The sequence below is a fragment of the Bidens hawaiensis genome, unplaced genomic scaffold, assembly GCF_021521415.1.
Source record: "Bidens hawaiensis isolate Kalapana, Puna unplaced genomic scaffold, B.hawaiensis_p1.1 tig00001179_1, whole genome shotgun sequence".
Lineage (NCBI taxonomy): Eukaryota > Viridiplantae > Streptophyta > Magnoliopsida > Asterales > Asteraceae > Bidens > Bidens hawaiensis.
In genome coordinates, this window is record NW_027491068.1 from 3,244,189 (window position 1) to 3,316,277 (window position 72,089).

General features: G+C 35.2%; 3 protein-coding genes and 1 long non-coding RNA gene across 4 annotated transcripts; 2 read left to right on the forward strand and 2 right to left on the reverse strand.

The window, feature by feature from the left end:
• Window positions 1–534: 534 nt before the first annotated feature.
• Window positions 535–3,698, reverse strand: LOC143562180 (uncharacterized). The gene is made up of 3 exons (XM_077050069.1): window positions 3,291–3,698; window positions 1,411–1,555; window positions 535–1,343 (listed from the first exon to the last, which is right to left on the reverse strand). Exons 1-3 carry the CDS (start codon window positions 3,696–3,698, stop codon window positions 535–537), a joined length of 1,362 nt encoding a protein of 453 aa, XP_076906184.1.
• A 6,443-nt stretch (window positions 3,699–10,141) lies between these two features.
• On the forward strand, window positions 10,142–15,944 carry LOC143563378 (arabinosyltransferase XEG113-like). Its single transcript, XM_077050936.1, has 13 exons — window positions 10,142–10,559; window positions 11,553–11,861; window positions 11,933–12,138; window positions 12,225–12,330; window positions 12,968–13,224; window positions 13,293–13,428; window positions 13,512–13,606; window positions 13,682–13,735; window positions 13,816–13,929; window positions 14,540–14,638; window positions 14,716–14,829; window positions 14,919–15,005; window positions 15,524–15,944. Exons 1-13 carry the CDS (start codon window positions 10,403–10,405, stop codon window positions 15,689–15,691), a joined length of 1,902 nt encoding a protein of 633 aa, XP_076907051.1. The 5' UTR covers window positions 10,142–10,402; the 3' UTR covers window positions 15,692–15,944.
• Window positions 15,945–21,761: 5,817 nt separating this feature from the next.
• LOC143563391 (ABC transporter G family member 14-like) lies at window positions 21,762–24,537 on the reverse strand. Its single transcript, XM_077050940.1, has 5 exons — window positions 24,350–24,537; window positions 23,504–24,272; window positions 23,172–23,348; window positions 22,892–23,079; window positions 21,762–22,594 (listed from the first exon to the last, which is right to left on the reverse strand). The coding sequence occupies exons 1-5, from the start codon at window positions 24,503–24,505 to the stop codon at window positions 21,950–21,952; spliced, it is 1,935 nt and encodes a 644-aa protein (XP_076907055.1). The 5' UTR covers window positions 24,506–24,537; the 3' UTR covers window positions 21,762–21,949.
• A 6,517-nt stretch (window positions 24,538–31,054) lies between these two features.
• LOC143562826 (uncharacterized) lies at window positions 31,055–31,278 on the forward strand. The gene is made up of 2 exons (XR_013140561.1): window positions 31,055–31,099; window positions 31,179–31,278. It is a non-coding gene; the product is annotated as an uncharacterized LOC143562826 (long non-coding RNA).
• Window positions 31,279–72,089: the final 40,811 nt, after the last annotated feature.

The window sequence follows — 72,089 nt, forward strand, 5'->3', positions numbered from 1 at the left end:
TTAACATCTCATACGGTGTTTTGTCTTTTAACGCTCGAGTTGGAATTTTATTAATCACATCGGTTGAATGCCTCACCGCTTCACCCCACATATAATTCGGAACTTGTCTCGCTTTTAATATACTTCGAGTCATATCTAATATCGTGCGGTTCCGCCTCTCCACAACATTGTTTTGTTGATGTGTATATGGAGCGGTTAAATGCCGAATAAAGCCCTCGTTTTCAGAGAACAGATTGAAATCACGAGAAGTAAACTCTCCCCCTCGATCGGTTCGAAACGTCTTGATTCTCTCACTATTTTCCTCTTCCACCATGACTTTAAATCGTTTGAAGGTATCAAACGCTTCACTTTTTTTCTTCAACAAAAAAGTCCACATGAAACGTGAAAAATCATCTATCAAGACGAACACGTACCTATTTCCGGCTATGGTACTAGGAGTAATGGGCCCACATAAATCTCCATGGATTAGTTCCAAGGCTCGGGTTGCTCTGAAATTCGCCGACTTTGGAAACAGTTTCCTCGTTTGCTTCCCGACTAAGCACGAGTCACAGATTTGATTTTCACCATTTGTTTCATAGACTTGAAATTTAGGTGTCCTAGTCTCGCGTGCCAAAGCCAATTCTCATAATCAATCCGAGCTTGTAAACACACGGGTTTCCCCGTCTTTAATTTAATCGTATAAAGACGATTCTTGGATCGAGTAACTCGCATCAACAATTTTCCTTGATCATCATACATCAACAAGTAATCATCTTTCATACGAATATCACAACCACTTTCTGTTGCTTGCCCAAGACTAATAATATTACTTTGTAAACTAGGAATATGATAAATGTCCGTCAATAATTGTTGCTCCCCCATTTTACCGACTAGAAATATCGGCCATTTCCCGCAAATATCAACATAAGACCCATCTCCAAATTTAACTTTGCCACCAACACGCTTATTTAGTTCAGAGAAAAAAGATAAACTACTCGTCATATGGCTGCTTTCTCCGTTATCCATATACCACAAGTCTTGTTCGTTCGAACCACCCTCGTAATCTTTTGGTATAACCTTCTGTTCATTCAAGTACACTTTTTCTTGAACACACTGCACCATATAGAGGGGCGGGTCTTTTTCTTTTGCGTCGGCCAAATGTGCTTGTCTTTCTTTCCTGCGTACCGGAGACCTCGAAACGAAGTGACCAAATTCATCACAACGAAAGCATTGAACTTCCGAGTAATCCTTTTTACCCTCTCGTTTATCCCCTTCGTTGGACCCTCCTTGTGAACCATGGTTTCGACTCCCACGTCCACCTCCACGTCCATTACCACGTCCTCGGTTTGAACCTTTCCCGCCCCCTACTCGATTTGCGTGAAAACTACTTCGAACTCGAAGAGGATTCAGAATTATTAAACAAAAGTTTACCTTCTTCAGATGGTAACACGTGTCCTTTGATTTGCTCCTCATAAGCCTTCAACCTCACGACAGCATCCTCAAAACCGATTGTTTTAAGGTCTAACTGATGTGCTTGTGCGTGTGCGGTTAAATTATAGAGGGATGGGATGATTTGCTTTTGCATGAGATCGTGTTTTAAATTTATAAAAGTGATTTCTACAAAGACTAACACACACAAAATAGGCAAGTGTATCTATCGTATATGTAGAATAGTATTTGTAAGAACCAAGTATCGATCCGTGGACACAAAGGTTTCTAATAATAAATCGTTGTTTTACTTTAATCGGAGGTTTTAATCATTTTGGGGTTAATTTTTGAACCTTTTATAAAATGTAAATACTTATATATAATATATAGGTGACCAAGATAAGAAATTCTAAACGAGTTATTCAATTATGCGAAGGTTACCATCTAAGATCAAGAATCCACTCCATTTTAACATTGATAATTAATATTTGGACATATGATAAACTTGCCATAGCAATATATGATAGATAGCTCCTTAAACCTTAAGTGAGCATCTTTGGCACTAAGGAGATAGCATGCGCATTTTAAAGTCCACCCTTTCCTAATGTCATACCATCTCAATGGTGTCAATTTAAGTTAGCAAGTATTTTCGTAAAGTAGAAAGATTAGGATTGACTTCGATTTCTCAAATATCAATTCTAACAACTTCGGGTGGTTGTAGTTCATCACATAATCCCCCCTTGGTTGATTTATGTTGGTTATAATTACACATTCCGTTAACATATGGTTTCTTTAACTAATTTGATATCCTAAGCAAAGCCATTTTCGGATTACCAAGGTTTAGAAAAATACATCATAACTTATATCTCATCATTTCTAAGTACAATATAAGGATCCATGTTTCGATAATGTATCAAAGTATTTCTATCTTTCAAGAACATGAATCGATCATGAACGATTGCCAATGAAATTGACAACCACCAACTTTGAATTAGTGATTTAAAATGGTGAAACATTTCTCATCAAAAGATAATTGTAATATAACCATGTACTTTACTAGACTACATCACATGTCTTAATTAATTATCAAGTAAAACAAAGCTTCTTCATAGATTTTAGATGGTAAAAGGAGTTTAGCTCATAATGAGCATGATGATAAACATTAAGATGATTGATAATAACAAATACATGATTAAACTTGGAACAATCTAACCAAATGTATATGAATCTTTCTTCTTAATGATGGTAATGACGGTTGATGACGATGGTTGATGGTAATGACCTCCAAGCCTTCAAACTCTTCACTAAATCTTCAATGTGAGTGTTAGTGTATGTTTTTATAAGAGAGAATCGGATAGAAATATTTTCAAGGCACACCAAATGAGTGCAACATGAGCCATTATTATAGGCAATCTGGATAGTGAGGCACGACCCCGTGCTTGATGAGCACGCCCCCCTGCATTTTTATGACATGTGTCAGATTTGTTTTGTCTTTTCTGTGAGGTGGCAACGGCCCCGTGGTTGGTAGGCACGGCCCCGTGTTTTTTAGTGACATGTGCTCAATTCTTCTTTGTCTTTTCTGTATTCTCGTCCACGGCCCCGTGAATTATGAGCACGGCCCCGTGCTTTTACTTCCAGATTTTGTCTTTTCTTGTGTTAGAAGCATGGGGACGTGTTTCTTGAGGCATGGGGGCGTGTTTCTTTGTTTTCTTCTATTTTTCTTCGTCTTTTTGCTTGTTTCTTCGTTTGGGGCTTGGTTTCACCTGAAATTATGTTTTATTATGATAAGTAATCTTTTATGCTATGTTATTTGATAGAAATTGCAGTTTTTAGAGATTATTTGATGCCGAAAAGATGTATATTTTTATGTACATCACTAACACTTGCTCGAGGTATGCTACAACTTCGATAAACCGGCTCGGCAGGCTTGTGAAGAATTTCTGGACTAGCTTCCTTTCTTCATACGGTTGTCCAAGTGTGGCTGCTTTAGAAGAGATCGCGGTCATTCTCGAGGCATACTCGTCAATGGTTTCGGTTTCGTTCATCATCAAACCGTCAAATTCACGTATTAACGTATGAAGTCTAGCATATTTCACATGTTCCGCACCCATATTTCTTGACTTTATGGCATCCCACATCTCTTTTGCCAATTTAAAATTACCGATTTGAAGTATCTGTTCCTCGGGAATCGACTGAAACAGAAGCGCCTTCGCGATGTTATTTTTCTTCGCGTCATTAGAGCCTGGGTTAATTGCATCCCAAACTCCATAAATCCCAAAAATAACCTCCATATGCATATTCAAATCGTGTAGTTCGTTTTCGTCAAACGGGGACACTGAAACGACCCGGAAACCGTCTCTTTTCCCGTTTGGTTCGCGTCACCCATCTTGTTTTTATGACTGTAGGTTACCGAAAATCCCGTGACCTTGATTCAATGGTCAAATAAAGTTGGTATACTGCTATAAAGAAACAAAATATTTAATAACCTTAAAATTTTCATTTTGTTTGCTTTTTAGCTTTCGTGCCATCTGTCCACACAAATTTGAAAACCCCTTTGACTTTTATAGGGTTCTTTTTGTATTTCACATACACCACCGAACAAACAATAATTATAATTTTTGGCTTTTTGACAGACTCAGTTGCAGGTCAGCCAACTCACAATCGATATCTGCTGCTCACCGATCGGAATTCCCTTACGTCCCGGGTTACTCTGATTGAAGCAGCTCCGATGATGAACGCAGATGGTGTTTTGAAGGCTGGTGGGAGTTTCCTCACGTCACAGGATACTCCGACCTTTAATCGCACAGGTCCGACCTTCACGTCGGTTACCAGGTATGTCGATTAACAACGCTCTGATACCAATTAATGGAATTGGTACTAGGTATCGAACACGAACTCGTTAATTTGGCTAACACCCAAACACTAATATTATCATTGAGAAACTTCACAAAACTCAATTACCCAATTACAATCTCTAAACCCCAAAGCACGGTATTTATAATCTAACCTATCACGTTTAGACTACAACTAGGATTGCTAAATAATATGACATAATAATTATACTAACAATTAAATCTAAGAACATTTAATTGTTTATAATTATCCACTCCTTAAATCTTGTTACTTTAACCTTGCACGCCAAGTAACGCCCTTAACCGTAATTCCCAACATGTTTACTGTTGGTTAGGGGTACAAACGAGCCGAGCCCGACTAAGCTCAAACTTGGTTCTTTTTGACTTACCAGAGCTCTAGCTCGACTCGTATCAAGCTCTTTTCCTAAATCTCGAGCTCGGCTCATGTAACATCCCGAAATTTCCAAGAATAATATTTTATATATTATTTATCTAAGATGGAAAAGTTACTTAATTTAGTAGAGACTTAATAAAAAAAATAGAGATGAAAGAATAAGTAGGCTTTAGATGAAATTAATTATGGATCAAAAAGGAAAGATGAGCCTTAGGTCCATGGGCTTAAGGGAGTATAAATACCCCCTAAACCCTAATCCTTTCCATTTATATCTCTACACCATAGCCTACACCTTGATAAACACACACAAACACTATTCTCTAACACGAGTCAAGATCCGAAGGCGAAAACCTGAGATTTATTGGTGCTAGAACGTTGAGACGAACCAAGACAACATCAAGGCTTAACCGTGTTCGTAAACCGACTTGTTTAAGGTACGTTTATAATGGGATCTTGTTAGGTTCGGACTCGTTTAATAATCCTAGATCTGAGTTTATGAGGTAAAATCAAATCCAACGAAACAAACCTCACTGAAACTGATTAACATTTGATGGGTTAATTGTGTATAAAGAACCCGTATGTATGTATGAACAAACCGCACCCTATAAACATGAATATATGGACGAATGAAGGGTTAGGGTTTGTAGGCGCTGCATAGACGATTCCAATGATACCTAAATCATGATATTTCGTTAAGAAACGAAGGTTTAATTGCAGATCTGGTATGAGTTGACTGTTCTGTGTTCATATCGATTTTGACTTTGACCTCAGGGTCAAAGTCTGGATAATACTGGTGTGATTCGTTAAGGTAAAGTAACGAATTAATTGGCTAATTCGTTCTGGCAAGATAACGAATCAGTTCACCAATTCGTTATAGCAAGATAACGAATTAGTTCACCCATTCATTATGCCCAGATAACGAATCAGCTCACCCAATTCGTTATGTTTAGATAACGAATCAAATCAGGATCAGATAACGAATCGGAATGACGAACCAGAATAACGAATCAAAAAGATAGCGAATTAAGCTAACGAATCGAAGCGGATAATGAATTAGAATGTGATCTGATAACGAATTAGAGTGTGATCTGATAACGAACTAGACTTAATTCGTCATAGCAAATGAGATGGCAAATTAGATAATAATTTAAAATCCTAATGGAAAATGTGATAAGAAAATTAATGGAAATAAAATTTTTCCAAGCTGACCTGGCAGCTAGACCCCAGCCAGGAGCTCTACCCCTTAGACCCTGCTAGGGGCTGCCGCCCCTTGAACCCCGCTGCCAGGGGTGCTGTCCCCAGCCCCCGTTTTTTGAGGGTTATAATTAAACTAGAAATACGATGAGTAGTGATAGTTAATTGATACATGTAATTATTATACAGTTAGCCGTGCACAGCTCAAGAAAGGAATAACCATAAACAGTGAACGTAACCGAGTTCAGGTGATTTTCTAGCCCCTTTCCTTGTTATGTTTTCGGGGCTGTGTGCATACTCGATGTGATAGTTAATACACTTACCTTAAATGGTAAGTGTATGCCATGTATGATATATGTGATAGATACGAATGATTGCTTGTCGGTACGTGAACGATCTTCGGATATTGCACGTACTGTCAGGTTATAAATAGAGATATGAATGTTGTATGTAACGTAAGGATGATGTATGAACGTTCTGAACAAACACTTGTCGGGGCGTGAACGATCTTCGGATATTGCACGTGTCGACAAAGAGTACGACTGATTAAATGAATGATGTGAAGAACGCCTAAAGTGTTCTTATGCTACAATGTATTTATTGTATATGAGAAATATGTGTATACAGGTACATGAATGGTGTGTGAGTTCTACGTCCGACATAGTAAGTTATGATGGTAAATCCCTCTAACTTCTGTTGGACATGGACTTGGCAAGTGATGGCGTAGTTAAGGACTGCGGGCCTTATACGGGTTATAGGTGATAGATGCCAACGTAGATAAGGACTGCGGGCCTTATACGTATTGTAGATAGGCATCAACATAGGAAAGGACTGTGGACCTTATACGTGCTGTATTTGTGTTGTGGTAGCATAGAGGAGGACTGCGGACTTCGTACGTGCTATGGTTTAGGTTGCAACATAGGGAAGGAGTGAGGACCTTATACGTGTTGTTAATATAGGATGGTATAGGGAAGAACTGCGGACCTTGCACGTACCATAAATGGTTAACATAGGTAAGGACTGCGGACCTTTTACGTGTTCACGACCTTGAGTATAGGTATAGACGGCGGACTATGAACATAGTCTCAGTAGGCTGAGGTATGTAATAGTATGTATGCATGAATGTATGTGGGAAAAGTAACTGGTTAAGTATGGATATGTATCTTCGGATATGTATGTATGATATACGTGTGTATTGTATGTCGCCTGATTAACTATAACTCACTCAGCGTAGCTGACTTTTAGTATGCACGCAGGTGATCAGGCTGAAGAGTTAGCGTAAGGATGGCACGTGGCATGGACTGAACGGCTGGCATCTGAAGATGAAAGAAATGATGTTTTAAATATAATGTTTAATGTTATGGTTTAAAAGAAAAGATTAATGTTTTGTATCGAATTATTAAAGTTAACGTTTCCGCGAAAGTTTTAATTAACTCTGATAATTAGAACTGTGTTTATGAGTAAATCCAACGCTAAAGTAGGGCTACCGGGATTGGGGCCTTACAGCTCGTCGGTTGTTTTTTCAAGCTCAGGTCAGCTCATTTATTATTTATTAGTCAACTCACATACGTTTTTAAGTACTTTTATATATTTGAAGGAAAACCTTACACAAGCCTAAGCTAGTCTCAAGCTCGTGTAGTGCCTTAAACAAGCTAATGCTCGGCTCGAGCTCGGTAATGCATTTTAATATTAATACATGAAGTCTAAAAGGAGGTGAAACTAGAAGTCCAAAACGTGGCAATGCTAGGGTTGTCGGGCCGAGCTTGTCTGTTTTCGAGTTCTGCTTCTAGAGCTTGAGCATAGCTCGTGAGTAGTTTAGAAGATCGAGTTCGGCTCGCTAACTATCTATTAATTAACCATTTTGCACCCTAGGGTATTTTCAGGAACTTAAAAATTTGTTACGAGCAAATTGATCATCAAGCAAGATATTCGAAATCAACATATAAAAGTTTAAGAAAAAAGTTAGTTAAGATGAGTGTTAAAACTCAAAAAATAAAGTCGCTAAATTAACATATAAAAATATAATAATTTTGGATAAAATGAACCGACAAAAAGTTTAGAAGCTGGAATTAGCCCGTGCTAAAATTTCTGCAAATCATGTTGTAGTTGTAATAGCAAATGACTGGAAAGATACTGACAATAAAGTAATTCTTGTAAAACAATGGCTCGAGGAAAGAAGAGTTTTACAGGCATGTGTTCCTTAGTTCTTTATGGCTAATGAAACTAAACTTTAGTGGTTACGAGTAAGATATGCTACTTGGGTAATGGGTCAAAACGGGCCAGGCGTATTAAATAATGGCTCAAAACGGGTCGGGTTAAAGCATCATAAAGGCAGAGGAGTATGATCCAGACGACATGGTTATCAGGTTGATCGAGTTCTCTTTTTCGGATGTATGGTAACGATGGGGATTAAGGTTCTTGAGAGAACCTAAATGGGAGAGAAGAGAACTCACGAATTCTATATTTGTGATTATGAAATCAGTTGTTGATGTTAATCTAATCTCTACCTAGTATTGGTAATATGGTCCATCAATAATTACCAGGCTAATATATATTATAATGTATATTAATATTTATTGGCACATATAAATACATATACACATATTATACATCTTAGGACCACTAATAAGATACTAGAATACGGGATGCTTCACTTTATCTCATTCTTACATATTATACATCTTGCAAGTTTTAGAAAAACACAAATTCAAACATTTTATCGCTAAAACATTACGCTGGGGCAAGAATTAACCATAAAGTATGTATATGTTCTTATACATGTGCATGAATAAACCTTGGAGGAGTAATATTAATTTTAAATTAGCGGCACACTAGAAGATTCGTAAGATTTAACTGTCTGCATGTTAAAAAGGTGTATTTGGAACCCTTTTTTATACAAGGAGAAAATTTTAGAATATTTATATGATGATTTTTACTTGGTGTGTACGTACTGTCTAGGGGAAATGATAAGTTGTTTTTATGTTTGAACTAGACATCTATTTCCTAAGGTCCTTTTCATAAACATGTGTGGATAAAGTCTTGTTCATATATGAACTTGACGACCAGAAAAATCAAACAACAAACGGACCCAGTAAATCCAAGTATTCAACCAATAGCAAAAGCTATTAGTAGGATCTGAGAAATATGTGATGTAAGCAGATCTTACCTTTATCCATGAGGATAAAGAGACTGCTTCCAAAGAGATCCTCCGGCTCCAAAGCATGCAACATACAAAAACACATGTACTAATAACAAAACATATAGTGATAAAGTGGCATCGTCAAATACCATCACATTTGAAATCATAGAATCCAAATAGACATACCAACAAATAACAACCACAAACAAAATCCCTTAAAATGTAGAAGAATCTACATTATCTTGAAGCTCGGTAAATTTGTAACTTGAAAAGAGACACCCAGCCAGAAAAATCAAACGACATCATCAAATGACCAATTATCTTGAAGCTCGGTCAATTTGTAACTTGGTATGTCACACTCCAACCATTGCCGAATGCCACAAAACAGTTAGTAGATTTATATTAACAACATTAATCCACTTCAAACAACACAGAGACAATCATTGTGTCCCTTACAAGAGCATAAGACCGTCCGAGTAAAACTTAAAAGTTTCATCAAATCAACCAGTATTTGAACAGTGAAAGTAAAACTCCAACAACGCATCCGAACTTCCCACAAACATATAATCAACATACATTCAAAGACTAAACTGTTCCACACGTATGAACTCTCTCGACGACCACATCCTTCTCATTGAAACCAATATTAAACAAATTATTTTCATATAACATATCTTTCTACACATGCTCATTCATACTTTTTTTTTAGTGATTTAGCTTCATGACTGTAGATCTTATAATTACTTTTAAAAAATATCATTACATCAAAACTTTATACATTCTTTTTAACACATCATAAATATTGCCTAGGTACAAGATTTATTGATATAAGTAAATTACAACTCGGCTTGCTTATCTAAAATATTTACCTCCAATTTATCTTTCTCGGTGACCGATCTTCTCAGAATCCACGAAACGAGTGATTTGGGTCATCTCAAATGTAAAGTGTTATATCGCATTATCCTAGCCGCTCATTGGGTTATCTATGGATCAAAATCATTCTCCTTTCAAAAAAAAAAATAGATGGATCGATTGAAATAATTTCATTTTGTAATTGTTTCTTGGATGTGGTTTGGTTTCTAACGTCTCGCCAGATGTTTTTAATAAAATTTGCCGTTTAAAAAAAAAAAACTTTCCATAAATGTATAATTAATAGTACAAGATTCTTTTTCATCCCATCTTTTCTTTAAAAAAATAATGAACCAAGCCACAAAGCTTCCACTCTCTGCACATCGTGCACCAAACCCATCACCAAAACACCAATTTTATTATTTTCATAATAATAATAATAATAATAATAATAGATTTGACTTTCCGTGTTGCTGTCTACTACTACTAGTTGTCATCAATCAGTAGTCAGTCTCAACTGCTCTGAATCATTCAAAATTGGTGCTCCAGGATTTAGGGTTTGAACCAATGGGTTGGGTTAACCCGTTTAAAGACATCACCAACTCCAAGCCGTTGTTCGTGACGGTGTACGGCGCTGTGTTGATCGGAATAATATTCTCCGCCGCTTATGTCTTCTCTGCTGTTTACTCGCCTGATTCGGCTCTCTCGTGGACCGTCTCTCAACGTATGCTATAATTTATGCATTTTTACGCATTTAAGAGTTATGAATTGATTATTGTTTAGGGTTATGAATTGTGATCTATTAGATTTTAACTGTTGTTAAGTTGATTTGCATTTGCATTTGTAATTGAATCTCATTCACTTATTATAATTTACTGAATCAACGCTTGAAACTGGTGATTTGCATTTATAATTGGATATCATTGACTTATTATAGTTTAGTGGATCAAAGCTTAAAATTGCTGTTTGCATGTGTAATGGAATCTCATTTTGTTTGGGATTGAGTTTGAAAACAAATTATTGACTTACTAGGGTTTTTTTTTTTTTTTTTTAACCGATAAGTTAAAGAAAATGCTTGGCAATCACAAAAGTCCATCCTTTTTATTTTGTTTTTTTGATAGGGTTAAAAAATTGTTTTTTTTTGTTTTCTAAAAGCCTCAAATTATGGCTTTTTTTAAAATGGAGTCTTGAAAAAGCCAATAAGTCAATAAGTTGTTTTCAAACTCAATCTCGAACATGCTTTATAATGTAGTGAATCAAAGCTTAAAATTTGTGATTTGCAATTTGCATGCGTAATTAAATCCCATTCACTTGTAATTTAGTGAATCAAAGCTTAAAATTGCCCATTTGCATGCATAATTGAATCTCATTCGCTTATAATTTACTAATTTAGTGATTTGGAGCCTAATATTGATGGTTTGCATGTATAACTGAATCTCATTTACTTATAATTTAGTGAATCAAAGCTTAAAGTTGCTGGTTTGCGTGTATAGTTGAATCTTATTTACCTATAATTTAGTGGATCAAAGCTTAAAGTTGCTGGTTTCATGTATAAGTGAATCTTATTTACTTATAATTTAGTGAATCATAGCTTAAAATTGTTGATCTGCATGTGTAATTGAACCTCATTCACTTATAATTTAGTGAATCAAAGCTTAAAATTTCTGGTGTACATGTGCAATTCAATCATTATTTTTTGTATAAATGATTATGATAGATGTGGCATCTTCTTCCCCAAATCAAACACTTGCTTCACCTTCACTAAGACTAGGTGGTGGTGGTGGTGGTGGTGTTATGGCACCTACATCTCAACCCGAAACAGGGAAACTGAAACCGGTTTGGAAAACACCACCGCCGGGTTCAAATATGCCTCCGTTGGAGACCTTTCGGTTAACAAAAAAACTGGTTCAAGAACGAGTGAAAGATAATATTGTAGTAGCAACCTTTGGTAACTATGCTTTCATGGATTTCATCCTCACATGGGTCAAACACTTGACCGATTTGGGCGTCGAGAATGTTCTTGTCGGTGAGTTGACCAAACTCGAAACAAGGTTTTGACTTCATTTTCTAGTTAAAGTTAACGTTTCTTTTGTTTAGGTGCATTGGATACAAAACTATTGGAGGCTTTGTATTGGAAGGGTGTACCGGTTTTTGATATGGGAAGTCATATGAGCACATTAGATGTCGGGTGGGGATCACCAACGTTTCATCAAATGGGAAGACAAAAAGTTCTTCTCATTGATTCATTGCTACCGTTTGGTTATGAGTTACTGATGTGTGACACTGATATGGTTTGGTTAAAGGTACCAACTTTTGAACTTATAACACAGGCCCTTGAATGTTGATTTGGAACACTAGGTTTTCTAAATTTGCTGTGTTGATTGATCAGAATCCACTTCCGTATCTTGCACGTTATCCTGAAGCGGATGTGTTAACGTCAACGGATCAAGCTACACCGACAGTAACTGATGATCGGTTAGATAACTGGAAAGAAGGTGAAAACTGTGATTCAAATTGTGTTAATATTAATATTATAGCAAATACCATAATAAACCAATAAACTTTATGCATATTATCGTAAATGTCAACAACTTTTTGCACAAAAATAAACCAGCATACTTTTTTTAAGTCATAAAAGTCCCTTAACGTGCTAAATTTAAAGGAAAAAAATCTCTTAATTATGATTGGATGAAATCATGAAAACGTTATTTGACATATTACATTACAATAGCAACCAAAATATTTGTTTTTACTTTTCAATGTTTTTAAATGTATACAAACCATTTTCACATGTTTTTAGTTTTTTACGTCATCGTCATCGTCATGATGATGAAAGATTGTGTGTTATTTATTATCAACTTACTGAAATAAAAATGTAAAAGAAAAAACGAACTTAATGGATTTTGTCTTGCCACGTGCCCAGTTTGAAACATTAATTCATCTCAATTCTTTCCTCATGTTAAAAATAGTTCACAGTTTTGTTCAATTTTAACACGTGGAGGAACTTTAATGTGTAAAAATTGTTAGGGGACTTTTATGAGAAGAAAAAGTAAGTATTTGCCCTTCCTATTAATTATTCAATCTTTTTAAGGTGAAAACTAATATTCAATGTTTTTAACAATGGATGTACAGTTGGAGGTGCATATAATATAGGAATTTTCCACTGGCGACCAACAGATGCTGCTAAAAAACTGGCAAAAGAATGGAAAGAAATGCTTCTAGCGGATGATAGTATATGGGACCAGAACGGTTTTAATGATCTTTTGCATAGGCAACTGGGCCCACCAGTTGAGGATGAAAGTGGACTTGTTTATGCTTATGATGGAACCCTAAAGCTTGGTCTTCTGCCTGCAAGCATATTTTGTAGTGGTCATACTTACTTTGTTCAGGTATTACCAACCTGTTTGATTATTATTGTGTATTTTCAGTTATAATCAGTTATATGGTGTAATTGCAGGCCATGTATCAACAACTCAGATTGGAGCCGTATGCTGTACATACAACATTTCAATATGCAGGAACTGAAGGCAAACGTCATCGGTTACGTGAAGCTAAGGTTTTCTTTGATCCACCAGAATATTATGATTCACCTGGTATTAATCTTTTTAAATTTGTTACACTTTTTGATAGTTACGGTACAGTTTTAAGGTTTCTGCATCTGTTGTATGTTATACAGGAGGCTTCTTGACATTTAAGCCATCTATTCCAAAAAGCTTATTACTTGATGGGGAACATAATCTTCAAACACATTTCAGTCTTGTTAACTATCAAGTATGATTATAAATCAAGTTTTTTTCCGCACAATACTTATTTATTTGTGAACTAATTTATGCAAATGAATTGCAGATAAAGCAAATAAGGACTGCACTTGCAATAGCATCGGTTTTAAATCGTACTTTGGTCAGTAAAATCTACTTTAAAACCATTTTTCTATTTAATTTGTTTTGTAATGTTTTTCTTCTATTTTGTATTTTTTTTAGGTTATGCCTCCTTTGTGGTGTCGGTTGGATAGATTATGGTTTGCACATCCAGGAATCCTCGTCGGGACAATGACAAGACAACCGTTCATCTGTCCTTTGGATCACGTTTTTGAGGTACACATGCTTTATTAGTTTTAGTGCTCACAGCAGATGTGCAACAAATGGTCACTGTGGTTTGACCATATTGCAAGTTTGGTCACTTTTTCTAAAAATTGCAAACTTAGTCTACACATTTGTGAGAGGGTTGCACGCTTAGTCCCCACCATTAATCCCAGTTAGTTTTTAACGTAAAAGTGATGTCCGTGTCATTCCTGGGAGGGCTTTTGTGTCTTTTCAAATTTGGAACCCTACTCAGAATATCGACTTCATCTTCGATCAGTGCAAAATCAAAGGTTTGGTGCATAATCGAAGGTGATGAAGTTGACATTAGGAGTTATGGAGTTTGAAAGAGTATTTTATCAGGGTTCCAAATTTGAAAAGGCACCATTACCCTCACATGAATGACATATGACATCACTTTTCTGTTAAAATTTAACTGGGATTAAGGGTGGGACTAAACGTGCCACCCTCTCACAAATGTTTGGACTAAATTCACAACTTTTAAATTCTGGGGACCAAACTTGCAATATGGTCAAGCCACAGGGACTATTTGTGCAATTTTCTCTGAGTTTGACAATTTAATAGATGTTGAAATTAGTTTATAGAAGCCAATGCTGCTTTGTAGGTGCATACAATGTTAAAGGCAATGCCTGTTGAGGAATTTGGGCCGGGAATCGGTATAAGAGAATATTCTTTCTTTGACAATCCATTGATGCCTGCACAGGTATGTTAATCGTCTTTGTTCAGGGGCATAGTGGTTATTTTATCATTGACATTTTGTTTTTATATATCTTCTTTCAGGTGAAGGATTCGTGGCTCGATGTACAACTATGTCAAGAAGGGCCAAACTGCCGGTCAAACGTTACAAACACGGGTGAAGTACTCAGATTTCCAAGGCATAGCAATGAAGAAACGGTATGCTACATGAATGAAAACAATGATAATATTTGATTATTTATTGGATTTTAGCCTCATTGTGACAGCCTTTTTGTAATTTTGAACAGTTGAAAACAGTTTTCTCACCATTAAAGGATGTTAAAGTCATCCAGTTTTCATCAATGCAAGACGCCTTCATAGGATTTTCTGACAAGGTAAAAAATCCCTTGCTCTTAGTTTTTATTTTGTATATTTCGTGAAAATTGCAAACATAAAAAATATCTAGAAATTCATGTGTCAAAGTTGACCCGTGTGCAATATAAGACAACCAAAATCGACACATTCACAAGTAAATGTGTCAAATTTGTCACTTTTATATAACATCTATTTTATTACTATATATATGGTTAAAATGTACTCCCTTGGTCCCAAAATAATTGTCCACGTTACTGTTTGGATTTGTTCCAAATTAATTGTCCACTTGCAGAAATGCCAGACATTTACTAATCATTAAATGTTGAAATCTTAAATGCAATAAGGTTAAAGTTTGACATTCTGTTAATTAAAACCTGCATTAACTGTTAATCAGATGTTGAAACCTTAAATGTATTAAGGTTAAAAAGGAATTGCTGCATTTATTCAGGTGTAACTCATTTGACCTCAAAAGTCAAACCACATGGTCTTTTAATAATTCACAATAAAATTGAACATAATTATTTTTTTTATGATCCAGACAATTGAGGAAAAATTCAGGAGGCGTGTGAAGCGATATGTTGGCATATGGTGTTGTGTTGAAAAACACGAACCGGGCCACATATATTATGACATGTACTGGGACGAAAAGCCCGATTGGAAGCCTCTACCGCCCCAAACACCAGAAGATGATCACCCGAATTGGTGATTGATTGCGTGTATCCTACTACATCAACGGCTGAGATTTCATTAAATTATCTGACATACAGTTGGGCTCTAACCCTGGTTCAATTCAAGAGGCCTTGTGATCCATGTTTATATACATATATAGATATAGATACATGATAGAGGGATGGGTCATAGTTCCAGTTACTAAGGTTCGAGTTTGAACAATAATGAACTGAAAAATGTGCAGCTTTGTTTCTGTATAACATGTAAGAGGGCTATTGAGAGATTTTGTTTATTTGAATCATCTTTTTCATCACTACTGTGTTTATTGTTTTATCAAGTTAACATTATTAAGTTAAATTACAAGCCAGTACAAGTGCAATTTTTGTTACTAATTACTGTGAAAGGTAAAGTAAAGGATGTAGACACAAAGTTACATACAAATGACATAAATGTGCAAAAGAGAAAAATAAATAAATAAATAAATATATGGATATTTAAATCAAATATAGTAAACTTAGAAAGAGCTGTAGTTATTTAATAATTAAATATAAATTATTGAAATAACATATATATTCAGTCAACAGATCATTTGAGGCAAACCTGTAAATTCGGCATGACATAATGCCAACCACAAGTACCTTTTACATGGAAAATCATAAGTGGTTTGTGTCTACCTTAGCTTTTTGATGTTTATAAGGTAATTGATTGACTTTCTCTTTCCTTTACTTTCTTTTATAGGTGTTATTCTGTAGTATATATAAAAGCATATTCGTGATCGGACTGCAAAAATGACGGATCAACCTCGTGCTGGTGGGAATAATCCTTCACCGGGAGGAAATCCACAACCAGGGCCTCCTTCACAAGGGGGATATCCTCCATACGGAGAGCCTCCTTCACAAGGGTACCCTCCATCTGGCGAACATCCTCCACAAGGATACCCTCCCTCGAGAGGAGATCATCCTCCGCAAGGATACCCTCCATCTGGGTATCCTCCACATGAGTACCCACACGGTTATCCACCACAAGGGTATCCTCCTCAACAAGGTTATCCATCACAAAGATATCCTACACAACAAGGTTATCCTTCACAACAATATCCTACACAAGGGTACTCCCCACAAAGATATCCTTCTCCACAAGGGTATCCTCAACAAGGTTACCCACAAGGTGGATATCCCCAAGGAGGTCCTCCTGGAGCATATCCACCCGCAGGTTATCCTAGTGGTCCTTCCCCTCCTGGGGCATATCCACCAGTTGGCTATCAGGGTGGATATCCTCAAGGCGCTCAACTTGGTCAACATGGAGGTAAAAACACAACTTTACTTGAGACACTAATGTTTCAAATGTATGTCGAGCTTTACCGGGAGGGTAAATTAAATAAGTAAATAATTTATTCATATTAATCATCTCAAGATGATAAATATAAATGCGTTTCATATTTTGTAACTCTTCATTCGATATTTTCAGTACAAAAGACGGAAAAAGGTGCTGCTGGCGGTGCTGTAATGGGAATGATTGCAGGGGGAGCTGCAACATACATGGGTCGTGGCCACTATGGGCACGGTCATGGTCATGGTTATGGCCACGGCCATGGAAAATTTAAGCATGGCAAACATAGACATGGTAAATACAAGCGGGGAAAGTTTGGCAAACATAAGGGTAAAGGAAAGTTCAAGATGTGGAAGTAAATAAAATCTTGAATGAGATGACTGGCATTTTGAGTACAACGTTTACAAAAATTGACATAGATATACGTATAATATGTTATGTTACTAAGCATCTTAACCTAACTTTTATCAACTTAGGTTATGTTATGTTACTAGGGCATTAACTTGTTAAATGTATCCCTGTATTTGATGATTCCATACTATTTATTTTACTTAAGTTCATGTATGAGTTTGTTTTAGTAATTATTGACTAGGTTATGTAAGGAGTCAATTGGGTTGGCCTTTCTCTAAACAACAAACTGTAATATCTTAATACCACTTAATATTGCACTTATTTAACTCATATAACATTTATGGGGGCAAAACTATACCACTAGACCACTACATTATGGGTAGTAACGTTAGATAAAATGCTATTTGCTATTAAAATGATTGTAGTAACGTTAGATAAAATGCTATTTGCTATTAAAATGATTGTAATTGTGTAAGTTTATCTATTTATTGATGAGTTTAGAATTATATTGATCATAGTTGTTACATATAAATAAAATATAAGTGTAGTTATATCTTAGGCATGTTATGGAGACGGTGAGAGGGCACAACGCTCCACCATGGCTATGGAGGGGTGCAGAAGGTTGCACCAGGGCGTTATCGCGTTGGTGCTGAGCAAGTCGTGCACACTAGGGGTTATGATTTTTTATATTCTTTTAATAACTAATTAATAATTAAATCAATTATTTATCTCCACTTCACTCCACACTAGGGATGATAAAAAAGCCCGAGCTTGACGAGTATACTCGAAACCCAAAACATCCGGAACGGTTATACCCAAAACCCGACGGGTATGAGGTCAAGTATGTGATTAGTTGTAAAGTTTTTCACATGAATGCGTTAGGTATGTGATTAGGTGATACATGGCTTGGTTACTTGAAACCTCTTACCTGAACCATATGTCCCAAAATATTTTATTATTATTTTTCGTTAACCTTTGTCCATTTATGCTTCATTTTATTAGGTTCATTATATAGGAGAATTATATTTTTTTAAGATATACAATATTTATATTTTGTGTGTGTATCTCTATAAAACTATATTAATATTATATGATGATATTATATATATAGAGTTTGGATCAAATAAAAATAAAATTAACGTGTTAAACGTGAGAATCAAGTAGAGTAATTATATATACAAGTAGAGTAATTATGTAATTACTCTATTATTTAATTATATAATTACTCTACTTGTATATATAATTACTCTACTTAATTCTCACGTTTAGCACGTTAATTTCATTTGTACGTTAACCTTCCCCATATATATATATATATATATATATATTATAAATAACAACTTTCTTTACACACAGTAATTCACTGTTCATTCCAATCCGCGCATAAGGTGTTGTACGATTTGCTACTTCTGTTGTAGTTTTCCCACAACCATCCACAGACCATTTGTAGTGGGGCTACAAATGTGGGCGAGAAAGGGCGACAGGGGCGAGAACACCGCCCCCGCGGGCGATAAAAGGGGCGGGGCTACAAAAACGTGTCGCCTGCTTGTTTATGGTGGTGATGACATGGCTATCAATTATTGGTGTGAGGGGCGATTTTGGGGCTACAACACCGCCCCCGGGGCTACATATCGTCCATCTTTGCCACGTGTCAAAAATCGCCCCATTTTGTAGCCCCTCCACTACACATAACCTGAGATGGACCTCGCATGTCATTTTGCATGCAACGGTTCTCATTCTGTTTCACCCACCTTTCCATCGGTTTCTCTCTCTATTGATTTCACATGTTGTAGCTCCGATTCGACTGTTGCCAGGTTCCATTATTGTGAGTGTTTGTCGGGTTCCGTTTGGGTAACCCTGGCAACCGACGGTGACGGCCTTTTTCCTGTGGTTGTGCCTAAATTTTGGGGGTTTCATAGCTGACTTTTCTGTTGGCGCTATCTATAGCAACATCGGATGTAGATGATGACAAACCATTGTTGTCGGTGGCTGCTCTAGGCCGTCTTGGTGATGGATTTTTATTTTAGATGAGCTCTTTTGTAATCTTTTTTGGTTTTATGTTTGATTTGGTAAAAAGTTTGTCTCATATATGACATCGTACTTTGAAAGAAATGGAATTTAGATGATATTTGGATGGTTTTCTTTGTCATGTAGTCATTCGGTTGTAAGGTTTATGTTTTTCAGGTATATGATGGCTATAATGTTAATGCTTGAGATATGACTGTGGTGGTTTGTGTGTTTGTGGCCCGTGGACAGATTTACATTCTAGACCAGTATAATTGTGGATTTTGTTATGGTATGAAATAGATTCATGGTGCTTTATTTTTCATAATTCTTTTTTGTTTAAAAAATTGCACCAGCTTGAGATGAAATTTATACATAACAAGATATTCTTTTAGCTATCAATTTAATTGTTTTTGGCAAGGTAAATAAGATAATTTTGTTGAGATTGTTTATTTCCATCCGCGTGTGGCAGTGGGGTTGACTTTTCGTTTATGCTATGATGATGTTCCGACATTTGGCGTGGCAGCATATACAACAGCCATAGTGGACATATAATTGATTTACGTTTTTGGTTATCGATTTTAGGTTCGATGTTTTTATACTTATGTTATATGTTGTTCTTTTCATTTTTGTTCTTGGGTAGCCTCGGTTAGTTTTCTTTGTTGTATTTAATTGTCCATTTTTGGTTTTAAAGATCAAGCTTTTTGACATAAAAAAATTACCCCTTTGACTTTTGAGGTCAAACATATCATTGGATTAACTTTGTGTTCTGTTTGTTTGTTTTTTCAATTATGACTTCTTATTTTAGTTTTTTTTAGTGTTGACTTTAGATACACCAAACATGTTTGTGTGGGACTGCATAGAAATGTTATATGTTTTTTGTGTAAAGATATAGCAAATAAGCTGTATGTTTGGGACTGCTTGAATTATTTAAATTCTAATTGTGTTTACAAACATTAAATAAGTTTATTTTGGACTCAAATCTTTCATAGGCTGATACCCCCCCCCCCCCACCAACAGATTTTGGTTGTGGCGCAATCCGTTGCTTTGATTTTAGAGTTTGCAGCTTCTGTGCGGTTCGTGGTGAGTATGATTTTGGTTCCATTATTTGTGTTATGTTGTTTTTTAAGTAATTTATGAGATTTGATCATGGTTGTGTACTTTATAGTGAACATGTATCATGCTTGCTTTTATGATATGGAACCGTTTACATGCTTCATATGATTCAGTGCCCGTTGTGGCTCCTTAGTTGTTATGAGCTTTATTTGTTAGTACTAATGGAAGTTTGGGTGTACTTCAGTGGTTATAAGTGGTCTGTTTATGTTGTTTGTATTGTGTTTCGCTATGATGACATTTCGTTAGTTGGAATGGCAACGTATGTTGCGATCGTAAAGGAGTTTTGAGCCAATGTATTGTACCATTGATTTATTTAAATTCATTTGTGCTATGAATGATTGTTTGAACCGAACTTTGAATTACTTTTGTCATTTTCAAAGCCATGATGATCAACGTCGAGAGTATTTGATTGACTCTCGATCACTAAGATTTTTTCACAATCCCCCCGCAACGTGGGGGTCGTTATTTATTTAAATAGCACTTATATGCATTTAATGTATCATATTTAAATTTTTTATAGTTATATAAAGAAAAACACACAAGAATTATAATGGTAAAAAATGTATGAAAATCCAATAAGTATATTTTTTTTAACAAACTAATAGGTTACCAACACTCACGGGTATACTCAATACTCAACGAGTAGTTGACATATTATAGAATATGATTTTACAACAAGATATAATTGAGACTGAAATTAACAATATCTAACCCGAACCAGACCATTGCCATAGCACCACCATAATTATAAACGAACTTATTTAAAATAATAATAAAAGATTAATATGCCATTCGTATTCTTAAAATCAATCTAATCAATCAATTTTGACCGATTAATGACGTCAACGAGCCGTTGATCAAACCCTACATATGATCTCAGCAATGACATTCCGTCTTTCAAAAATTAAGACCCAGTGAGTAAATCTGTTAAATTATGATCATTTATTTTATTTTGATGTTAACAAAGTTGCACATAAACTGTTCGACGTTTGTCCCAAAGAGTTGTACTCTTATTAGTTACTACTAATTCGAATATTATAAGTACCACTACTTAAGTAAGATACATACCCTTACAATTTGATTATTATTTGGTTGTTAATACAATTCAATATTTGTAGTAATTCCGGACCGTATTCACAAGTCGGTGGATATTAATGAGTTGGTTTAGTTTCTTAATGTAATAGTTAGTCTTGGATGTGTGATCAATATAAAATTATTGTAACGAGTTTTAGAGTCAGTTTTCTCTTATAATAAAGAAGAGTTTATTGATCATGTGCCTTGAAAAAAACATGAATGATAATGTGTTATTGTAGCATTTTGAACTTATGTTACTTTGGTTATAGCTTGTTTCGAAGAGTTTGTTCTACATCTTGGATTTTGTTATATCCCGGTTACATATAGGATCAACGTCTAACATTAATATTATTATGATTATTATTTCTCTTCTGGACAAAATGGCAAAAGCTCTTCACAAAAAAGTTGTTCAAAACTTGCTTCACCGAACCTTCTGTAGCGCCATGTAAGCAACGAGTCGATAACCAATCAACATCGTCGCCATAATCAACAAATCAACCGGTAAATTATGAAGTCCCACTGATTTAACGGCTGGAAAATCTGCAACGTGACAGTAGACGCCTTTTGAGCATTCGTATAAATCATCCTCGTTGTACTGAATCCCGAGAAGAAGCTTGAAGCAGTAGTAGCTATAGCTCAAATACTTTAACCACACTATAAAAGGCGGGATATGTTGTACGTAATACCCTCCAGCGATAAGGAAAACGAGTGTTGTAACCGACGCCAAAGTCGTGGCTTGTTTGAGATCCATAAGAATGGCACCAATTGCTAATCCTAGACCTTGGGCTACAAGGACTGTGTAGAGGACCGCAAGTAGGGATAGGATGAAAGTGGCTGGGTCGGGTTTGAGCCCGCCCATCCAATAAAAGATGATGGTGAAGGCGGTTGGTAGGGCCAGCTCGAGTGGTAGGTCTCCAATGGTTCTTGCTAGGAAGTAAGATGAAAGACGGTACATTCCGGATGATCGTTCTTTTATAAGCATTCTTCTTTCTTGTGGAAAGGTAAAAACCGCGTTGTATAGCGGATAAAACCCCCAAAAAACAGAGAAGAAGAAAAGCATTGCTATCTGCAAGAAAAGAATCAAGCAATATTATAGCATTAAGAAACTGATTTAACCGTTATTACCTAATATAACTGTTAATAGACATGAGAAGTTAGTGATTAGCTAGCATAAGAAAAAAGGTCAACATAATATTGACCGGTTAGCGAGTTAAATATATTTAACTTTGGTCAGTTTTTTCGAGTTAATTGGTTACATCTAACCAAAGGGTTTCTTTTACACTAAAAGAAAGCTGGTTACATTTTTATTAAATTGTTTTAACTTCATATATGGTTTATAGGATTATAAGTTTATAACTCGTACCCTATCTGCGATATGGGATGTTGGGGTATGCCACCATAAAAGCCCTCCAAGTATAGCAACACTTATGACTTGGAAGATTCGAAGCTTATTAAAGGATTCGAATCTTCTTTCTCTTACGCCTCTAAGAAGTAGCACCTTAAACTGATGCCACCAGCTCGTACACCATTGTTCCGATTTCACATGGTTTCCTACACCATTTTGAATAACCTAAACAGGTCAGGGTTTATGCAATTGTGGCACTAATTAATAACCTAAAAAATATATGTTTCACACAACTTACTTGTTGAAGCTTCTTTTGCATGGTCATTGTTGGTAATGTCTAAACTGCATAGTTCAGCTTTCAGGCTTGTTAAAATGTTTGTATCATAAGAAGTTATGAGCTTTTGCCTTACTAACTTCTGCTCGTTTTCGGTGTTTTCACCTTGCTCATATTCTTGCATGGCATCAGGTTCAATTCCTGTCATGTAATTTTTCAAAAGTGGTTAGAAGTAGTTAAAAGTCATTTATGAAGATAAGATATGATGCTTTAGTTTATATAATTGTGGAGGAGTAGTGTAGATGTGGGGTACTCTTTTTACACTTCATTTTCAAAAGTACAATTATGCAACTTACCATTAGCAAGGTCTAATAAAATATCAGCTGGATTGACCGTGATGGATGTCGAATATCCAACGGATGAGAAATAACCTAGAGCAGTGGACGCAGGACCATAGTAAATCGGTGAGCCCTCAGACAGCAAGACCACTTTATCAAACATGTGGTAAAGTCTACTAGATGGCTGATGAATTGTTGTGACCACGGTTCGACCTCCACTAGCAAGCCGCTTAATAGTGGTTAGAATCCTCTGAGCCGTGGTCGAGTCTAGACCGGATGTCGGCTCATCTAGTAACAACAAGCTCGGGTTGATTAGCATCTCTTGACCAATGCTGACCCTCTTTTTCTCTCCACCTGAAATACCTCTAAATAATGGACCACCTATCATACTATTCTTACACCGAGTCAGCCCCAACTCTGCTATAACTCGCTCCACGTGCTCAACTTTATCATTCTGACTCAAGCTTTCCGGTAGCCTTAACATGGCAGTGAATAATAAGGTTTCGGTGACAGTAAGATGAGGATAAAGAACATCGTCTTGTGTCACAAACCCTGTTTTTCTTTTTACTGAACCAGTGAACGGCTTGTTGTTATAGGTAATCTTTCCTGATAGGTTACCAGTTAGCCGTCCACCAAGAGCCGTGAGGAGGGTGGTTTTACCACTGCCGGATGGACCTAACATTGCAAGTATCTCCCCAGGGCAAACCTTCCCCGTCACTCCGTGCAGTATAGTCTTCTCACATGCACCATTTCTCTTTGTTTTAACTTTATAAACAACATCTTCAAACTGCAACAAAACCGAAAACGTGTAAACACAAATGATAAGAGAGAGAGAGAGAGAGAGAGAGAGAGAGAGAGAGAAACCTTTAAAGTTATCGGGTATAAGACTAGGTGTAGAAAGGATGGTGAACGGGCATGATCATGATGCGGTTTCACCATTTCAACAGGACTTGAAGTGGTTATAGTAGTTGTGGCGGTGGTGGCGGTTTCAGAAGTTGGAACTACAGAATTGGAGGTCATGGCCAGTGATGATTATGATGTCTAAAGGCTTTGTTTTTGAGTGAAAACAAAGAAGAAGCTAATTAAATTTAGATTGTTTGGTTTAAGTTTGATTTTGTTTTTAGTTTTAGTTTTAGTTTGGTAAGTGCATAAACACAAGTATATATATATACACAAGTAATGGTCAAGAAAGTAACGTTAAAAGTGACGGACGGTTAATCAGGCATCATGTAGTGGCGTTGATAGCTGAAAGCTAAGGGTACATGCACCGATCAGCCGTCAAAAAAGTGAAATTGCACTAATTTTGACGTTATTTTACTAATCTCGTGAAAATAACGTTAAAAGTGACGGGCGGTTAATCAGGCATCATGTAGTGGCGTTGATAGCTGAAAGATAAGGGTACATGCACCGATCAGCCGGTGTCCCGATGATTGAGTGCTATGTGCCTTATGTCCAAGGCTTGATGCAAAACTACTATCGAGCCGGGGGTCTCACCGGAAGCAGCCTCTCTATCCCTATGGGGTAGAGGTAAGGCTGCCTACATCTTACCCTCCTCAGACCCTACCATAGCTTTGCTATTGGTAGGATATACTGAGTACGATGATGATGAAGGAATGGTCAAGAAAAGGTGAGTATATCAAAAGAATCTGATGTAGGCCTTAGGTTAATATGGTGGGTCCCAATCAAAGTATTCCAACACTCACTTTTATTAGTCCATTATTATTTAGTGTAATCTCTTTGGAGTTTCTGTTCTCTCTCTTTCTCATCATTTGATGCTTGCTTTTAGATCTTTTCTCTATAGTGACCAACTAAGGCTGCATGGATGGTCATGCAACTCATCTCCAGCAGCAACAAGTGGAGAATGAGACTCATGCCACTTAAATTTTATTCAATTCCCTTTTGGTTCAAGTGTCATTTTGTGTTTATTTAGTATTATCATCAAAAATCCTACAAACAAGTTGCACATAGAAGCCAAAAATCCTAATAATAAAAGCTCAAGATAATCCCTATAATTCAAGAAGTACAAGTTTTCTAACTAAATCTTTATTCCATGAGATAAACTCTTAACTCTAATATCTATCCAGTTAATAGTAAAGATTCCTTAGATTTACGCTAATAGCTTAGTCCAGGCAACATGTAACTAAAACTTGCTTAACAGGATATCAACATTAATTTGTCGTAGGTTCGAGTTTAAGCATGAATCAGTGAAAACCAAGTACGGATAAAGGAAGTCCCAAAAAGTTTCCCTTTGGGGCGAAAGCGATAATATATTATACTAATTGATAAGATTACGGAATCAAATTTATAGCCATGATAATATATATAAATGCTTAGATTTATGATTTTTATTATCAAGTCAAATGAGTATTTAGGGCCATCCACCGGGCAGAAGCATTGATGTTGTCCTTATATAATAGCAATGGCTGAAAGTAAACAAATAACAATAAAGAGGGAAAGTAGAAAGTAGAGGGGTGGCCTTGTTAATTAATTGTATAAAGTTGATGTAGAGGGATCAAGCTTTGAAATGAATAACAACTTTTGTCCAAATTCCAACTGATTTTATGCATAAGTTCTTATTTTCCTTCCGGTTTTCATATTCCTTTCCGATATGATTTTCATTGTTTGCTCGTGTTATTTACTATTTATAAGTATAACCATTCTGTTTGAAGATGCGATATTTGAAGATAAATCTATTGAAACTTTAATCATGGATTATTTACTTATCAATATTATCTTTTTCTGTGGGTGGGTTTTATTTCGCGGTTGGGATAGCATTAGATTCTTAAGCAGAAACTTTTGTTCTTGTAAGATGGTGCTCAAAGAGAATCCACTTTTTTGCTATGCTTATCACATGCATGGTTGAAGAACTTTGACAAAAGAAAGTGAGTTTTTAAAGATGTATATGCTATATGCTATAAGTATTATATGTGTGACTAGCGCATGCATATCGTTTAGCATAGGCGTCTATAACGATTCCTTAGCTAACCTAACCTTTGTTTTAGAGTAGGTGTGTATTCTTGCGTGTAATGCAGCCTCCTTAAGATCATGTAGTTGCATAAAGTGTTTTAGATGCATCATGCATCATGCATGTAACCTAAAAAGTTATATCTTATTCATCACTAACATGGGGTGTGATGAATATGGGTAGCTAGTTTGGTGACAGCCAAATAAAAACCTATTTGATGTTAATGTCGGAAAATATGATCCACTCTTATTTCCATGGTTTCTATAATTTGTGCATCCCATACATGGTTTTTAACCTATACAGGAATGTCTAGTCATCGCCGAAAAATGTACACGTAAAGATCATGATTACACAATCTTTACATTATTCCACCACCATCATCATTTTTACATGATTTCCTCATGAATCCCATGGATTTTTTTGTATAGAGGGTATAGCCCATTAGAAGACCCCATTGAAGCAGTAAGAGCATCTTTTCTCTGTTGATTGGTCTACTGGTAATCATTCCTAAATAGTTTTTCAGTAACAAGTCTAGCAGATTTTGGTGTCTCTTCTACTTTTATTGATGTTTTGTGGAATGTGTGAAGTTGAAGATTGAATAATTATATCAAAATCTATATTGTTTGTTTGTGGTTCTTTTAAAAATGGAATTGGTAATTTTGCCCCACTATTGTTAACAAAAGGACAGATTTGAACAAGTATTTTGTAGGTGTTTTCTCTAGCAAAAAAATGGATGAGATAGGATATGTTTAGGCCGTTTTAAAAACATGTGTGGTTTTGGCCCTCACACCCTTGGAACATGCACCACCTAAACCAAATTGTAAGATTGTGATCGTCCGTAATCTGTTTGAAGCAACTGTCTTTTTACAAACCATTGTGACCGTCGAAGGACTTTTCACGAATCATTATGATTGTTCGACATACATTTTTCGAACCCAAGTGATTACTCGATTTATGTAGGCGCCATGTGCGTTCAAAAAGTCTCATATACATTATAGGAAATATTAAAGTTGGCTTTCAAGTGAGTTACCAACTTACCACCTAGGAATTGGCCTTTCATAAGTGAGGACAAGGTTCTCAATTTTGTCTGCTTTGCTCACAACTAGGGTGTTGTCTTGGAACCGCCAAGGGACAATGCCCATTTGAACCCCCTTAAGGTATTGAAACCACATAGGCTCCTAATTAAGCACCAAAGTTACAATAGTCTTAGATAAGTGTATACTCCACACTTCTTAACTTGTACCAATGCATATTGTAAATTCTCATTTGGTCTACGTATAATTAGTACATCCCGATTACCCAATATAGCCTGATGGCACTAAGATCATCAACATCTACGATGACACCAGAGGTCGAAATCCTAATCTATTGTCTAGACCAACAAGAACGTAATGTAATATATATGTTTAATGATCGAAGTGTTACATGTTGGGTTATTCACGAGCCGTGTCAACTAACTTGAGATTAAAGTTATACATGAGAACATGGATAGATCCAATATCTATCTACTAAGTTGAAGTCTAAGCTCGAACTTGATTCGTTTACAACTCGAGACAGTTTGTGTGTCAACGAGCTAACTCGTTTCTTTAACAAATCAATGCAAAACAAGTGAATCTTATATCACAACTTGCTAATTTGTTTCTAGATTGTAAATCACATGCATTTACAATATACTAAACAAAATCCCTAATAGAATTAGATAGGCTATGTATATCGATTTTTAAACCCTAAACAAAAGGCATTTGTTAAATAACAAACACAGATACATAATCAAAATATAAACAACCTAAACTACATGAAAATGAGCCTGCATACAAACACATATACCTTGGATTCGAAACAGTGTTTGTGGTGACTAAGCTGAAGTACATGAGGTGAGGGAGATGTGAAATGGAGAAGTTGTAGTAAAAGCATGTAGAGAGATATATGTGATGTTTCAATAGAGATAATGAGGGTGACAATGACAAGAGAGCTTCTCTCGTAAAATGGTTTTCTCATGGTTCACGGGATGGAGTGATATAGTCATAAAAATCACACTCCATGGATAGCAAAGACGAATGGTGAACTGAGGATGGATACGAAGGCAGTAACTTCATAGGGTGGGTATTGGAGTACAAGGCAAACCATCGGGATGCGGTTGATTAGAAAGTGAGAACTTAGGTTATCATGGGGTGAGTCTTTTTTTATTAGGTGACATTGTATAAAACGGCTATCTGTCACCTACTAATTATACTTACAAAACAACATAATTTATCTATCATAAAACTAAGGACACATTTTCGTTACATTTTGGTATCGCTAGGCTAAAAGCCCTTTTAACGGATGTCTTACGTGGGCTATAAGGTGAGTTAACTATTTACATTAGATATGTTTTTTTATTCGAGTGATCCAATTAGCAAGCTCACCTATCTCAAGATTTATACGAGCTAATTTGACTTGAGCTGATTTCGAACAAATTTTTATCCAAGTAACTAAGTGAGTTACAAGATATGGTCCATTTGAACAATCCTAGTTACATGTCATAACTTCTTGGGACATTAAGACCTCAAATTGAAAGTTGAAAACATGGACAACAATTATTTGTTATCTGGTATATCGTTGAGTGATGATGTTGTAACAAAATATTTGTTATTTGTTAATCAATATGAACAAATCAAACTTGCCATATATAAACAAATATATATATATATATATATATATATATTGGATCATTTCAGAAGTTTTTTTATAGCGAGAAGTGAAAGTGTAACTCCATTAATCCCTAATTAACTCCCTTTCTTATGTGTAGGTGCGTTGTGTAGGTGCATATGTATGTGTGTAGGTACGTATGTTTGTATATGTGTATGTATGTGTGTAGGTACATAGGTTTGAATGTGGCTCGGTACATTTATATGTTTGTAGGTAGGTTTGAATGTGTAATTAAGACATAAATACAACCAACCTACATATATGTATGTAACATCATATGAAAGGGGGTGAAATTAAGGATTAATAGAGTTATACCTAGGGATGAGATCGGGACCGTACCGGTACCGACCGGTCCCGAAAATCGCGGATTCTTGGTACCGGTACCAACCGGTACCAGTCCTGAATTTGCCCATCCCTAGTTATACTTTCACTTCTCGCACTTCTCGCTGTAATATCACTTCTCGCAAGATCTATCCCCTATATATATATATATATATATATATATATATATAGAGAGAGAGAGAGAGAGAGAGAGAGAAAGAGAGATAGGTGTTATAATAAGAAGTATATTTTTCCTAAGAAGTGTAGAAAATGTGTTTTCACCATTAGATCTAATAAAACAAACTGCAACTAAAATAAAACATGTTGCACAATAAACACACTTTCGATATCCACCATCAGATCAACATATCTAACGCACCAGATTAATTCTTACACTTCTTAGACACACTCCACTTCTTATTTTAACCTCACCCTACACACACACACACATATATATGGTAAAGATCCTAAAAAACTCTTTGAAAATTGAGAGCTTTGAGAATCATTTTGGACCACCAAAAAAACCTCTAAAAATTATAAAAAACATAAAAACAAAAATATATACTAGTTTTTATCCTCCGTATTACAGTGGTTGTTTTATATTATTTGTTTTTAATATTTATTTGTTTTTTGAATTTTTATATTTTTTATTGTATGAAAGTTATTAATATACTTATGGTTTAATGATAAATTGTTTCACAAATAAATGAGATGTTATAACCCGGCTTAAGAACTATATGGATTTGATGAGACCCAATACCCGTTTATTTTTTCACTATAAAATTGGTTTTTTAATTATAAATAATATATATAAATCAGATTTTAATTTAATGAGATGTTATAACACGTGTAAGAAATATTTGGGTTTGATAAGACTCATAGCCGTGAATTCGGATCAAATGCATGAGAAGCCCTCATTTAAAATCAAGCAAATCTGATGACTCCAAAAAAAATAGGCGACCACATCGCAACACGTAGGATTTTTATGGTTTCGTTTATATATATTATAGATTTGTTAGTGGCAAATTAGTGCACCATTTTTGTCCATAATAAGACTTGAATACTCAATATTTTGAAGATTATCACCTTAACAAACACCTTAATACTATTAAAATACAAGCCCTATGATTATATCTAATCTAAACTATCTAATAAAGAAATCAACTATGTGACAGGTGTCCTTCTGATTTTTATTTTCCCTCCCATACAATTTTATTAGGGTTATTCACAAAAATATACAATCAAATATCTGCTCCTATTCTCCACGGGATTTCCTCTCCGGATCTAACATATACGAATAATTGCAATCGATGAAGATGCATCATGCAAGCTCAGACTATCATTGGATTCAATGATTTCTCTGTCTGAACCCTATGCTCCAATAACATGCAAGCTCAGACTATCATCTCTCTTTGATTTGGGAATAGTAAGTGAAGATTTATGTTACTTGACAATACCTATCATCTTCGATTACGAACTAGGTCTTTATTTACGGCTCAAAATCATGCAAATTACTGCAGGCAAAATTCCATGTTCATTCTTTTTGTTTGTGTGATTATGAATTTCTTATTTACGTCAACATATTGTTAATTTAGGTTGCAAAGGAGGGTTGAGAGATGCGGAAGGCTATGACAAAGAAAGTGAGTTGTGGATTTTCTTTATTCTTATTTTTTTTAATTGCAAAAGAATTCTAATGGAAATCATTTTTTTCAACTTTAGGTACAAATATACGGTAAAGTAAATTTTATATCAAAAAGGGGTTAGAAGATACATAAGGGCTTTGGAGATCCAAATGGTGCTCACAATCAAAATGATTAGGTTGTGAGTATGTTTTTTGATTTTATACTATTGTTGTGTGTTATGATCACAACTAATTTCAAGTTTGGTGGCTGATTTGCAGGAAAAAGTGTCAATTGTTTTTTTTAGCATACGGGTCAAACTTATCATTTTATTTAAATGGGTCAAACCCCTATTTTTAGCAAACGAGCTAAAATTACCATATTGTTATTTGTCAATCGCCCCCTCTTGGGTGTTAGAAAAGGAGAGCTAAAGCGTGTTTTAAGCCTGGATAGGATGATAATAATATTCACTCGTGGATGTGTCATTGACATATTCAGATAAGTTTATGCAGAATCTTTTGTCAACTATTATATGGTAAATTAAACACTTTGTGTTTGTCTGTTAATGTTGCAATTGCATGAGCGTTAATATTATTTTGTGTTTTTGACATTATAATGGAGGAAGTAGTTTTGGGCGGACTGTGGTTGGCCCGTTTATTGCAACAAGTTTTGATTATGAATTAGGTATTTTCTTAATTTCAAGATTCTTTTCTTAGTATTATTTTGAAGATAGGAATTCAATCAAAGTGTAGAGTTATTCTATAGGAGTTTAAGTATTAGGCAATGAGAACATCAAATTAAGAAATGCTAAAAAAATTTTAACCAAACTTTTGAATATCAACATATAAGGATATAACAACCAATCTGAGTACATTTGTTTCATTTTTGTACTATTGTCAAGTGTTTTTTATTTGTTTATTTTCATTAGCTAAAAATATATGTATTTGGGTTTCTATTTAAAGTGGTCTCTAATGGACATAGCAAGAAGCTCCTTTACAAGTTTTTCTCACCTTTGTCGCATCACTCGTGTAGTCAAAGGGAGTCATGACAGAGGAGGCTGGATCATTTTTGGTGGGTTCTATATAACAATTTCCTAATATATTTACTCTGTTTAAAGTATGTTTTTCTTTATTAACAACTAAAATTCCGGATGAATAATGTTAACATGTTAGTGCTTCTTATGAACAGTCCTTGATGGAACGAAAACGAACAATTTAACATATCTGAAAAGAAAACAAATACAAGCTTTCTCAAAGGAAGGCCTCAGCCGCAGCCTAAAGTAGTAGGCATTAATATATCATTATATTCTTTTATGAATATGAAATCGGGCATTTACGGACATAACCCTATTTATTGAGGATTCTTTATTGATGGATTGTTACAGGATCCAGAGGAGAAAGCTAAGTTAAGACACTAGAAATTGGCTGAGCAATACATTATGTTATCCACCTGGTTAGTTTTTCCCTTTAACAACTTCGTTTTTTTTTAAATTTGATTTTAGTTTAAATTAGATATTGTTATGGGAAATTGGATATGATGAATATTAGTCGTAGCAGTTTGTTTAGAACAGTACCTGCGGGTTAAGGGTGTGCTTACGGCAGCCTTAAAATGGTCACTTTGATTTGGGTCAGAGTGGGTTTTGGTAGAATTGGATACGAGTCATAACGGGTAATTTTATAGGTGGTTTATTTGTTTGGGTGTTGACTTTTGGATTGGCCAATGATATTTTTTGGAAGCTATTATGACGCAAGAATATTAGTTTTTTTTTTGCAGGCTTTTTTTTTTTTTACTTTATCATGGTATGTGTCATGTACTGCTGTTGGAGCTGGTCAAAAACGAATTAGACACTTGGTATTTATTAGTAACAGGTCCTTAGTTGCTCTTAAGTGATGTAATTACTATTGGTTTTATCATACTTTGAAAGTTATGGATTAACATTGTTAGCTGTCTATTATTTTTTAAACCCATTATCAATATTGAACCCGTGTTTATACTTACGTGTTCATACATATATATTTCTCTCATCTAAAGTGTAAATAAGATTATATTATTGGCTTGCATTTACAAAATTTTTATATACACATATTTTCATATTAGCATGTATTATAATTTCAGCCCGTGTGTTACACGGGTCCCTAACCTAGTAAACAAATATATTAATTATCTAGCTACTTGTCGCTAGCATATATAACTTTTAGGAAAGACAAGGAGGCATGGATTTGAAGTTATGGATAAGGTAAATTTAAAGGTGGTATGAAGTACATGAACGTAAATATGATGGACGTAAAGAACATCCCAGTAAAACAAGTGGTACACGATTACACCAACACGACGATGACACCAACACTAATAATAATTTCCTTTTTAGTTGAATGTCACACCTTATATATTGTCCAATTCATATATGATGTTAGTTCATAAGATGTATAAATTAGAAGAATGTTCTTATAAACACTTCACAAAAATGGTGTTGGTTTACTTGATAAATTTAATGATATACTTTCTAGAGATGTTCAAAACGGTTTGGGACTAGGAACCGGAACCGGTTCCTAACCGGTTCCTATATTCAAAACCCCCTTTGAAACCGGTTCCAGGCTCGAACCGGTTAGGGAACCGAACCGGTTCTCCCACCCTCGGACCCCTAACCTATGGAACCGGTTCTTACCGGTTCCTAAACCGGTTCCTGTATCGTAACCGGTCAAAAAACGGCTATTTTTGACCATAACGGCCAAAAAACGGTTAGGAACCGGTTCCGGTTCCAGAACCGGTTCCGGTTCGGTTCCGGTTCCTACCCGCCCACACTCAGAAATGCAAGAACCGGTCACGGATCATCAGGTTGAATCAGATATGGTCCGGTTCCTACAAAAAACGGGTAGGAACCGGTTCGGTTCCAGAAACCGGTTTTTTTGATCATCTCTAATACTTTCTATTCACCTTATTCTTATTCTAGTATGTGTATTATTATTATTTTATTATTACTATTATTGTTTTTATTAGTAGTACTACTATTATTATTATTATTATTATTATTATTATTATGTCATTTACTTTATAATGCATCATACATATGTATTACAGAGTTGAGGGTCTCTCTGAAAGTCACCTCTTTATCCCGTTGGATAGAGATACAGTGTGCCTACATCTCACCCTCCCCAGACTCTACTTATAGCTTTGCTGTTTGTGGGACTTAACTGGGTATGATGGATTGATTGATTGATATATGGTGTAATTTGTTTCTCTTTAAATGTGTGTTGTATTGGACTTGCTTTTCTTGAAATAATTTTCATTATACATCAAAACTATGTCGCCTTTCTTTAGATTTCAAATAAAGAAAGTATTGACATTTTATTAAAAGTGTACACCAAATTATTGAGAGAAAAAACCTAGATGGTTTAATTTTCTACCAGTTCATAATTTTTTTTAATTTTTTTACTTTTTATAATAAAGATATTTAAACTAATATGTTCATATGTGTTTTAGAAACGTTTTTTTATTCTTACTCGATTTTAGCTTGAATCTATTTTTAGTCAAGCTTAAGTATGTATTATAAATTCTTTTTGATAATAGATTTGAACATGTTTTCATTCAATCATATGAAAAGATTGCCTCATAATGTTTTTCCAATTAATTATTTATGTTTGATTTTTTTAGTTATTTATTTTATCTCGTAGAAATGAAAACAAAAGTGAACACAATCCCCTCCAACAATTGCCTCCCAAGTGACATTACTTTCGCTATCCTCCACTAGACCTTGTTCACTAGCTAAAAAGTTTTGACACCACTTCTACATGATATTCACAATTATTATTATTATAACTATGATCCCAAAAATATATTATTAGTTAATTTAATTCCTAGTTAGGCGTAATCATATGGTTCACCGCACTATCAATGATTTATGTTAAAACAAAAATTTAAATTGATACTACTATATTTATGAGAAGTTCCATATTATACTATACCGCATCAAGAAGATTGTCAGTGAGGTTAGTGGTTCATTAGCAAGACAAAACCTTTAAAACACCTAGGGACTAGGATGCCTTGGGTTAACTCGTTCAAATGATAAAAATTTGCCGTTTAGAAAAAAAATAAAAATAAAAATTAACACATATTTTTATGAAGTTGAAAATTTACAATATTTATGCTCATAAATATGAATGCTTACCGCCTCACTTCCACCCCTCATCTTCATATTATATTAAAATATTTTTAAAAATTCAGTTAATCCCATCCCTTATTTATACTTCAACCCTATATTTTTCCGAGAAATCAAACTCTTTCCTCATTTTTGAGAGGTGCTTTGCATCCTCTATATCTATTTCTTTTTTCTATTATTTCTGTGAGTTGTTCTGAGCGAAAGAAAGAATAAAAATAAAAACTAAATAAGTATTTTTTAATTAAATAGGTAAAAAATACTAGGAATGACATGTGAGAGGTTTTTGATAAATAAGAATAATTTTATTTAATTATAGGATTGGGGGTACGAATACAATGTGAATGCTCAAATTTAACTAAAATCATAGTTTTCAAAATTTATCATGTATTTTAAAAAAACTCCACACCCAATTTCATATTTCTATTTTTATCTTACTTATAAATGTTTTTAATTATTTTTCTCGTTTTTATACGCTAACATAAATTTGTTGTAGAATGAGTAGAGTAGTCTTTTAAATATGAAATGTTACCATAGCAACTTTTTATAATTTAAGATCAGTGAAGTAAACCGGTGAAATGGATGTAGTGTGTTTTTGGAATGATGCTACTCTACTAATTATAAAATAAAATATTGGGGCTTAGGTTAGGTGTTAAGCATACATGCACTCCTAGCCTAATTTTTCATTCTAATTCCTAAATATTTCTCATCTCATCCATCATAGTTATCCATGAATAATAGGTTAAAACCATTTTATCAATTGAGTTATAACATAGTAGGGTGGATTTTAATTCATTATTTAAATGTGTGTAAATGCCACTTTTATAATCTCCTTTCAAGAAAAGTTGATGCTAAACAAAATCAGTTATTGGGATGGTAGTGGTTTTTCAACATTGCAGAAAATATATATTTAGGTTTCCATTTATGTTGTTTGATGTCGTTATGCTCTAGTTTATTATTTATATGCACATTGATCATCATATTTTAAATATCATTACATGAGAAATTACATTAAGTTCGTGTTTTCCATCATGCGCATTACACAGTGTGAAACATGAAAACGATAAATTTCATAATTCGTGAAACTTGAAACAAAAAAGTCATAAGTAGTTTACTTTATACAATACACTAATTTGCATGTCAAATGAGACCTTAAAATGGTGGTTTACAAATTTGAAAATATGTATACTACTTTTTGTGTCACATGTTGCGTTTAATGTGAAGACACCTTTCGGATATGGAATATTACTACCAAATCGTGCCTGTCACATTTATGAGTACAATTGCGTCACATGTTTCGTTCAGATTTGACCTAAGACAATAATCGAATAAATACGGGTCATTTAAAAGATTGTGGCTTTGGTTAAGGTTAAAACTACTTTAATAAAAATTGATATAACTCACAACGGGTTGTTTCAAAACGGCTCAAGTCGAAAAGACAAATTTTAAAAACTGGCCTGAACCGTTTAACTTGTTGGTTCATATTTTGACATAACACAATTGTCGGATCTGAATGAATAACTTTAAAAACTATAACTTTTGTTTAGGTAAAAAAACACTAATAAAAATTGATACGGGTCACAACCGCTCTTTATCCAAATTGGTAAAGGGTCTAAATGGTTTGTGTAAGAGATAAATTTTGAAAATGGTTACAACCCATTTAACACGTTTACCACTTATGATATAAATAACCGGGCATTTAGATTTTGGAAAAAAATGAGCGAAATAAAACATTTTGAATAATGAGGGGCTTTAAACACTTTTAATGCTTCTGATGTTTCAATCACCCTACACCAATAGAAACATATTGATTGAGAAATAAGTTTTATCCTATTAAAAGTAGTGAATTGCTATAATATTCTTCTCAATTGCTCCTAAATACTTCAATTGCAATTGTTACTTATTACAAAATAGTTAGGATTAAATAATCAGCTATTAAAGACAAGTGTTGTAATAATAATGTTTGAAATATGTATGTATTAACTTAACAACACATGAAATATTTAGTTCTTGAAGTACATATAGAAAAACTATCTATGATTCAAAATACACACGGTTGTCAACCCCGTTTGAATAACATTTATCGTTAATTGTGTTCATTTATTGTTTCTTTTTATATAATAATAATGTGATAGTTATCTTCATCCTTCTTATAGAATGACGCCTGTAATGGATATCATTTGGTGATTTTAGATTTAAATATAACAAAAAAGCAGTACTATGGACCTAAACTGGGATGTATGGTAAGCAAAGCCCTCCGCGTTTTTATCTACTTTTTTTTTAACTGAAACATTAAAAACTTAAGGAGTATAAATATATAAACATCTTTAAATATACTTATTACATATCAAACATATCTTTTTTCTTTCATATGTTTATTATTCATAAGGTATACAAATCGGGAAGGAAATTTTCCTCAGAGGTATGTAGAAGACCTTGTATTTGTAGTAGCTCGGTTTTATCATCGTCAAGAAAGCTGTTAAATTTATTTATGATTTGTCAAATTCCGTGTAACGCAAGAGTTTAAAAGCTCTTTTTATTATATGATGGGTTTGATGGAAGAGTTGTCAATGTTGTTAGAATATTTTACAAGACAATTAAATATTAAATTAATAATTTTTGAAGACGATTGTTTATTTAACTATATCTAGTAATAAAGTGGGAGTACAAGTAATGAAATCCCAACATACCACGCGTGATTTTGAGGGTAGTAATATTTTTAATTTTTATTCCCATCCCAAACAAACAAACAAACAAACAAACAAGATCTTCATCTCTAGTCTTTAGAGTTTAGACCCTGCCCCCCTTCTTGCACGTCATTCTCCCTCCACGTCACCCCACTCAACCCATCTCATTTATTTTCTAAACATTTTTAGCCGTTAAAACATATATCCTAATCCCATACACCATCGTTTACTATAAAGTTGAAACCCGACCTTTAATACCGTCAAGCCAAATATATACCCTTTGGCTTTTAAAAATTCAGATGATGATTAGTATGGATCTACACTATACTTAGTTTATTAAAGTTTTATTAGTATATGGGAACATGATTTCTAAAGTGTTGCATAATCATGCATCTTATATGTCATATCCTAAAATAAAACATATACTTGTTTTATTGGTTATGTATTTATGTTCAAGTCGGTATGTATTGGGAAAACATACAGAACAAAAGATTAAGTATTGTTTTTTAAATTTTAAAATTTTAAAAATAAAATAAGTTTTATGAATGTGATGGACATTATTTGTCTTTGCTCTCTCTTGAAATTAAAGAAATATTATACAAACAAATTAGTATGATTATTCAGTATGATGATCCGTTTACGACTTTACGTATATAATTTACGCATATATAAGTAGTGCAACCTATACATGTGTATGTAATATACTAAAATACACGTGTGCTGGTAAATGATACAAAATTAAAAGAATATATACACAAATTGGGTTGATGAACTTTATGTACAAAACCTACACATATACACGTAAGTAAAAAGGAACAAATAAAAGATGGGCCATTCATAAATAATAATAATAATAATAATAATAATAATAATAATAATTGGTTTAAATTTTTTAAAAGTGTTTTTATAAAAGTTTAGCGTTTTGAAATGATGCTCTACGTAAACGTACATGAGCCATTCCCACTTTGACGTGGTGGTAAGATAGTTAGGGCGTATAATATATATAAAATCAATGGTTTAATTCTTATAGAGTTTACAAAAAAAAGGTGAGCGTACATGAGTTTTTCATTAAGATATGAAATATATAACTTCATGATAAAGTGAAATCATTTGGAGATTGTTTCAAGATTTTATTTTGAATTTACGATTTGCATGCATTCTAGTTGGTATCAATCACATGAAGTGTATCCCAAAAGGTGTTAAATAAATCTAAAGATGCAATATTGTTATTGATATATCTCGTACACCTAGCTAGCACCAATACCATCCATAGGGGCTAGCAAAAGAAATTTTAAAGGAAAAGGTGAAAAAGGACGGCTTGTGTTTTGTTACATGCATAGGCCAGGTATAATTGTATTTGGAATTAATGCAAATGCTCCAAGTTAACCATATCCAATGGATTAAACCAGGAAGGACTGAAATCAATCAAACATATATAACTATATAACTATTAGAATGATGACATTTCGTCAAACTTATAGGAAAAAAAGTCTGGTTTTGAACTAAGCTAGACTGTTGAATGATGATCTACATAACTGGCCTCGGTCTCTTACAGCCCGCTTCACGTTTGTGGTTTCGTTATCTAGAATCGAGTTTTGCACACCTCAATGTAAACAAATCATATGACGCAAATGGAAAGCAGAACATAATAAAGAGCAACTATTAAGAGAAATTGGTGTATTATTGAATGAAGAAACACATTAAATCAAGGATCATATTATAAGAATTCTGAATTTGACAGGTATTATCAAATATTCGTATTTGAAAATAACTACCCAAGTGATTAAATTAAATATATAAATAAGCATGTGAATTTAATTCAATCAACTAAAAATAAACTTACTATGCCAGGATGGAATGCAAGAAAACATGACAGGGTGAGATCTACATATGTAACATATGATATGAGTATTTTCAAATAGTCATGAGGATTAAAATGTTATATGTTAACACCATATGTAGTGATCATGCAATTAGTTGACTCAAATGACCAACTTTTAATATATGAGTGAGCTTTACATTTGAAAGAGAGTCCACTCATCCGCCAATAATAATGTCTCATAAAAGTAATTGTATAAGTGACCAACAATAGGAAGACATGAAAAAATCAATGTAACTAGTTATCAAATCATGGTACTTAATCATAATTGTATATATACTAGTAGCAATGTTTTCCGTCTTGTTGTTGAGTTTTTTAACCAAGGAAAAAAAAGGAAAGGAGAGGGAATGATAAGAAAGGGAAGGTAAGGGAAATAATTTTTTTTAATTAGGCGTGTTCTTGAGTTGGAAGGAAATTAGAGGAAAGGAAAGGATAACTATGCTAAAAAATAATTATCCTTAGTAATCATCCCATTTTTGGGAGGATAACTTATTGGGAAAATACATTAATTTAATCCCTCCTAACTCCTCCTACTCCTTTCATTTCCATCCTAAAAAAACTCAAGAACACCCATTTTTTAACTATCCTTAGTTTTCCTTTCCTTTCCCTCATTTAAAAAAACTCAAGAACAGGGCGTTCATGGTCGGCCGAGGATCAATTGGCTGTTGTGACCGAGTTAATTGGGTAATTACGTTTTCTTTTTAAGTTGTGAGATTCAAACCCGAGATCAAAAGTTTTGATGATCGCGACTTTCTTCCTGTCGGTGATCAGGTTACTTGACGGAACAAGTTTGTCCGGAAGTTAATATTATGAGTTGGTATGCGCTTTTGGATCGTCTTCCTACTCGATCAAACGTTAGCTAAAAAGGATTTGATATTTCCTATATCTTATGTCCTTTAGGTTCCTCTCGGATGGAAACTATTGATCACGTGGTAGATGATTTTCGAGTTTAGGAATCTCTTTTAACGTCACGCGACAAGGATTGGTGAGTTATTTGAGTTAATTGTCAGCTATTCACTTCATTCATTTGGTATGTGAATGTGAACCATAAAGCGAACTTTGGTTGGTCAAGTGACTTAAAACCCCTCTTTTTTGTGATGTAATTGTTTGTTGTTCCAGCTAATTTTGGTTAGAGCATGTGTATATTTTATTCTCATCTTTCGTAAAAGAAATAATAATGTTCTCTCTCAAATCATTAATTTTTACCGCTGATACATTTTATTAAAAATTTTAATTCTAAATTAGCTTTTTTAAAATTATCTTTCTCTTTTTTTAAACAAAAAATCAAACTGTACTTTTAAATTACACGTTTTTTTATGACACCGGGATTTGAGTCTTCACCAATAAAAAGGCCAATCCTTATCCAATACTTTGGTGTCGTTAGGCCAAAGGTCCTTAGTAAAATTATCTTTCTCTTCACAATATATATAATTTTATAAGGTTTATTGGTTTTATTAATCTCAACTATCATATTTTGGTCGTTGTCGGTCCCAACTAACCAATTGGCTGCTGACTCAAAAATCTGTTTGGGGTTGGTGTTGTTGCCCAAAATTATCTTTCTCTTCACAATATATATCTTTCTCTTCGATCCCCCCCCCCCCCCGCTTGCTTATCGCCCCAATATCTATTTGGGGTCGGTGTTGTTGCCCAAAATCACCCCAAATCCCTTCGTTTGTCGCCCCACTACACTTAGACGTGTGACTCAAAAATGAGTCCACGTGGACAAGTATCTAAACCCCAACCCCACCCTCTCTAAGGTTGTTCTTTATGGTGGGGGGAATCGAAGCCCCTCCACTATGCTACGTCAGCGCCATTTGAGCACTGGGGGCATCTAAGCCCTTCTCCATAACGCATCGTTGTTGCTTAAAGCCCCTTGGGCTAGAGGTGCACAAATCGGGTTTTTCAAATACCTGGATTCGGGTATGGAACCGGGTTCAAGTATGATTGGGTATTAGCAAATCGGGTATTGGTAAAAACAGGGTTGGGTTCGGGTCCGGGTATTGCCTCTAAAAACCACACCTTATGCATCGGGTTTGGGTAGGGTATAGAACCGGGTATTCTAAAACCGGGTATTTGAATACCCAATTTTCGGGTATTGAAAAAACCCTATTTGTGGGTTGTTTCAGGCTTTTTTCCAGGTATTTTTCGAGTATAGATTGGATTTTTTAAAAGGTTGCACTTTTTAGGGGTATTTTTCGGGTATTTTTAAGGTATTTTTCGGGTATACATGGGGTATTTGAAATACTCGGTTTCGGGTATTGGAAAAACCCGGTTCCGGGTATGGAACTGTTTCGGGTTTTCGGGTATTACCGGGTACAAATCGGGTCCTGTTCGTGTTCGGGTTTTAGTGCCGAAATACATACCCTATCCGTACCCTATGGGTAGGGTCGGGTACGGGTATTAAAAACCCGGGTATTAAGAAAACCGGTTCCGGGTTTTTATTTCTGGTCCAGTTCCGGGTTCGAGTTTTTTGTGCATATCTACCTTGGGCGTCCCAATATATATATACACACACACACAAAAACATATGTATGTGTGTATATGAGAGGGAGACAAACACATGGCCCCACCACCACATCCTTAGGCACCAATCGTTGTGAAGGCCCCCCCCCCCTCCCGCAAGGCGCTCCTATGCGATGTGCAGGGGCATCGAAGCCCCATGAAAGTCCCCAATAGTGCCCGTAGCCTATGGTCTAAGAGTCGCAATACCATCACAAAAATCACACTCTGTTTATTCATGTAAACATGTTTGGGGTGTCTTTTCACACTCTTTCACTCAAAAGAAATACCCTTAAACCAACAATTTGATATATATGCTCTCATATCCTTCCATATTATTCTGTAGAGGTTTGATCACTTAGTAATAGTTCTATAGGCTTTCTTCTATATCTTTGATTCCATGATCATGAAGAAATTGTGACTGAAATGGAACAAATGAGATCACGATATCACTTTGAGAAGATATATGTTTATGATCCATCCTTTTTGTCAAATAAATGATGTGCTCAATGATCATTGAGAAATGACATGACACCATTGTCTAGCTATGACATCTTTATATTACTTGGAACAAATTCATGTAGCATTCCAACATGTGTGTCAATTTATGAGTCATTGGAGCAATAACTTTTATTAACCACTAACACTATCTCAATCATAATTCCTCCCTTGATTGTACTTGAAACTATTTTTATAATTGTACAAATTTTAATGATATCTTTATTTTACATGTGATGTGATTTAAGCATGATAGAAGTTTATAGTGTACATCGTTTTCAACTGTTTTTATTTTTTTTTGTCTTACTGGGTTTATATTGTATATAATTAACTCATCATCACCATTTTAATTAATAACCACAATCAAAGACATACAAAGTTAAAAATCTCAATCCACAATCAAGCACATAATCCTTGTTCATAACCCATATCGACCAGCTAACCAGATCGCAACTACCAAACCAAAGCTAATCTAATTCAAAATCTTGAATGTACGCGTATGTTTCAATGTGTGTGATATAACGAGGGACTTGTGTGCTTTCAATTTGTTTGTGTTTTTCACATTTATGAGACGGGAGAATGGTTATCAAAGAGAGTGGTGTTAGGATTGGGTTGTAAAACACACACACACACAAACAAGTTGCAAAAAAGTAAAGAACATGATAATTTACGTGATTCAGACTAGGCCGATATATAAAGCTAGGTTGCGACCATGATATATTTGATTGTTTAACCTCTCATTCTCATGAGGAATTATAAGTAAAACAATAACTATATACATATAGGGTTTACTAATCCCCAAGAGAAATAAATATGGATTAAAATAAATTTAAACGGGTCAACTCACATCTTTAATCTACTGCCATTTTAGTTGTCTTTTAACCCAGACCTAATAAGTCTAATCGAGCTTCCATAAACACAATCAAGGGCCGTATGCTAAATGTATGCGCTATAAGATCAAAAGTAAGAATATAAGAACTAAAATGATTTTTACTATTACAAAGCCAGGTAAACCAAAACTATTAACCTTTATTAAATAAATGATGATGTGCCATATTTTTTTTACCAGCTTTAAAAAGGTTTAAGAACATAACTATAATAATCCAGTCAAAATTGCATATTAATGTTCACTACACAATGACATATTCATTACATATTTTTTTACTTTAGTTTAGTTACTTATAAAAATTTAACCATTTACTACTTTTACATGTAATATTATACAAAACATTGTCTTTTACAAAAATTACAATTAAAAAAATTACAAAAAAAAATAGTATAAATTTATTTCACAAATTTTATAATTTAGTGGGCTAGTGGGGAGCAACCCAGAAGTTGAAAGCCCATTGAGGGGAAGAGGAAACTTAAAATAAAATATTACTCTCGCTAGAATACAAAACCATTTTACGATGGAGGATGAAGCCATCTTCTTAAGTGTATATTCAAAACTAGTTTGAGACCCGTCTCATATACGAGTAGTTCTTAAAAATATAATATTTAATAAATATAATCAGTATATAAAAACAATAAACTCGTTAAACACTATTAATACAGTCGTTGTACAATATTCTTTAAAACAATTTTAAAGTAAAAAATAATTATAAATATCAACTGTTTGAAAAAAAATAGTAAGTAAATATTAAGTTAACAAATTTTGAAGCATAAATTTTAAGAAATGGTAATAATTATTTTACTATTATAAATTTGTTAAAAATAGTGATGTTTTATGTATGAGTGACAAATGACAAAAAACTTGTAGCTTTTTATTAGAGAGTAAATCATCTGTATTATAATAAAAGAAAAGCTTTTTGGACAGGTGTCCTCTCCACACATTCCTGGTAACCTTAACTGAGCAGTTATCATGATTGTAGGAGGCTCATTAGTTATTTCTCCCACGTTCCTGGTAACCTCGTTCTCTTCAACCCCGCCTCCTTCATTCTCGTCGTCGGTTCAATTCAACCTGATGAGTACGCGTGATTCGTTCAATTGAACTTGATGTATTCAGTGATGAATGAAACTGATACCGACGATGATGAATTGACCGACAATTCGCTTTAATCGCCCCTTAGGCTATGAATCAAGAGGCGACATTTGCGATTGCAGTTTCGTTTATCACGTTCGAATTCTCTCTCTGTTCGGCCACTCCTCCAAGTCATTATGTGTTGTGTCAACAGAGGTGGCCAATGGGAAAAATGGGTGGATCCTATAGTGTTTCTTGCAGCACCTGCTACATTAATAGCACACTGTAAAAGTTTTGTTATTATTAGTTATTTGTATTTTAACCAAGTATTATTGGCATGAACTTCAAGGTTCTTTTGATTCTTTGATAGTTTGCTATTAGTAACCTGCCATTAACTTGACTGTTAAACCGGGCTGCACCAGTTGATATCCAAACTCCTAATGGTATTAGTTCTGCGAGTAAAATAATACATAAATAGGTATGCTACTACAAAAGGCTACGATTGGAGTTTCAAAAGGCCATTGGAAGATCAAAAGGGCAAAAAAAAAGGAATTGAATTAATCTAGATTATTGTCTAAATGAGGAAATTGGATAAAAAGGTAATTTTTATCCTGTTGAATTTTTGAAGAAAAAAAAGGAATTTCTAATAGAGTTTGTTATAAATATATTAATATTATGGTTATCAATACCTAATATATATTAGCTTTCTTCCCAAGTTTTCCTATCCTATATATACATCTCATTGTACCTCCTTGTATGATACACCTAATTAATTAAATCTCCATCTTTCTCCCTACATCTTTTTCTCACATGTTTGACTTTTAGGCTTGTTTCACAACACGTTATCAGTACGAGTTGTTTTTGGAGTGAGATTGCATTATCACAAGGTAAGTCGGTATTATCTATAAACTATTGTTTTCTTAATTCTTTAAAACGCAAACCTTATTGTAATTGGTACAATAGTGGTTTGTGTTCGAGATTTGTTTTACTCTTCAAATTAAATCTCATAACATAATTTATATAGTAACTTATTCAATTTTGAATTAATTCGATATTAATATTCCACAGACAAATTTGTGATGGTAATTTATGTGGTTAATTTTACCTAAAAATTACAAGTTTTTTCAGAATCTAATTTGGCCCAAAAAGCATCTGACTTTTTTTTTTAATTTTATTTATGTTTCTGTTTCATCGAACTAAGAAAAAAAGATCGGCTAGAATTCTTCTGTGAATCGATCTACCGATAGAATTATTGGGATGGCTGTCTAGTTTTAAATAGTAAGAATTGAGAATTTAGTTATGATATTCTTTTATGCTTGATAATATATACCAAAACTTTATTTATTCTATCAGTTAAATGAATGATGACTCTATGGTTTTATTAAATATAAATTTCTATAAAAAAACTATGTGAAACTTATTTCGATAAAGAAATACATATGAAAGAGATTTTTATAATTTATATTCCAAATTGTATGCCAATATATTCTTATGCATATTAAGCATCAACCTATTTTATTAAAAGATATTGTTGTTTGTTTTGTCTTTTGAGATTAAGATTATTTTGGAAAGAATATTGTAATTGATATTGAGACATACGATTAACGTATTTAAAATTGTTTTGTTGTAAGTTCAAATGTTTATATTAGGGCTGTTCAAAAAGCTCACGGCTCGAAGCTCGCTCGAAAAAAGCTCGGAGAAAGCTCGCTCGAAATCGGCTCGATTGTAAACGAGCCGAGCCTAGCTCGACTCGATTTCTAAACGAGCCGAGCCTGAGCTAGCCCCGGCTCAACTCGAACTCGCTCGATTGGCTCGAACTATTTTATTACATACATACATACATACATACATACATACATACATACATACATGCATGCATATAATTATCGAGCCCAATTATTTTAACATACGGGTTTTCCTTTAATCCAGCCCAATTTTCTTTCTTACTCCATAGTTCATATTCATAATTCCATATACTGAGTAACTGAGAGATGAGACTTCATAGTTCACACACTCAATAATCAGTATACGTTCCATTTTCCACCCTAACCATAGCCGCTCATATTCACCTCCGCCATCGGCCGTCGCTCATAAATAATACTTCTCTGCTTAATTTTGTATTTAGTTTGGTTTAGACTTGTTGAACATATTTTGTTTTCGATGGTGTTATTAGACGTATTTATTTAGTTTGTATTTGGTTGGTGTTGATCTTAACGTCATATTTATTTAGTTTAGCTTGATGGTTGCATATAATTTTTATTATTACAGGTAAACTCGAGCCAAATCGAGCCGAACCGAGCCGACTCGATTTAAAACCGAGCCGAGCTTGAGCTCAAATTTTTAGCTCGATCAAGAGCTCGGGCTCGGCTCGATTAAAACCGAGCCGAGCTTGAGCTTAAATTTTTAGCTCGATTAAGAGCTCGAGCCCGAGCCGAGCCAGCTCGATTGATTATCGAGCCGAGCTTGAGCTTGCCTTGGCTCGGGCTCGGCTCGTGAACATGCTACTTTATATGCATGTTGAGTAATTAATTTTGCATTAGTATGACAAATTTATGTTTTATATGTATGTTGTTGTAACTGTCTATATGCATACAAGCTTTAAACATATGGTTTGCATATGTAACCTATATTAGGTTTAAAATTTTGTTGATTGACTTGTCTTAATATGCTTGCACATGACGTTTAGCGATATAATAAATCTTACATATATGATAGGTTAAATTAAGTTTTATCCTACTTAGTGTTTATATATTCTGGCTCATAAATTAGGATTGTGTCTAGGCTTGCTAAACCTAGCCTAGAAAGGGTTTTAATCAAGTAAGTATATTCCATGTTGAATACAAGAATATATATCTCACTATTCAAGAATTTATATATTAAAACCTATTTATTTTTAATCAAATTCAGAAAATATATTTGTGAATGTGTGGGTGACTGAACAAATTATTTGATATTATTCTCACATTTTGTTATTTAATATTAAAAAAGGACAAATCCTGATTTTATACCTATTCTGGTGGTAGTTATCAAAGTGATAATTATGTACATTTTCGTGTCATCAACGTATATAGTTTTAGTGTCTTACATTATAATGGCGTTTCATGTTTATATGACGATATACTATAGTGTCTTTCATTGTATTTATATATAAAACATTAAATCAAATAGCTAAATCAAAGTTGTGTTTTATTATCACTATCACGAAGGAGTATAAATATGTTCAAATATGATATTTGAGAATATCATACTTCCTAAATCTCATTGGATTCCCAAAAGGTCGTAAGCATTAAGACCGATAAATTACATGACTAGGTCGTGTAATTATTTCTCATTCTTTATTATACAAAGAGAATATTATTTATATGGAAAAGACTAAAATAGTTTTCATTTCCCACACCTCAAATATGCTCTTCAAGTAGCAATATTAATAAAGAGTGTGAAAGATTCAGTGATTTTATATATTTGCATCCGAGAAAGTAATGAAAAGCCATGAAACCTGTATGGTTCTACTCCATTTTCTGAAGTGAATGTGATTATATAATGATCACGGACGTAACTGAGAACATCATAATGATGATCATTATAAGAATGAGATTGTACATAAGAATTATAATGATGGTTATATTAATGAATTCGACCACGAGAATATGCTAATATTGAGATTGACCACCATCAGTGGCAAAGGGTTTTGATCATATATGAGAACAAATATGAATATTTAAAAGTTATATAACATGGTTGTTTGAAACGACAACAAATTGTTCTCTCGTGCATTCTATCTTGTATGAAATTCATATACGATCTTAAACATGAAGTTTATTGATCATGATTATCTAATGGCATGACCGGCTAGACCACACCGAGTCAATGATGTGAAATTTATTAAAAAACCAAAATATTCTTCCTAATAATTATACATATAATATTGCTCTCGAAGGGAATTATATAACCAAATGAAGGAGGGTGTGAATCCCTAAATGTCATGAAATTGAGAGAAGGATATACATATCCTAAACATGATACCATTTAGTATTTTCAAAATCGATGCATCATCTAAATGGTTATCAATTTCACAACTTAAAGTTTGTGCGATTTGTGACTTAGCTAATGAGATAGCAAGCACAATATTCTAGATTTTCATATTTATTTTTGGTTATAATAATGAATTCTTCCCAAGTTATTAATAATCAGTGGGATAATTGTTGAACTCCATATAGTTTATGTTCACAAATAAATTGCTTTTGTTGTGAGACAATTACTGAACATCTACAATTGATTTCAAAGCAAGTGTTTATAAGAGCAACAATTCATGTTTACATTTGGGTACATGCATGTTACATACAATATCATAATTCACATCAAGCCAATAAGTTATAAAAAGTACTCCCCATTAAAGTTGGTTTTTCGTCAGGAACCAATTATTTATCATCTAATATTTGGTGTGTGTTATATATTGAAATAAATCCACCACAACACACAAAGATGAGACCACAGAGGAAGTTGGGAATTTATGTTGGGTATTAAATAATAAATAGATATTTAGAGCCATTAGTGAGATATATTTGTTTATGGCTCATCGGTTTTCACTTTAGAGAATCAACATTCCCAACATTAGGGGGAGATATAAAGCAGTTGGAATGCGAATTTAGTTGGAATGAATTATCATTGATCCTCAAACTAAATTATATGAATTAAAAGTTTAAAGGGTAATTCATGTATAAAGATTAATGAATCAATTACCAGACGATTCGCTGACCAAAAGAGAGTGTATAGCTAAGACACCTATACGAACGGCTAATGCTCCAATTAATAAATGTCTCAGAAGGACAAACGCATATTGATAACAAGTCTAATGCACGCTTGTAGCGTGGTAGATTGTTCGGTTCCAAAGGTAAAATTTCCTCGAAAATTGGAGCAAGTAATAAAGATGGTCAAGTCGAGGTATAGTAAAAAGGTCTCTTGAAAGAGATTAGACATGATGGTTCTTGAAGAACCTTAGGTACCTGAAAATAAAGAGCTCTCAGTAAATTATATTTTATCATGCCTACAAGATATATGGAATCAAAATAAAGTCGACGTCGTTATAGTTTTATATATAATATAGCGCTTGAAAATGACGAGGATCAAGATTTAAGATGTGCCTATAAAAAATGATTGGCCAAAGTGGAAAGACGCAAACAGGGCAGAGTTGAATTCTCTAAAAAACGGAAAGTTTGTTGGACCAGCAGTCCGTACAACTAAAGTTGTAAAATGTGTTAGATACAAGTGGGTCTTGTATATGAGTTATTCATCAAGTGATATAAGGCAAAACTAATGCACAAGGATTTTACAAAGACCCATGATTAAATATGAGGAGACACATTCTCCAATGGTGGAAGCAATGATTTTCCGATAACTTAACAGTCTGGTAATATAAAGAGAGAATTGACATGCGTCCAATAAACATTGTCATTCTGTTGATATTGAGAGTTTACAAGAAAATCTATGAAAGATTTGAATTATCAAATCATATAAAGTAAGTTCTCGAGAACATAATGATTGTTGTGTATAGAGTTATATTTGAATACTTTACGATTATTGAATATGTTGAACATAAATGGAACTCTTGAAGAGTTTCCTAAGGTAATTGAATACTTGAAAAATTAATTGATTATGTGCATCAACAAGCATACACATAGAAGAGAATGTACGTGATGAGTACAATATCTCAATAAACAAATAAATCGTACAATATGGATTTTTGATATGTGATACAAAATGATGTGTTAATGAGCAACTTTATGCAACAAAAATCCTGAAAAAGTGAATGCGTATGCTCATTTGTCAAGTTAAAAAGAAGTCCATGATGGATTGGTGAATGCCAGGATTTATGCTTATTACGCATGGACTAAATTATTTGAATTGAGTTTGGCACAAATCAAGAGATATTTTGATAAAGCGGGAGATAAGTTGAATATAATTAGTCATACGTTTATCAAAATTTCACTCTTAAAAGATCATTATAATCACAGTTTACAATGATGTACATATCACAAAGAGAAACTTATGAGCTTTTAAAGAGAAAATTCTTTTTGAAAGACCTTGAAATAGTGTGGTTATTGTTCGACTTATAGTTCGAATAGATGTGTAATTATATGCTTATAAATCCATCAAAGTACATCTAGAAAATGTTGAGACATCTACCATAGACAAGTTTAATCATATTTAGTATGTTAAAGGATGTCTATCAATGACTTTACATCATTGTCTATCTGAATATGAATATTATTGGTTCGGAAATACCATAATTAAATGCATATATGCATTATGTCGTACTGTTAGCTATATATTATTATTATTTTCTTTATGTATATTTATCGGCATGTGTCCTGCTATGAGATATCATAATGGGTTAAAACATATATTTCAAGTATGAAAGATATGTGTTTATATTTTACTAACCCATCAAAACAAGTTTGGTTAGTCTTGTTGATGCAGAGAAACACAACAGGATCATAGTGTTTACCTGATGAAGCAATAGAAGTTTTCACGTGAAGATAATACAACATTATTCAACTTGAGGATTCAAATGTCAAGGGACGGAGACGCAAATGATTGACTACAAAAGTTTTGGACAAATTTCACAGAAGATCGATATTTACCATTTTAACGGATATATAAATCAGGGGGAGATAATACGCGCTGCACTCTTTTTCCCTTAGCTATGGTTTTGTCCCACTGGGTTTTCCTAGCAAGGTTTTTAACGAGGCAGCATCTCCAAGCGTATTAAGTTGATAACCAAGGGGGAGTGTTATAAATATATTAATATTATGGTTATCAATACCTAATATAGATTAGCTTTCTCCCTAAGTTTTCCTATCCTATATATACATCTCATTGTACCTCCTTGTATGATACACCTAATTAATTAAATCTCCATCTTTCTCCCTACATCTTTTTCTCACATGTTTGGCTTTTAGGCTTGTTTCACAACAGAGTTCACTTTTTTATATGGGTTGACATTTTTTTCTTATCTTAAATACTAATTCAGTTACATATACTGCCAACTATCTAACAAGCATTATATTTGTATCTTAGGCCACCCGTAGTGGACTACAATTTCCGGCGAAATTGAGCGACGAAGGGCGAGCACGCCGCCCCCTCTCCCCGGTAGAATGTGGGGCGATAAGTGGGAGGGGGCGCAATCTTTTTGTCGTCGGCTCCCTTTTCTTTTTATTATTATAATATTTGTTTGTGTTATATATATATATATATATATATATATATATATATATATATATATATATAAAGCCACAACACCATTACACTCAAAAACAAAAACCCACCCTTTGCTGACTGGGTGTCACATGACGCAAAACGCCCATTTTGTAGCCCCTCCACTACAAATAACCTTATCTCCAAGATAATGGAAATAACATATACATTTTTATATTTTTTAAAACTCATTAACTATATACAAAGATATATTTATTTTTGGCGCTTTTATCATACATGCATTACTTCTGTTTATTTGATAATCGTACACTAATTTTTCATATTTTTTAATTTAAATGTTACTCTCTAACCATGAGAGATTTCTGACTTTCTGATTGTTTGTTGTTTGGCAATTGCTAAACCATTAAGTGCTGAATCATTAAGAGGTCTGAATGATTAAGAGAATCTGAACCAGTAAGTGCTGAATCAGTAAAGTATTGTTTGTTTGAACCTCTGAATGATAGTGCAGAATGACTATTTTACCCCTCTAAACGATTTCGTGATGAATAAAATATCTGTTTAGTCATAGCTCCTAATAATTGTATAGAATAACCAAAATTTTCATTAGAACCAACCAATGTTAACTAGTTTTGTACCTATTCAATAAACGAGAACTTTAGTGTTATAATGACATAAGTCACCGCCAATACCAAAACCACCTATAATCATAATAATAATTAACATATTTATATTAATAAGTATAATAGTAATTATAGTGATGATACTAGCAATAATAGAATAACTATATATTTATAGTTATAATAGTAATAGAAATGATAATGCCAATAATAAAATTAAAATAATTGAAAGAATGTTTACAAATCACATGAAACATTACCATTTCTTATGTTACAATCACACAAATTCACTTGAAAACAATATACCATCAAATGATTCAACCATTAGTGCACCGCCAAGTTCACAAGCTTCTTTAACACCCTCAAAAGTAAGCACATCAAAACCAAAACTAAATGCACCAAATTCAAGCCCCAATTTCAAGAAAGCCGTAACATCTAAGAGCAACCGCACCATACCAGCTGGTAAGCCACCAATGAATGAAGTTTCTTTAGTGAAAATAGTTCACGCGATACTAGCTAATGAGCAATCCTAAACCTGAGTATGCCGTTCTTTGTTCGTGTTGTACCGTGTCTTGAATCCACACTCCTAAAAACAGAATTACTATTCCAGCCACCGGATTTTGCATAAGCAGCCCGTTTATGATACCCTCCAGCATGTTTCTGACTTTCTGCAATGGTGATAATTCTAAGTGTGAGCTTAAGTGTAATCAAACACACACACACACACACACATTATCTAATAAGTAATAAACTTATATGAGTTATGTGGTTTTATGCATTAAAACTGCAATTTAAATTACTTTTGAGCTGTTTAGCCCGCCTGTTTCATTTTTAGCTAGCGTTTTTATTGGTAACCGTTTGACCCGTTAGAAATAAAGCATAACCCAAACTGACCCATTCATAAAAAATGGGCCAAAATGGCCACAATAGCAAAAGCTAATATATGGTACAAGGAGAGTTCATGCTAGAAAACTGACCAATCTGATGTTCGAAAGACATGATGAGTCTCGGTATACTCCCCAGTAATAAACGGGTGCAGTAGAGAATTAACAAACACAATAAGAAAACTATATTTTCTAAAAAAAACTAGACAAATCATATCAAAGTTAGTGACTACACATAATATTTGTCATGGAAAATCACCAACAGCAACTTTGAAGCATAAGGCATGAGATCTGGTTCCCTACTGTAACATCACGGGAATTTTCCGCCAAAAATGTCAAGTTTCCGAAGTTAAGAGATTGATTCTGCCAATTTCCAAACTCTAAGGGCTAAAATAAAAATTTTGCTTTCTTGTCCTATCGCGATACGTGACCGGACAAATGATGAGCTCATCGCGTACCGCGATGGGGCTTGGTCAAAGATTCTAGAAGAGGTCAACGGCGATACGCGATCGCCGTTGAGCCTACGTCATCGCGTACCGCGATGACATGGCCTGACACGCCTGACACCTTTTCACCACGTGTCCACACGTGGCACACCGGTCGCCACGTGTCCCGACACGTGGCCATACGTGGCATGTCGTCCACCACGTGTTAACACGTGGCACACCGTCTGCCACGTGGCATACCTACTGTCTGCGTCACCAAGGCTACGTCGCGGTACGCGACGGGTGCCCAGGAGGCGGGCGCATACCGCTATGGGTCATAAAAATTTCCTATAAATAGCAAGGTCCGGGTTTGATAACTTCACACCTCACAACCTCCTCTCATCTCTCTCTCTCTCTAACATCTCACTAAACCTCGAATTTTGTGCCAACGATCCACCTCGAAAAACGTGCCTGAATCCTCGTTAAACGTGCCATACTTCGATATATGTACCACTCCCCGACGAAGTTTCGAGCAAGAAGGTGGTACTGTTTATACAACCCGACGATCATCTCGAAGCGCGTGCCGAGAAGATTGGGTGTCTCGATTTGCGTGCCGAAGTGAAGTGACGATCAAGGCAAATGTTGAAAAGACTAAGCGGCATAGAAGTGCTGCTCGAGTATCTAGGGATTATAAGCTGAGGAAAGGTAAGGCTTAATACCCGACTAAAATAATAATAAAATATTGTAAAGGCTTAATAACTTAAGTCGGAATTATACTCGATGCTTATAAGAAGAGAATAAATAATATAACAAAGAAAAGAAATAAAGAAAGAAATGTGTAAATATATATATATATATATATGTGTGTGTGTGTGTGTTATATAATTTTTTTTATAATTATTATTTAAGTATAATGAGTATTTTTATATAATAAAGAAAAGAATACGTTTCTTAAAGAAGAAGAAACATAGGGTTTTTATAATAAACTAAAGGTTTATAAACAATACTTTTAAACTAAAGGTTTTTAAGTAATTAAGAAATGACCTAAAGGTTTAACGAGGTAATAAGACTAAAAGTCTTAAGCCGGATTTTTATCCGACTAACGAATAGTTATACTCGTACTATAGGTGCGAGGTAACAAGAAAGAGACGCAAGGACGGTGTTGGAAACCGATCCCGATCAAAGGTGAAAACGCCACATTTTTACAAACTTGTTTTCAAACAAATAAACGTGTTACGTGTAAAACTTTACATGAGGCCACGTGTCTCAAAAAACATTGTAAATAAGAGTATAAGCCTAGCCCTCAGGCTGTAGTATACGTTTGTCTGGATCCTTACATATGTGGAATGCGGTGGGCACATCGCACCATGCCTGGTCACGACCTCCAGCCATAATGAGCCGAACCAAAGTATGTTCGAGTGAGAATGACCTTGTGTATATTTATGGCACCTAATTACGTCGAAACGCTGTGGTGTTTTGCTGGGGTGACCTAGTGTAGAGACTCGAGTTTATAATGATTGTTTAAACTTTGTTATTCCTAAGCCAAGATGGGCCGAGGCTTGCGTAACCCTCGAGGGGTAACAAAGTAAAAGAAAATATTTTTGCGTCTGCATATTCACCAGCAATCATTGCTAACGTATTTTATAACATTTTGCAGGTAACCAAGAATAGAGCTTGAAGGACGAAGGCTCAAGAATCCAATGGCTCGGATAATTTTTGTTAAATGATAATATAACTAAATGGTGGTTTTGTATACTTAAAACAAGTAAACGTAATGGAACTTTCGTTCCATCTTTTATTGTAAATATTTTATAACTTTAATCCTTATGTTTTATAAAGTCTTCCGCTAATAATCCGTAACTCTAATTTATATACAAATGTGGTACCAACTGTCGAGTCACACTCCTAGGCCTAAGATGGGGGTGTGACACCTACAAGCATAATTTACATTTAAACGCAAAAAATCAATATAAACACTCAAATAAGCAACGAATTATGAATTTAGTACAAAGTGGATACACTTTTAGGCCATACAAAGAAAAATGAGAAGCCATTATGTAAAGGTGATCAAATTAATAGGCACCTGCATAAATAAATAACAATTACAAGAAAAAAAAAACAAAATTCATAATTTTAAAGCCATTTTAACAAAAAAAATCCTTTGCATCAGTAGATAGATGGACTGGTATAGGTGGATGAGCTTTTGTTGTCCCATAAATTCACATAAAATCTAACTTAATCAATAATTACATTTATAAAAAACCAATCTTTTTCAAAACTAAGACAACCCTAGACAATTAAACAAGAAACTAAACCCAAACCCTAGAGAATCAAATCGATTAAACTGAATTAATTGAACTAAGACAATAAGAAGGTGGATTAAATAGAAATCAGAAATAGATTAAATCTGAATCAGTTATTGAATCGATTGAGGATGGTAGGAATCGACTGAATCAAAAATAGAAATTGAACTTGGATGGAACCGATGGTGCAATGATAGATGTCTTGTTCGGGGTCTACGACGAGAGGCAGGGTCCGACGGAGGTGGTGGTTGACGGTGCAGATGTGAAGAATGAGAGGGGAAATGGTGTGGAGGTGAAGGGTAAACTTGTCCGCTGAATGGTTCAGCGAGTTTTGAAAGCTGAATGACTCAGGGAGATTGGAAACCATTAAGAGGTTTGATTTTCACCAACCAAACACATCCATATCTGAGCGATTAAGACCTTTACCTCTGAATGGCTTCATTCAGACCCAACCAAAACACCCTTATAAAAAACTTAATATTCAAATTATTTGCTTATAATGGTTTCTATAATTGAAACTTAAAATACTCATCTTTATTTTAAAAATGTATTCATTTATACAATACTAGCTTTTGCACCCGTGTATTACACGAGATTTGTAAAATAATAAAGATAAAAAGATCCATTATATGAAAGAATGAACAATATTATAGATAAAAATAATATAAAATATCTATACTATATATAATATAGGAGTGAGGGACCTCTTAAATTTTAAGATGTACCACTCTTGTTGCATACTATACAAGTAACAATGCATAGAATTTTAAGAATTTAGGGGTAAAGTAGTCTCTGCATATCCAAATATAATATACAATAATGGTCCTTCAACTTTAATCAAGCTTTGTTACTATATTAAATAGTTACATATTTCCTCCCTAATTATTAACCAACTACCCCACAACATTTAAACGACCATAATTTTTTCACACGTTAATATTTTTTCTAAAAAATTACACCATAAAAACGAGCATTTTATTATCTTTAGTTTGAGTATGGTATTGTTATAGTTTATTAATTTTTAAAAAACTAACATGTTACATGATTACCAATTATTACCGGCAATAGGTCGGGCATGTTCGACTAATGGTGTTGGAACAGTTTAGGGTTGAAACAGGTTAATACAAAAAGGGTTAATTTAGTTCATGTCAAGGTGGGTTTAGATCGAAAGGGTGAATGTCTAAACGGGCTTCGGGTTAAAACGCTTTCGGGTCAAAATAGGTTCGTAAAAAATGATTGGGTTAAAAGTAGTTTATTTGAAATTATTGTACAATTCATCTTTGCTTCTTGCTTGTCGCCACCTATTATGCGCGTTCAAGCATCAATTACATGGATGACATTGTTTATACATACCGGTTGCTCGCGTATAGGCATTATGTGGTGCGCTTACTGGCACCGATTACACGACCGATGCCACGTTAAATGCACACCACTGTCGGGTTTCGCACGTACCGTTGCGAGGTTACAAACATACTAACAACGGTTGCGTTTCTACATACACCGCTGCATCGCGCGGGCAACTGACTAGTATAGTACAAACAATAAGAAGTCTAGAATATCAAAATTACAAATTCGATTTTTTTTATATACAACATTTGCAAAAATTGTTTCGACCAATTACCTGTGGATAACTATGATAATGAGATGAGAGATTAAAGAATTAGAAGAGAAATTATAACCCATTTCTTAAATTTGTTTTGTCTCATGACCCATGGATAAGTAGGATAAATAAGATGAGAAATTAGAGAATTAGAAATTAAATTATAACCCATTTGACAAAATTATTTTGACCCATGACCAATGGATAGTTAGGATGAATGAGATGAAAGATTAGAGAATTAGAAAGGAAATTATAACCCATTTGCCAATATGGTTTTGCTCCATGACCCATGGATAAGTAGGATAAATAAGATGAGAAATTAGAGAATTAGAAATTAAATTATAACCCATTTGACAAAATTATTTTGACCCATGACCAATGGATAGTTAGGATGAATGAGATGAAAGATTAGAGAATTAGAAAGGAAATTATAACCCATTTGCCAATATGGTTTTGCTCCATAATCCATGGATAGGTAGGATGAATGATTAGGCCAAGAATGAATGTGGGATTGCCACATCATCATCATTATTTTCTTTTATTAGTATAGTTAGATAGTTAGATATATTTTATATTTTTATGTTTGTTTCAAAATTATCTTTCGGTTCAATTACCTGATTGTATTAGCAAACTATGACAAATAATCAAGATGTGTTTATTCCTTGGCTTATGCAAGGGACTCAACTAAAGGCCATATGACTTGGAACTCGTGTTATAGAAGCTGTAATAATATCTGCAAATATATAGGTACTCGAGCTTTCATTCCTTGAATTGCTTTAACACTCTTGAAAATTCCCTTTTAGGTTTTAAAGAAGATAGTTTCCTCATGTTGTATGCTCTCTGCCATGATAATAAATAAAAGACGAGAGCAATTTTTATCCAAAGTTGGTTTGTTTTGAACCACCGGTCCAAAGTCAAAGGTAGAGAGGCCTCAACTTTGTACGTAATTGTTGATAAAGATGGCAATCTTACGAACATGGCATTCAATGTTATACAAAAGTTTTAATGATCTGTAATTTGTATTTGTAGCTATGTGTTTGTAAATTGCAAATGTAACATTATTAATACATAAAATGTAAATGCAACTTTATCAAATATAATATGTATCTATTTATTACATATTTCTCTTAATTTCATAGTTATTTGTATTTAATCCTGTGTATCACACGGGTTTATAACCTAGTTATCTATATATAGTAAAAAAAACTTTTGGTGACACAAATTGAAAACAAAACTAAAGAAAACATTTCCCCCCTTTGGAGGGAATCAAACATGGGGCAAAGTCAAGAAAAAACCTTTTAACAACATAACAGAATTACTTATTGTTATACCTTCACAAATTTCTAATATATATAAAACTTTTAAAAACAATTTCAATATTGTGACACCAAAAGTCTCTTTTACTATACATAGATAATGATTTGTGTCATTATTGTTTTAAAACATGTTTTGATTACCATAAATTTAAAGTGTTTAAAAATCATGTTATTATAAATCCAACTATTAAGACGTCAGAATTTTACTAACCAAATAAATGACGGTTTAAAATATTTTATTTGTTTATATGTTAGTCTTTTTATATGTGAATATGACGAATTTAATATTTTACCAACTTTGTTTATACCATAATGAATGTAATTGGTATTGACTGAATTCGCGTCAACTCTGTCTTTACACCCTCGGGTTTCAACACTCGCATTTTACCTACGTTCGGGTTTTACCAACCGAATAAAAGTTGTTTTAAATATTTTAATTATCTTTTATGTTAAGCTGAATTTGTTTTTTTGGGTTTACTTATGGTACCAACTGAACTCACATCGGTGCATTGCAACAATGTGTTGGATATATAAAAAGATCTGACTTACCCGGCGCAACAAAAGCATGACGTAATCAAAGATCGCCGCGCAACGTCCAATACCTACAACACTCAGGTTTTACCCACGCCCGGGTTTTACCGAACTTTATTTTAGTTACGACACCGTAACAAACATAAACGAAATCGACAAAATTCACGTTGACCCACCGCCAGAAAGCTTGGATTTTTAGCAGCGCCCCGGTTTTACCGACTCACCGCCACAATGCCCGAATACGAGTCTACTCGCCGCTGCAACGATCGCGTTTTACAAACGCACAAGTTTAACAAAAAAATTATAATATGTTATACGAGTGTCGTAGAGTCATTGCCTCAGCGTTTGGGACCGACTGATATCACCACATTGGCTCACTTCAATTAGTATTTTATTTGTTGTTTTCATTTTATTTTAGCTCCAGTACCATAGCGAACGTAGATAACACCGACTAAATTCACGTTGACTCACTGCTTCCGACCAGGACCAACCGGCCACCCCATTGGCCTAACTCAATTTTTATTTTATTTTTTTTGTTTCCATTCTGTTTTTTTCCAGTACCGTAACGAACGTTACTAATATTGACTGAATTCACGTTGACTCGCTGCTACAACACCTGGGTTTTAACAATCGATTTTACCGCGAAACCGCGGGTAAATCACTAGTATAGTATAATAAAAAAGTTTGTTGCCACAAATGATTTATTTTGAATATTTTATTAGTTTTGTTTTGTATTTATGTAAATCATTTTGATGTATAAACAATTGTGATACCTTGGTGAATTGGTTGCTGCTAATTTTGTTAATGCTTAGGAATTCAGAAGAAATTTGAATGCAAGTTCAAGTCTCATCAAGCAAAATTTATTGATCCCTTTTTTTCTTTTTAGTTTTTTTTTAAATTATTTTATTTGTGTTTTTTGTTTAAATATGTTAATATAAATAAGACATAGTTTTGTTTTACTTCCAGTATCGTACCGAATATGACCGAATTCTCGTAGACTTAACGTGTTTTGAATTGTTTGTTTTAGTTCCAGTATCATAACAAACGTAAGAAAAAACCGGCCGAATGCCGATTTATTTTCATTTTCAATATCATAACGAACGAGACGGAAATTATTCAAATTTGATGAGACTCCACCTCCGTTTTTATATTTTTTTTCCTTTTATTTTTTGTTTTAGTTTCGGTACAATATAGTAGGTAAATGAAACTGACCGAATTCGTGTCAACTTAGCACCTCAATACTTGAAATCGACAATGCGTGGATTTTACCACCGCCCGGGTTTTACCGACATGCCCGACGCAACGCGCCAGGTTGATGACCGTCATTTGAGTCATGCAAAAACCTAGTTAAACTATATAGATAGGATACGTAAGGTATCGTATCCACCAAGAGTATGTGGTCAATGCAAATCGTGTAACAGATTTAATATTATGAAGTAACTGGTTTATAGTGCTGATCACACAAGCAATTAAGTTGAATTTAGAGAATTAAGTAAACAAACGAGTAAACGATTTTCAATCAATTAACAAGAACAAATCACACCCGGGAATTCAAGTAAGCAACCTACAGTGATCTAATGCAACCTAATAGATTAATTATTAATGGTTAACTACAATCAATCAGACAAAACCTTAGACATCAACAATCGCTTTACACACGGCACTGGTTATCAAACAGTCATTGCCAGTGTGACTCAGTTAAGGGCAATTATATGTTTAATCGTATTTAATCCAATCATACAGTCATATGATCAATTATCTAGCAACTGGTAACAAATCTTCAGACCAACGTAAACCTAAACCGATTGAACACACAAAAATACCAAACATCAATAATCATATATCAACCATCAACAATTTTACATAGTGTTCTTAGTTACATGAGAAAAACTGAAAATGTTACAACCTATAAATTCCCGGGTGAGATTCTAGGAGATTAGCCGAGCCTTGACATCGTTAGATCTTCAATATGGATGGTGTGGAACATCTAGATGATCTTGATACAAGCTGGAGTAAAGGAATCGCCCCTTGGAGCCTCTGAAAATCGCCTGCCTTTGTAAAAACGGAGATAGGGTCGTTTATGATGAAAGTTTTGATATAAACCCTAGCTGCCCGTCTGCACACCCCATCGCGATACGCGGTGGGGCTTCACGAGTCCATCGCGTATAGCGATGGACCAGAAAGTCAACATTTAAATTCAAACCCATCGTGATACGCGATGGGTCTTCAGCCAAGCCCATCGCGTATCGCGATGGGACTTGTCACCAGCAAACTTTATTTGTCTTCTCGTTTTGGGTGCTGGGCATCCCGGGTCCTCATTCCGTGTCATATCAGGTCCAAATTGAGTACTCTAACGCATGTGACCTAAAATACAATAATACACATATGAAGTACCAATGTTCCTAAAATAAACGATTAAAGCCAATGAAAAAACGAACTAAAACATATACAAATTAACCAACCATCATGGGTAAAACACTAGTTTATAGTAAAATTGGGCTTGTTGCGTCGGGTAAAACACTAGTTTATAGTAAAACTGGACTTACTAAAGTTTTTCAAAACAAAACTTGAATATATGTTCTTGTATTTGTTTATAAATTATCCGATAGAAACTTTTGTTATTACTAAAAGTATTTTAGGGATTACTCCATAGAATAGTAACCAACTTTGAAAGTTGTTCCAATTAGGTCACTGATAAAAACTTTTGTTCCAGTTAGGTCATTGAACTTTTATTTTTGTTCCAATCCTAGATATTTTACTTGGATAGCTGGTAATCTAGGTTTTTTTAATTATTCAATGTTTTTACTTTGCATAATAACTTTTGAAGGTTGCGAAAATTAGTAATAATGCGAAATATAATTTTAAAATTCAGAAAATTTGTAAAAAAAAGTTCGGAAAATTGCAATAATTTGCAAAAACTGAAAAAAAAAATGCAAAAATGTTCAAAATTTTTTTTTTGGAAAATTTCAATAAATTACAATCCTTTTAGTTATATTGTTAATTTAGAGGTGGCAAATTGGTTGGGATGGGTCGAAACGGGTCATGGGTCGGAACGGGTTAGGGTTGAAACGGGTTATGGTCGAAACGGGTTATGGTCGAAACATGTCACTTAATAAAAGGGTTGTTTTGGTTCGGGTCAGAATGGGTTAGGGTCAACAACAGGTTTGGGTCGGAATGGGTCAAAACGGGTTTCGGGTCAGTTTTTGTTTTTGGACCAACGAATCAGCGCGTTTTCAACACGTTACAACCCTTTTTAACAGCATAAGCTCGTTTAAACGATTTTTTCAGTTCATGTCAGCATTTAACAGCTCGTTTAAGCTATTTTTCGGTTCGTTTAAGCACCTAACAGCTCGTTTAAGCGATTTTTCAGCTCGTTTCAGCACCTAACAGCTCGTTTAAGCGATTTTTCGGCTCGTTTCAGCACCTAACAGCTTGTTTAAGCGATTTTTCGGCTCATTTCAGCACCTAACAGCTCGTTTAATTGATTTTTCGGTTTGTTTCAGCACCTAACAGCTCGTTTAGCACCTAACAGCTCTTTTAAGCGAATTTTCAGCTCGTTTAAGCGATTTTTGTGTTGTATAAACAAACTCTTTGACCAACCTCGAAATTCTTCAACCGGATGTTAGCATCGTGAACTTTCTTCATCTTTGCTTTGTAAGCGGACGTGCAATCGTATGCCTCGTCTCTCAACTCCTCGATCTCGCACAAAGCCAATTTCCTCGCTTTACCTGCATCATCATAATCCATGTTAACCTGTTTAGTAGCCCAAAACGCTCTTTGTGCAATTTGTAAATGGCAATCCATTCCATACACAAGTCTATAAGGAGTGGTTCCAATTGGCGTTTTATAAGCGGTTCGGTAGGCCCATAGAGCATCGGTTAACTTAGTTGACCAATCCTTTCGATCCATCCGAATGGTTTTCTGTAAAATCTGTTTGATTTGCCTATTGGAAGCCTCCACTTGTCCACTCGTTTGTGGATGGTAAGGAGTTGCAATTCTATGATCAACACCATATCGTTTAAGCAATTTCCCGAATTTAAAGTTCTTAAAATGAGATCCCCCATCACTTATGATGGTTCGGGGGACTCCAAATCTAGAAATATGTTACTTTGAACGAAATTGCAAACGACTATGTGATCATTTGTCCTAGTGGCTATTGCCTCAACCCATTTAGACACATAGTCAACGGCCACTAGGATGTACAAATTACCGTGCGAGTTCGGAAATGGGCCCTTGAAATCGATCCCCCAAACATCAAAAATATCAACTACAAGGATCGGTTTCAAGGGCATCTCATCCCTCATAGAAATGCTCCCGAGTTGTTGACACTTTAAACAGTGTGTCGCGAACTCGTGAGCATCCTTAAACAATGATGGCCAAAAGAAACCACTCGCTAAAACTTTTTGAGCAGTTTTCTAGCCACTAAAATGACCACCACAGGCAAAAGAATGTGTGTGTTCCAACACCGATCTGACATTCTCATCGGGTATGCATCGTCTGATCATCTGATCTGCACCAATCTTGAACAAGTCTGGATCATCCCAAATGTATTATTTCGCTTGGGATATCAGTTGTATCTTCTTCCTCCTTGGCCAGTGCTCCGGGATATCACGTGCAACTTTATAGTTAACAATATGAGCAAACGAGGGATTTTGTGAGACTGCCAAGATGTGCTCGTCTGGGAAGGACTCATTAATGGGCCCGTATGTGTTCCCATCTTCCACCATAATCCAAGACAAGTGATCAGCAATAACATTTGCACTTCCTTTCTTGTCCCGAATCTCTAGATCAAATTCTTGCAGCAACCAAACCCATCTGATGAGCCTCGGTTTTGCATCATTCTTATCCATGAGGTACCTAACTGCAGAGTGGTCAGAATAAATGATTACTTTACTTCCCCAAATATATGACCTGAATTTATCTAGAGCATATACTACTGCTAGTAACTCTTTCTCGGTTGTTGTGTAATTCAATTGAGCATCCGAGAAAGTTTTACTCGCATAGTATATGGCAACGGGTTTCTTGTCAACCCGTTGACCCAGAACAGCCCCGACCATATAATCACTTGCATCACACATTATTTCAAAAGGCAAACTCCAATCGGGTGATTGCAAGATCGGGGCTTAAACTAACTTTGACTTTAAAATATCAAAGGCTTTAGCACATTCATCATTAAAGTCAAACGGGGCATCCTTAAGCAATAAATTACATAAGGGTTTGGTGATATCACTAAGACCCTTAATAAACCATCTATAAAACCAGGTATGCCCTAAAAATGATCTAATGCCTTTGACATTCGTGGGATGAGGTAGAGTGGAAATGACTTGAACCTTAGCTCGGTCCACCTCAATCCCGCGACTCGATATAACATAGCCCAACATAATCCCCTCTTGGACCATAAAATGGCTCTTTTCCCAACTAAGAACCAAGTTCGTTTCGACACATCTTTTCAAAACTCTTTCGAGTTGATTTAAACATTACTCGAAAGATGTTCCGAAAATCGAAAAATCATCCATGAAGATTCTAAAGACTCCGCCACCGTATTGGAAAAGATACTCACATGCACATTTGAAAGGTGGCGGGGGCGTTACATAGCCCAAATGGCATTCGCCTAAACGCGAATGTGCCATGTGGGCACGTAAACGTGGTCTTCTCCTGATCCTCATGATGGATATCTATCTGGTTTTACCCAGAATAACCGTCTAAAATGCAATAAAATTTTTGACCAGATAGCTTTTCAACAATTTGATAGATAAACGGAAGGAGAAAGTGATCATTCGATGTTGCCGCGTTCAGTTTTCGATAATCTATACAAATGCGTCACCCGGTTACCGGCCGGGTGGCGACCTCGTTACCTGAGTCGTCCTTGACGACTTGGATGCCCGCCTTTTTCGGTATTTTCTGTGTCGGGCTCAACCACGTGCTGTCTGATATGGCAAAGATAATGCCAGCATCCAACCACTTCAGCACTTCTTTCTTCACCACTTCCCTCATGTTCGGGTTCAGTCTCCGCTGAGCATCGTGTGCAGGTTTGACAGTCGGGTCTGTTAAAATCTTGTGCATCACAAACGAAGGGCTGATTCCCTTCAAATCTGCTATCGTCCACCGGATTGCTTGCTTATTCGCAACCAGCACCGCTATCAAAGCATTTTCCTGTTCAAGAGATAAGTTAGAAGCTATAATAACAGGCAAAGTATTATTCTTCCCAAGAAAAGCATATTTTAAATGCTTTGGAGCTCTTTCAGCTTGACTTTCGGTGCTTCCAGCATTGACGGTCTCAACCCAGTATCGATCTTCTCGGGAAGTGGTTCCACCTGAACTAACCATGGTGGACGGTCTCCTTGCATAGTTGCGATCTCCATCTGTTTCCCTCCTCTTCCAGCAACCTGTTTGTTTCCACCAGTAACCTGTCAAACAGAAAACACGTCTTTGCTGTGCCATCTGTGCTGACGACAGAGTCGTAAAGGGGGATGCACTCGTCAATGACATCAGCCATAAAGCACTCGTCATCGACCGGAGAATTATCTCCACATGTGAAAACATTAATTCTCAACTTACGGTTACCAAATGTCATTTCAACAGTACAATTTCTGTAATTAATGTTGGCATTTGCGGTAGCCAAAAATGGTCTACCGAGGATAACCGTAGGTTGTTTGGTCTTTTCACCCGAAACATAATCGAGAACCAAAAAGTAAACTGGAAAATAAAAGTCTTCCACCTTAACGATAACATCAGTCAGTATTCCTCGGGGAAGTTTCGGTGTTTGGTCAGCCAAGACAACCGTAGTGGCGGCTGCCCGAAGCGGCCCAAAGTCATACTGATCGTATAGACTTCCCGGGAGAATACTGATGCTAGCTCTAAGATCTAGAAGCGCCCGAGTCATTTTAAAATCACTCACTTGAATGGGTATAATGGGCGTTCCCGGATCTTGTAGCTTCGGTGGAAGTGAACCCGAGAGAATTGCACTCACATTATCAGTAAAGTCAATCTGTTTAGGAATCTTATGACTCCTTTTTTGCATGCACAATTCCTTCAAGTACTAAGCGTAGGCAAGAATTTGTTTTATGGCATCTAAGAGGGGTATATTAATTTTATCCTGTTTAAAAGTTTCTCACATTTCCTCTTGTTGTGGGCCCCTTTTTGATGCCATCTACGCCTTCGATGGCGCCAGCAAGGCATCGGGATAAGGGACGGTTTTCACCTTCTCCTTGTCCTTAGAATTGTTGGTGTCATCCTTCGAAACCGGTTTGTTATTATTAATTTCACTTTTCTTAGGTTCAATTACTTTAACCGGTTTCGGCTCGTCATCACTGACGAGATTTTCATCAATCTCTTCCACCACTCCATCAACCAATGGTGGTGGAACCCCAACCTTGTTATCATACTTCTTACCACTACGTAAAATACTTACCTAATTGACGTGCTTTTTCGAACTGGAGCTGCAGTGGTTCGGGTTGACTGTGGTGTGACTCGGGAGTTGGCCCGCGTTCTTCTGTAACTTTGCCACATCTGCAGCGAGCTGACCAATCTACTTCAACATCGTCTCTGAAGATTTATCTCGCAACTCGATCTGTTGTTTCAATTCGGCCTTATGATCAGTCATGACTTTCAACAATGCATCCAACTTTGAATGCACCGACTCATCTGAATTTCCCGAGGACCCTTTCTGTTGGTCCTGATTACCCAATAATTTCCATCCTGGTTACCGTCCCTGTTATACCCTAGATTCTGGTTGTACGAACCCTACTGCTAATAATCGCCCTGGCGGTAATTACCCTGCGACCTGTTCTAGCTCGTTCCCTGAAAGTTCGGGTTCAACTGTGAATACGCCTTCCCGTAGCGAAAGTTTGGGTGATTCCTCAGGCCTGGGTGATAAGTGTTTGAATTCATCCCTTGACCTTTGGAATCCACGTAAGCATAGTTAACCTCTTCAGTATCATCCTCCTCGTCATCATAGAACTCGCGGAAATTTTAATGCCTTATGCCCGAGTTCACCACAATCATCACAAACCAGGAATTTAACTCCAACTTTCCCGACTTCCTTCTTCTTACCCTTTCTTAACCCAGTCAGCTCACGTTCCAATTCAGCGATCCGTTCAAACTCACTCGTGACTGATTTAACCGACCTAGAAGAAGTACCACGTCTTCGCCTTTCAGTTGCTGCTTCTGATTTGGAATCCTCACACATAAACTCTAAGAAATCTCAATCATCTTTCTCAGGTTGATTACACAACTGACCATTACACGAGGCTTTCAGATGTTTTCGGTCCTCGTATGTTAACCTGTTTACAAAGCATTTCACCAATTCCCATAATGCGATCTGGTGATGTGGCCATTTTCTGATCATCTCCTTGTACCTGATAAATGCTTCGTGAAATAATTCACCCGATAACTATGAAAAATTACGAATCTCCATTCGGGCCTCACTCGTCTTTGACTGCGAATAATACTCGTTTAAGAACAGCTACTACATTTCAGCCCAGTTCCCGATACTGTACATCGGCAGTGAGTTAAACCAGTTCTTTGCCTTGTCTTTTAATGAAAACTGGAACAACCGCAACCGAACCTCATCCTGATCATAAGTATCATCTCCAATCGACCCGCAAATTGCCGAAAAATCAGTCAAGTGAAAATACGGGTCCTCAGAAGCCATCCTATCAAAATGAGGTACAATGTTGATGTATGATGGCCGAGACTTAAAAGTCGGTTGTCCCTGAACTCGCACCTGTGGAACCAACGGGGATGCTCCGTCTGAGATAGCCGGTTTGAACCGACTGTTAACACCATGAACCGGGGCTACAAAATTCCTTCGCCCCCCGGGATTTACCATACCACCTATGTTCACCTGAATGTTTCGAACCGTTCGGGCCTTTCCACCCGGTTAACCCTGTTCCGACCCATGTCTTTCCTTTCCCTGTTCCTGTTAACCAAATCACCCCGTCTTCGAACTACGGGTTCTTTTACCTCTGCCTCCAAATTCTCATTCCCTTCATTTTCCATCTCATACCCCTCGTTCTCGGGCTCAACTTCCCGATTCCTTCTAACCCACTTATCAACCTCATCCTCAACTTCCAAACCCTGGTTCACCTCATTTTCTTCCCCCTCTTCTTCATCTTCTGTCAGAATGCTCGGAACAGCATCATCAAGATTAATCCGAGTTCTTCGGTTAGGGGTGTTATGTGGGACTGAAGGTTCAGCCTGTCAAGGTTTTGATTTCGGTTGTGGTTTTGGGTTCTAGAAGCACGAGCTGATTTGTTCTGGTTGTTTTGGTTATTGAAGTCTGGTGGTGGAGGTATGTTGTCTGGGTGAAACGCGTTATTTTGTGGAAGTGGGTCTTGGTTCTGGTTTTGGTTTTGGTGTTGGTTTTGGTTCTAGTCCTGATCTGCCATTTCTGAATTTCGGTTATGGGCTCGGTTCTGCGGAGCTAGTCTCTTAATCTCGGGCTCAAAAATTAACGGGGACTGTCTGCCCGAGTGGCGGGTGTGCATAAACCTGTTATCTGCACAAAATAAAATAATAATAATAATAATAATAATAATAATAATAATAATAAAATTTAAACTTAAAACTAGAAACCAAAATTAAGACTAAACTTAAAATCAAAATTAAACACAAAAATCAAATAACATGAAAAACACTAAGCGCACTAACTCCCCGGCAACGGCGCCATTTTGATGACCGTCGTTTGAGTAATGCAAAAACCTAGTTAAACTATATAGATAAGATAAGTAAGGTATCATATCCACCAGGAGTATGTGGTTAATACAAATCGTGTAACAGATTTAGTATTATGAAGTAACTAGTTTTTAGTGCTGATCACACAAGCAATGAAGTTAAATTTAGAGAATTAAGTAAACAATCGAGTAAACGAGTTTCAATCAATTAACAAGAACAAATCACACCCGGGAATTCAAGTAAGCAACCTACAGTGATCTCATGCAACCTAACAGATTAATTATTAATGGTTAACTACAGACTGATCAATTAGACAAAACCTTAGACATCAACAATCGTTTTACACACGATGCTGGTTATCAAACAGTCCTTGCCAGTGTGACTCAGTTAAGGGCAATTATATGCTTAATCGTATTTAATCCAATCATACAGTCATATGATCAATTATCTAGCGAGTGGTAACAAATCTTTCAGACCAACGTAAACCTAAACCGATTGAACACACAAAAATACCAAACATCAATAATCATATATCAACCATCAACAATTATACATAGTGTTCTTAGTTACATGAGAAAAACTGAAAAGGTTACAACCTATACATTCCCGGGTGAGATTCTAGGAGATTAGCTGAGCCTTGACATCGTTAGATATTCAATATGGATGGTGTGGAACATGTAGATGATCTTGATACAAGATGGAGTGAAGGAATCGCCCCTTGGAACCTCTGAAAATCGCCTGCCTTTGTAAAAACGGAGATAGGGTCATTTATGATGAAAGTTTTGATATAAACCCTAGCTGCCCGTCTGTACACCCCATCGTGATATGCGATGGGGTCTTCACTGGTCCATCGCGTATAGTGATGGACCAGAAAGCCAACATTTAAATTGAAACCCATCGTGATACGCGATGGGTCTTCAGCCAAGCCCATCGCGTATCGCGATGGGACTTGTCACCAGCAAACTTTATTTGTCTTCTTGTAACATTCGTTACTTTTCAAATCCGAAAATCTGACCCGTTTTAAATTTTCGGTTTTTATATGTATTAATATAAATGTAATTCAAGTTTCATTGTATGTATTAATATGTTCGTCAACCGACTCACGTTGATGTTTCGATATATTCATATCATTCGTTCATTACTTATATGCCATTCTCGATGATTTAAATTATATTTCGTACGTTCTCTATTGAATTTGTTCAAACAACGAAGCACCGAGTCCTTACTTAAACGAGTCCCAAACTAGCCAGGCATATTTCGAAAATAATCTAAGTATTATACCTTTTATTACATATGTATATATACATTTCTAAGTTAAAGGACCAATGTGTAATTTTAATTTTAATTTCAGATTAAAACAATATGAAACTTGGAGGGCCTAAATGCAAAATGTGTTTAAATTATAATAAAACAAAATATAACCAGCCTTCCCCCCCCCCCCCCCCCGTGTACCACGTTTTTCCGGTCAGTCGGAATCCGGCGACCGCGAACCAACTCCGATGAGCCCAAAACCCCATACAACTCGCATTTTGACCCAATTAAAAACTCATAATACCTATTGTCCATAACGGCAAACACAAATCAATGATTAAAACGCGTTATAACAAACTTTAATTCACGGAATTCACTTCGGAACGGCCAACCATTAATTTAGAATTCAATAATGATAATTATACGTCATAAGCTCCAATTGATCTTATAAATAGGCTTCTAATAATCACCTAAACATACGACAATCATCAAAACAGCATAACCTACTCTCTTTAATCCCTCTTTGATCTTCAAAGTTTGTTTTCTAGTGAGGCTCCGTTCACTATCATTCCGGTACGGTTTGAGGTAAAATTTATATAGATTCGTATTGTTTTTAAGCGACTAACAAAACCCCTAAATTAGTTTGGGCATACATGGAACTGTTGGTACATAAATGTCAGTAGTTCATAGTCTAGCGTTTGTAATCGAGTCTGTAATGTAATTATGTTTAAGTTTATGTTTATGTATGTAAGCGAAGTTGTCAACAAGTTCGCTTAGGCGAACTTGTTGAACAAGCGAAGTTGTTGACAAGTTCGCCTAGGCGAACTTGTTGAACGAGCGAAGTTATGGACAACTTCGCCTGAACATATCAGGCGAAGTTGTCGTGTCTATATATACTGTAGCCGACGGTGTGTTTAGTGTTAGAGTTTTGGTTAGTCACGTGTATTTCAGTAAGTCAATAGACGAGAGATCGAGTCTGTAATAGACGTGTTACAAGTTATAATATATAACGTGTTCGTTTGTATCGCGTGTGATTGTTTTACATATTCTACGCTCGTAACTACCTACGCAGGGATTCCGCACCTACGTAGATAGCGATATCCCGTGTAAGATCCGTCCAGGAACCTTCAATTGGTATCAGAGCTTTGGCTCGATTGTGTGGTTCGGGATTTCACGCGGGTGTAGAAAACGTCTCGTTTGACCTATTCGCGGGACGCGTTTTCGTTGATATTGTGTTATACTCACCTTATACAGTCATATTCAAGCCGTCACACCAACTGGAAACTGCTAAATCGTCGAAAACAGATCTGAATATTTTCAGTGTTCTTCGGGCGAAGTTGTTGTTCTTCAGGCGATGTTGCCGTCGCTGGAAGTAGGGTTTCGGCGAAGATATAAGGTTGAGCGAAGTTAACCACAACCTCGCCTACCTCATAAGTTCGCCTAAGCGAAGTTATGCTCAACTTCGCTTATCTCCTAAGTTCGCTTACCTAAGCGAAGTTATTCTCAACTTCACCAAGT

Coding starts and splice junctions, on each gene's coding strand:
- LOC143562180 (XM_077050069.1), bottom strand. CDS start 3,698: ATGGAGGTTATTTTTGGGATTTATGGAGTTTGGGATGCAATTAACCCA. Junction 1,556..3,290: donor TTGTAGCATACCTCGAGCAA/GTGTTAGTGATG, acceptor CTCATGCAAAAG/CAAATCATCCCATCCCTCTA. Junction 1,344..1,410: donor CGTGTTACCATCTGAAGAAG/GTAAACTTTTGT, acceptor CAAATCGAGTAG/GGGGCGGGAAAGGTTCAAAC.
- LOC143563378 (XM_077050936.1), top strand. CDS start 10,403: ATGGGTTGGGTTAACCCGTTTAAAGACATCACCAACTCCAAGCCGTTG. Junction 13,736..13,815: donor CGGTTTTAAATCGTACTTTG/GTCAGTAAAATC, acceptor TATTTTTTTTAG/GTTATGCCTCCTTTGTGGTG. Junction 14,830..14,918: donor GGCATAGCAATGAAGAAACG/GTATGCTACATG, acceptor AATTTTGAACAG/TTGAAAACAGTTTTCTCACC.
- LOC143563391 (XM_077050940.1), bottom strand. CDS start 24,505: ATGACCTCCAATTCTGTAGTTCCAACTTCTGAAACCGCCACCACCGCC. Junction 23,080..23,171: donor TGCAAAAGAAGCTTCAACAA/GTAAGTTGTGTG, acceptor AAAATGGTGTAG/GAAACCATGTGAAATCGGAA. Junction 22,595..22,891: donor CATCCCATATCGCAGATAGG/GTACGAGTTATA, acceptor CTTTTCTTGCAG/ATAGCAATGCTTTTCTTCTT.